This window comes from Cetorhinus maximus, chromosome 6 (assembly GCF_964194155.1).
Source record: "Cetorhinus maximus chromosome 6, sCetMax3.hap1.1, whole genome shotgun sequence".
Classification (NCBI taxonomy): Eukaryota; Metazoa; Chordata; class Chondrichthyes; order Lamniformes; family Cetorhinidae; genus Cetorhinus; species Cetorhinus maximus.
The window spans coordinates 56402965-56475053 of NC_135884.1; the positions used below are offsets into that span (position 1 = coordinate 56402965).

The window sequence follows — 72089 nt, forward strand, 5'->3', positions numbered from 1 at the left end:
TTTCACCTTTCTCCTAACTATGCTTCAGTTCTGCCGAAGGGTCGTGAAGACTCGAAACGTTAACTGATTTCTTCTCCACCGATGCTGCCAGACCTGCTGAGTTTTTCCAGGTATTTCTGTTTTTGTTTTGGAAATATATCACCATTCCTTCACTGTCACTGGGTCAAAATCCTGGAAGTCCCTCCCTAACAGCACTGTGGGTATACCGACACCACATCGACTGCAGCAGTTCAAGGAGGCAGCTCACCATCACCTTCAAGGGCAATTAGGGATGGGCAATAAATGTTGGCCTAGCCAGAGATACCCACATCCCATGAATGAATAAAAAAAATCAGACGTTACTAGCTAAAGGTAATGAGGGAATCTAGAAAGTCCAGATACCTATTGTTGTTCCAGGTTAAGTGGTGACTGTCAATGTGTTGTGATGTGCTGTAGAGTTAGGACCATAGAACCATAGAAAAGTTACAGCACAGAAGGAGGCCATTCGGCCCATCTTGTCCATGCCAGCTCGAGAACAACCAGGTGCCCTTTCTAGTCCCACCTTCCTGCCTCCGGCGCATAGCCCTGCAGCTTATAGCACTTAAGGTGCAGATCCAGGTACTTTTTAAAAGAGTTTAAAGTTTCTGCCTCTACGTCCAACTTGGGCAGCGAATTCCAGACACCCACTACCCTCTGCGTAAAAAAGTTCTTCCTCATGTTCCCCCTACACCTTCTGCCACTTATCTTGAATCTATGTCCCCTGGTTCTAGAATTCTCCACCAAGGGGAACAATTTTATACTGTCCACTCTATCTATTCCCCTCATAATTTTGTACACCTCAATCAAGTCACCTCTCAGCCTTCTTTGTTCTAAGGAAAATAACCCCAACCTATCCAATCTCTCCTCGTAGCTACACTTTTCTAACCCTGGCAACATTCTTGTAAACCTCCTCTGCACTCTCTCCAGAGCTATTACGTCCTTCCCGTAATGTAGTTAGCAGAACTGCACACAATACTCCAGTTGTGGCCTCACCAGTGTTTTATACAATTCCAACATTATATCCTTACTTTTATATTCTATACCTTTGCCAGTGAAGGAGAGCATTCCATATGCCTTCTTTACAACCTTGTCTACTTGAACTGCTGCCTTCAGGGACCTGTGTACTTGTACGCCAAGATCTCTCACTTCATCTACCCCTCTTCGTATATTCCCATTTATTGTGTAATCCCTCTAACTGTTTGACCTCCCTAAATGTATGACCTCACACTTCTCTATGTTAAAATCCATCTGCCACTTTAACGCCCACTCCACCAACCCATATATATCGTTTTGGAGATTATGGCTTTCCTCTACACTATCCACTACTCGGCCAATCTTTGTGTCATCTGCAAATTTCCCAATCGTGCCCCCCACTTTCATGTCCAAATCGTTAATATATAACACAAACAGCAAGGGTCCCAACACCGAGCCCTGTGGAACACCACTTGAGACAACTTTCCATTCGCAAGGGCATCCATCGACCATTACCCTTTGTTTCCTGTCACAAAGCCAACCGTTTATCCAGTTTGCCACATTACCCTGAATCCCATGGGCTTTTACTTTCCTGACCAATCTGCTATGTGGGGCCTTCTCAAATGCCTTGCTAAAATCCATGTACACAACATCCACTGCACTACCTTCATCAACCCTTCTTGTCACTTCCTCAAAGAATTCAATCAAATTTGTGAGGCAAGACCTTCCTTTAACAAATCCATGCTGAACATCCCTGACAAGTCCATGCCTTTCCACATGACAGTTAATCCTATCTCTCAGGATTGATTCTACTAATTTGCTCACCACCGATGTAAGACTAACTGGCCTATAATTGTTTGGCATTTCCTTTGATCCATTTTTAAACAATGGAACTACGTTTGCATTTCTCCAGACCTCCGGTACCTCCCCTGTATCTAGCGAAGATTGGAAAATCATCCTCAAAGCATCTGCTATCTCCTCCCTGACTTCCTTCAGCAGCCTCGGAAACAATCCATCTGGCCTTGGTGACTTATCCACTTTCAAGGATTTCAGCCCTTCGAGTACTTCCTCTCTCTTTATGACTATCCTGTCCAATATCTTTCAGTGTTCCTCCTGGGATACTATATCTACATCTTCCCTTTCTTTTGTAAACACAGAGACAAAATATTCATTCAAAACCCTTCCCACAGCCTCTGCATCTACACACAAGTTTCCATCTTCATCTCTGATAGGTTCCACTTTTTCCTTAGCTAACCTTTTAGCATTAATGTATTGGTAAAACATCTTTGGGTTATCTTTAACTTTACTTGCTAATCTTTTTTCATGCCCTCTCTTTGATTTCCTTATTTACTTCGTCCCTGCATTTCCTATATTCGTCTAGGCTATCTGCAGTGCTTAGTTCTTTGTGCCTATCATAAGCTTTCTTTTTCTGTTTGATCTTCCCCTGTATTCCTCTAGGCAACCAGGGAGGTCTAGATTTGGCAATACCACTCTTATTTTTGTAGGGGACATGTCTGCTTTGTACAATTAGGATCTCGCTTTTTAGTGCTTCCCACTGGTTTTCCACTGTTTTATCCTCCAGCAGCGCTGTCCAGTCCACATCAGCCAAGTCCCTTCACATTTCTGCAAAATTTGCCTTCCCCCAGTTCAAGACTTTTACTCCTGCCTTATTCATTATTAGCATTTGGTTTCTCCAGGATGCATTTCTTGACTGCACTATACAAGTGAAGGTATGTTCACAGAGAGAGCAATATTGTCTTACAGCATCAAAATCAAAAATAGAATGAGTAAATTTGGGGATAAAATGTTGGTATAAAAACAAAGTCCAATATGACTCTTTGGAATTGAAAAGAGATAGAAATGTGATGGGTCTTATACTGTTGGAAAAGCGGGCAGGGTCAGGTAGTACAAAAGGGAAATTCAGGGATGGGTTAGAGGGCAGGAGAGATTAAATGACAAAGATGTCATGAAACAAAAGGCAAAGGGAGTTGTAATCGTAGTAAGAAACAAAGCATTGGCATTGGTCGAGACTAAATGTTAATGGCAGAATAAAGGACAGCACTGTATGAATGCAAAACATGAAGATACAGACTAGCACTTGACAAAAAAAGAAAAAAATGTTAAGTATCCATCACAATGTTATAGATATTCAAATGTTACCCTGTAGGTAGAAAGTCTTAAGGTTTATACACTTTATACACCATGAAAGAATGTGTACTTAAATGGTTGAGGTGAGAAGAAAGATTGCCTAGAACTTATTGAATTAGTTACAAATGAGTGTTAGGAGTCCATATCTCCAGGAGCTATGTGCTTTTTGAAGAATTGATTGGACACTGTCCTGAGATTTTCTTTTAAAAAATGGCTACAAGTTCACTTTGGTCTGTGAAGATGCTGCTTTTTTACCCAAGAAATCACATGACTTCAGCTAAATGAGCAGCAAGACATCTGGTGAGATGAGTTATTTTGTTTACTTTTTATAGTGTACCCTTACGCCAACATCTGCAGAGACCTTATTTGTCTTGTACTTTATTTTGTGTTTGTGGGTGTGTGCCTCTCTGTTGGGATTTTTAAAAGGGAGTAAATTGTTACAATTTGTAATCCGGAAATGTACGGTAACCTGTTTTGCAACTTCTTTAAAAAAAGTTTTGCTTCATTATAAACTAAATATTGAGTTGATTGAAAGAAGCCTGGTTAAGGTCTCTCTTATTCTGGGTCTAGCAGTAGCAAAGGTAGGCAACTGGCCATTTTGATAAGTGAATTAAACATTTACACTATTGCTGCAACCTGTAGGGTAATGGGGCTAGATAATCTGCACACTCCTCCCATCCCAGTCGTAGCAATAGTGATATGAGTGTTAGGAGCTTATTCCTGGCATTAAAATTTATACAATACGGGAAAAACATTATGCTTTCTCATTGGCCAGGTGACAGCAATTTTAGGTTAGTGTTTGGTAGATTTGAAGGCTGGTGAGCAGCTTAAAAATTTAGCACGAACAATCAAAACAAATCTGGGATTGTTGCATTGTAAGTGAGGGATTAAAAAGTTATTTCCTCACCCTCAAAGGGGTGACTGCAAGACACTCTACCATGCTTAGACAGGGTTAGGGTTTGGTTTATTAAAAAGCAAAAATGTTATTTAGGAATGGGTATGGATCTGTACTGTAGCTAGAAATCGTGAAATGGTTAAAGTTGTTCATTCCGAGATGATTTAGGATTTAATGTGCCCAGATACAATTTAGCTGACTGCTGTTTAGGGGCTACTGAGAGCATAGGATGAAAGATTCTTGTCAACAGACTTCTTGCCATTGCAATAGGGCCAAGTGCTTACATGTCTATATGGTAAATACATTGGCAGCTGGTATTTTGTAGGAATTAGTCTGGGGTCTTGATAGCAGTTACAGCAAGGATGAGAAACCTTTAATGAGCTTAAGCTCTTCACAATTTGTTGTCAGATCAATAAAGGTAATATCTTTACCCAGAGGAAAAACATGACAATTACATTAATTTCTCTGTATAGCTACTGCTTAGGACCATTGGGATTAATTTTATTGCCAGGTCATAGGTCCTGAAGTCCAGGGACTTAGGGCAATGAGCAGCCAGCTGTACGCTATCTTACAGTGGCCAGCCAATTAATACTGGGGAGGCTTGGCAGCCATCTACTCAGTGCAGAGATGGGAAGTGAGGCAATGGATGCTGCATCAGCTGATGCCACAGCAGATGCTCACAGTTGTGCATTTTAGGAAATTGAATGGAAACCTGCAGTCACAATGGCTAACGCCAGGTGGCACCACAGTTCGGTGATTACTCACTGCAGGTTATCCTCCAGGCTGCAAAGGAAAGGTAGGATATCCTCTTATCCAGGAATGGGAAGAGACAACCAGTTCACCTGGCCAAGCCAGGCTAGATGGAGATTGCAGAAGAGGTCAGCAGCGATGGAGCCACCCCAAGAACCTGGATCCAGTGCTGCAAGTGCATCAATGACCTTATTCAATCTGCTAATGTGGGTACTCCATACTGCTTTTCCCTTTGGGGCTTTCATGTGGCAACAGGACAGAGTGCATTTGGTGGAGAGGGACTGATGAACCAGTTGGTGGCAATAGGGCTGGGCAGTAGCATACCCTGCTAGAGACATGGCTGTCTCACTAAGAGGCACCCAACTGTCATCCTTGTCAGGCCACCAGACCCGCTCTCCCCCGCCACCCAAAACAAGGTCCCTCGAGAGTGGCTGTATGGAGGAGGCATTTGTGTGTCAGTCATGGACTGCTAGGCTGCCACAAACATAGATGTTATGCTCGTTTCAGGGGAAACTAGCAATGTTTATTTGTTGTGCTTGCAGAAGAGCTCATAGTATGAGGGAAAGGGCCGAGATAGGCAGAGTTGTGTGTAACAGTGCATCCTCATCTCCATGGATGTGGCAGCCACGGAAACAGCAAGGAGCTAGGGCAGCCACTCCAGCACTGATGGTGAAGGAGTGTCAATGCAAAAGAGAGAGGGAGTGAATGAGTGCAAGTGTACATCTGGCACATCAACGCATAGTGCTCATGTGTCCACTACTCGACACATGGAGCTCCACAGTAGGGATAGTTGCAATGACACATTGGGAAGCCCTCAGCCCTTCAATCTATCTGTTCTCTCATTCAGATCAGGGTTAGGCAGAAGACACCTGAGGAAGAAGGCGGATGCTCAGTGTGTGCACCATCACATAATTCCTCCACACTCTCCACCAGTGCAGATACTCTTAACGTTAGTGGGTATGTGTGCATGCTTAAGTCTGTGCACACAATCTGTTACAGACAGGCCTGAACAGCTGATGGAAACCATAACAGTCAAAGCCACTGACAGTCCGAGGATAGTGGGAGGCCAGGTTGATGCTGAACCCCAGGGTGATGATGTGCCTCTGGATTCATCGGCAATGCAGAACCTGCTCGAGTACCTGTGAGAGCTGAAGTGTTGAAGTTGAAGGCAGAGCTGCCAGATGCTATCTGTACCCATTGTATGGGTGAGTCCATTCAGGCCATGAGTGCTGCTCCAGGTCTTCATGTTTCTCAGGTCAGCTGGGAGGTACAAGTTTGGCTTGTTAGGGAGAAACCGCTGCATTCTGCATCTGGGAGCTCATCCCAGTGTGCTCCTGGTATGGATGGTAGCCCCCTCTGTCAGTGACATCAGCACCTTGTGTAGCCATGTCAACAGAGGAGGGCCTGCATCTGTGCAGGAGTCCCTCAGCATGAAGAAACAAGTTAACATCTTGGATCATTCAAAATCTGAAGAAAAAAGGTTTTGAAGCATCAGTATCCAAAACGTAACTTGTCTCTATGGTGCTGCCTGACCTGAGGGTTTGATATTCTTGCTGATTGTCTCAAGTGATAAACTTGAAAAGAATAATTGCATTTATAGCCACTCTACTTTTAAATATTAAATCAAAGAAATACAAATTAACAAAGAAGTTGAGGCCTCAACCCTCCATCATATTTTTAACTGCTCAGATTCTGTATACTAGGGAGCTTTCACTTAAATGCAGCACTTCTATTTTCTGCTCATTATGCCATAAATGAGACTTGTACTCTGCATTTTAGATACTTTGGATGTTATTATGGAACAGTTAATTCTAGGTGGTGTCATAATTACCAGTGCTGTTTTGAAAATAGTTTTAAATTCAACTTGTTTTCCAAGAATAAAATTTAAATTGACTCCTTCTCTACATTTTTTTAAACTTACATCTTTTCCAATTCAATTTAACAAAAAGCAAAATTGTACTACATAATTTTCCCATGTTATAAAACATCAATACTTTAATTTGTTTATTAAACATAAAATTATGGAAGTAGGTTAGCATCATAAAAGAACACTGCAAAATACTGTTAAAGGTAAAGGTCTCCAAAATCTCTTCACTGGGCTCGGTTGTATTGCCATTCATTTTTAATTGCTTTGTAAAGAATATAATTTCTTTGTTTCAAGAGAAAGATTTCAAGAACAAGCCAGCATTACTGAAAAGGTCACTGCTTCTCAGAACACCTGCAATTAACAGAATGCTTCCAACGCAATGATTCTCAATTACTAAACAAGCAGTAAATTCTATTATTTACAGACTATTTCCAAGAAAAATAAATCCTATCCATTGGAACACCACTTACTTAGAAACTAAGTAATTTGCCAGAACGAAAGACGACACAGAACAGCACTGTAGTGCCTTATTAACAAGTTGATCACATCACTACTGCATTTTACCAAATTCTGCTCTATCAATAATATATTACACTTGCTACTTTGAAATGCTTACAGCAGATGACAATTTTTGTAACAGCCTCAGCAGACCAATAACTGTAGATTTATTGAACAAAATTACAAATGAAGCATTCATTAAGTTGCTATAATAATCTTGTTATAGGTCAGTTCCCAGATTTATGCAAAATGATTATCAAAAGGCATAATTGGACTGCTTAATGTTTTGTTATAAAACATTAATATTTTAAATAGAAAATTCTGGAAGTCAGTGAGCTTTTTAAAAGAACATTGGAAGGTAATGCTCAATAGCCGTATTCATTACCACCTATGCAAAATTCAAATACTATGCCTCCTAATTTGATTGCTGACACTATCTTGCTTTCAAAGGCAGCCACTGAATTAATGGGGTTGATTTTATGTAATTGCTCATGACACAAAAAGTCACCCATTGGGAGTACACAGCTCGAATTAGGGTGAGAACTCCTCATAACCCACTAATACAGATGGATGGAGAATCAAAGGGACCATGCACCTAAATTCAAGATATGCATGGGAGTCCCCTGACCAGGACTGCAAATTTGTAAAATTGACTACTCAGCTTCCCTTTCCTACATTTGTATGCACAACAGCAGTGGGTAGGGAAGTAAGGCAATGCGACATCTACTTTCTGCAACCATTCTTGGGAATGCAATTAAATTGCTGTTCCTAGTCAAGATGATGATGCATAGCAAGAGACTGGAAGATGGTCATTCATACAATGTTAAGGTTTGCTTGTCCTAGAGTATTCCTTTAAACACTATCTTAATGAGTCCACAACTTTCAATTGCTGCAAATGAAGCTTGAAATATCGCCCCATTTAAAAAAAAAACATACATGATACACTAAACCTGAAGGAGAAAGAAAGCAATGCTAATGAATAGCCCTACCCTAACTGGTACAGCTAATCTTCTACGGGACGTTTGAGAATTTCACCGTCTTAAATAAAAATATAATTTATCCACATTGCAAGGAACATTTTATAATAATGCCCATCATGTTATTTCAGAGGACTTGTTTCCCCGAAGTCTGTATTTATTAAATCATTGCACTTGATCTGGTTGTTGGCCTACAATAATATTGTAATTTTGCACTTAATGAAAACAATGTGCAAGCATATTTCAAATAGTGCTATGTGTTATTTGACTTTAGATCTGAATGATTAATTTGGAAATCATCAGATCCAACAGAGCCATGTTGCGCCTGCCACTCACAGTTTGCTATTTTATTGAATAAGTGTGATTAGCAGAACGAGAGATTTCATCTTTTGGCACAAGTAACTACAGTGCTATTCACTTTCATTCATATTTACATATACTCACATCTATATATATATATATATATATATTATATAAAATATTATATATATATATATATATATATATATTTATATATATGTATGTATGTAATGTATGTATGTGTATTAAAGACATGGTCGCCAGCATCCTTCCTGCTGATTTTCATCATCCAGTTCTGGAATCCTGGGTTGCAAAGCTGACCGTGTTAATCCCCAAAATTTCTGGGGCAACATATCTTTCTTAGTTGCTGTAAACTTCCAGCCCATATGGCTTCCACAGGTACGGCACTGGGCTATAGTCCACGCAAATCTGCAAAATATTTTGCACCAAAATGAGAAATCTGTAAGTGAACCATTTGCAGATATAAATCAAAACTGGCTTTTTTTTGTGAGGATCCCAGTAACAGTTCATACCTCTTACAAGACAATTTTATTTTCATTCAATTGTTTCTCCATTTTCACATTTATCAAAAAATTAAGTATTTTTAAATGGAGCTGAAACCAAAAGAATTGCACATTACTACTTCTGTTCTAACAAAGTCAGATGTACAAAATTAAATTTTGTAATTTCATTGACAGGATTTTTAAACTTGCTACAGGGCCCTAATTTGTTTCTTCTGGTTCATCCATAAAACACTCCACACTTGCGATTTCCACAATTCCCCCCGCCAAACAAAACCACCCCTGTTCTACATATCATTTTCAGAAAAGTATTTATTTAATATTTTCTACATCAGTGCAGATATCCTCCAGTGATTTATTTGCTCTATGCTTAAAGGTTTTGATCAATTGAATATTTCCTTCTTCAGATGCTGAATCCTCCATTATCTAGGCAAGTCATACTTTTGTGTCACAGTAAATACAAGTAGGTGGTTTAGGATCTTATTCCACTTTAATAACCCAAAAATTTACTTTCTTCAATGCGGTATTTGTTGTGGCTTCCAAACCCTGCAGAAACTCAGACAATATTGCTTGCTCAATATGAATAAACACCGGCATTTAAATAAATGTAATTCTTTTGATTAGAGCTCTGCAGAAAATGAAGTCAAACGTATTTTCAGTGCTACATAATGGAATATGGTCAATACTATCAAATGGTGGAGTGCTACTGTCATGATACTAACATTGGACATTGACAAATAATAAAATAAAATGATTGAAATGAATTAGACAGAGTAGAACAGGGACACTTTGTATTTCACCAACTTCAATAAATGACGTAGTTAACTAAGAGATTACCCAGGGAACCAGCTATGCTGAGTTGATGGTCGACCAATTAAGTTCAGGTTGTTAGCTTTATACACGGTGAGAGTTTCATGTACATAACCATGAGGATTCACATAGGCAGCCATGGGTCCATACAAGGATAAACTTAAAAAAAAAATGGATAAGAACTAGTCAAGCAGTGAATAACTATGCAAACAAATAAAAACATACAATTCCTGAAGTAGTTCAGCTTCTACAATAATTGGAGTTCAGCTTTTCACCATATATATCAATAACTTGGATATAAGAAGAAATTCAGATGATGCTAAATTAGAAGTCACAGTTAAGTGTGTAAATGAGACCAGGAAGTTACAAAATGACAGACAGCCCAAGTGAGTGGTCAAAACTAAGGCAGGAGGAGTTTAATGTGGGAGGTACGAGGTCACCCAATTTGGATGAGAAAAATTGGAATATTAATAGAGACACACAAATCATTAAAAGCTAATGAGCAGGTACATAAAGTAATGAAAAAGTATAACAGAATTTGGCTTTCATCTAAGGATGTTGGAATTAAAAGTGATGTTTCAGTTGTTTACAGTCTTGGTTAGATCCCATCTGGAATATAGTGTTCAGTTTTGAGCGTTGCACCACAGGAAGGATATATTAGCCTTGGAGGGGTTCAAGCACGGATTCACCAGAATATTGGGGCTTGAATAATTAAATTATGAGGACAGGTTGCATTAGCCTAGTTTGAGTTAAAATGTTGGGGGGGTGCAATCTCATCAAGATGCTTAAAAGAGCAGGATTCAATACAGTAGATAGAAAGGGCCATTTCCTTTGGAGGGGTAATCCAGAACAAAGGAATATAATAATGTTATTTAGGAGTGAAATGAGAAAAGAATAAAATGGTAACGGAAGTCTGGAACCTTCTCCTTAAGGGATGTGGAATTAATCAATTGACATTTAAAACTGAGATCAATAATTTTTTGTCAGGCAAGAAAGAGTCTCAAGGGGATAGGGAGCAAAGACACAAAGGGTTGAGTGTAGATCAGCCATGATCTAATTGAATGGCAAAATAGATTCAAGAGACTGAATGGCCTACCCCTGTTCCAGAACAAAATGGTCATACTTATTAGGTTGTTGCAGTAATAACCACATGCTAACTGTTAAAAGAATGTTTTGAATATATAAGCACATCTATGAGCCGGAGAATACAATTTCATAATAGGAGGCACTTGTGCCTTGTAGGGATAACTTCAATATTAATTTACAGTGACTGAACATGTTTTAAAAAAAGTTTTATTTTATAAACTGATGTTTTGGGATTTCAATTCCATGATTTTTCCCACTATTGTATGAAAGCTGGATATTACTCTTAGCTTTAGTAGCACTAGGGTTGGTGCTGGAATGTTGTAGAATTAAGGTGAGGTGGCTAGTGTTTGGCAACATTGGGGAATTGTGTGGTCTAGTAATGCTGTGGAGATGAACTGGAGGATGAAATATGAATAATTCATGGATGGATTGTAGGTATTTGGAAACAGGGGTAGGACTTCATTTTTGACCCTTTGAATGACACCTTTGGAACATGATAGAGGTTTCAGTAATTGCATAATTATTAAAAATTGCACCAAGACCATGAATAAATGGCATTCAATAAAACTGAACCTAAAAACTTCTGTATAATGAAACAGATCCACATTAGGACTTCAACATTATCAACATTCTTCCTTCTGCATAATCGTGATTTCACTTCAGCATTGTGCACAGCTCAAGGATCGCGTGCCTTGTTACAAAATTAAAATCCTACCGTGACTACGTCAAAAGGAAAACTTACCTGAAAATATCATTTTTGGTGGTTATTTCTGTGTGGTAACATCTTTTACAACAAAGTGACGTACACTGTAAATGAGATATTAGTGAAGATTTTAATTCTAAGCAGATTTAACAAAAACATTACAGAAGGCCTGCACTCAAGATATATATCTTTACTGTAGAATACGGCAATTCCTGTTATTTATGCTACGCATTGCAGTGCATAAAAAACATTTTCTCCTGTCTTCTGGAAACTAACTTATTTGAGGCTCTGGAAAGGAGCACCAGCAGCCATCACGCACTTTATCTAATTGGCCATTTTCCATGACAGTTTCTGATTACATTGTTCTGGTGATCCGATTTATTGAACACCAACTGCTGATGCCCACTGGCCATTTGTGCACGTGCGCTCGGCCTGCACCCCATCTGTAAGCACATGACCACTGACATTATAGGCATGTTCCCATCAGCTGGTGCCAATACTGGTTTGTGCCTGTGCCATCCAGTGTGTCACTGGGCTATGCACTCGCTGCTCCTCTCTCCTTCCTCCACTGCCTGTCTAGTGTGCCGCTGGCCTGAGCCCTTGCCGCCTCTTGCTCACTGCTCCTTTCCCGAACTCTCGCCGCCCCTCTCCCTTCCCTCCGCCGCCTCTCACTTGCCGCCCGTTTCCTAGGCACTGGTCAGATACCGAGGAAACAGCCCTGTACATTGTCCCATTATACACTCCCAGGAAAGATATAACAGGGATTAGAATTTTTATTATTCTTTCATGGGATATGGACATCACTGGCAAGGCCAGCATTCATTGTCCATCCTTAATTGGCCTTGAGCTGAGCGGTTTGCTAGACCATTTGAGAGGGCAGTTAAGAGACAACCACATTATTCTGGGTCTGGAATCACATGTAGGCCAGACCAGATAAGGATTGCTGATTTCCTTCCCTAAAGCTCATTAGTGGACCATGTGGGTTTTTAATGGCAATCACCATTACTGAGTTTAGCTTTTAATTCCAGATTTTATTAATTGAATTTAAATTCCACCAGCTGCCGTGGTGGGATTTGAACTCGTGTCCCCAGAGCGTTAACCTGGGCCTCTGACTTTACCCAGTGACATTATCACTACACCACCATCTCTCCTTGATACAGAGTAAAGTGGCACGCTATCCATTCTTATTTTTTTTTAAAAAAGCATTTTTTTTTAATAAAAGAGGATATAGTATTGTTTGCAGCTTTGAGTTCAAGGTGTAATTCTTTTCTGGTTGAGTTTTATCTCTTATTTTTGATGCAGGTAGCTGCTGGGGAAATTGCTCCAAGTGATGTCACTGGCGCTGCAACTGTGTGTGTGTGGGGAATGCACCCTCTGCAGCTGTGGCATCACCAAACTCAGCCTTTGCTGCATGGACACTGGTTTCATCAATGGTATCAGTTGAAGGGCTGCACCATTTTTAAAGCCTTTATACAGATAGAATTGTTTTCCTTAGCTGATGCAATACAGTATAAGTTACTAGCTAGACTGATTAAATGCATAATTATAGTTCATTACAGTAAAATTCAATCTTTTTAGCACTTACTTTGTCCATCAGATCCAATTCACAACGCAGCCGCTGAATGGCACTACCGATTTTTAGAAGCTCTATTCTTAAGCCATCATCAATAGGTAAACAAGCAGCAACTCTGTAAGAAAAATCTAAACACAGTAATTAATCATTTCTGTTGATTAAATAATTATTCACTCCCCTCCATCCCCAAAGTCCTTTTATCTACTCAATAGACACAAATTTAAATCTTCTAGACTGGATACTTATTGGAAGAGCCATGAATATTTTTATGGAAGTAACTACAGCAATAAGTTCATTACAGTTTCTTTTACTGTTTAAACTGAAATTGTTAACCACAATATTAACCCTCCCAACATGGTTAAACACACTGAATTAAGTTATTTTTTTCCCCCAAAAACTGCACTGATCTGTATGAAAGAAAAGCTTGTTGAAGCTGAAGGATAAAGCTAACTTTGGATTTATGTGAAAAAAAAGACAATTAATTCTTACCTACAGGATTTGAGGGAAGTGAATCATCTTTGAGATTTTCATCCCACTCACGAAGCTGTACTTTCATTCTTTCCATTAATATTTCCTATATATGGACAAAAGTAAAAACTGCATGCACCAAAAGATCATTGGTCACACTTTAGAAAATGCTTTACAAAACAGTTCTTTTAATGAACACCATTATAACGTGTCTGAATTATCTCCTCCCAATAGTCCTATTCGTTTTCTCTATTTAGAGCATTTTACAACAATTGCTCTACATTCTTCTTGCTGTAAGGAACTAAATCAGGAGAGACAAGCTTTTTGGCAAAAAAAATTCTCCCTGTTAATTTTCTCTTTTCCCATTTCATCTTGAAAGAGTTGACCCCATGCAAAGACGTTGTTCCCCAACATGCCTCTGCTACCTCATTAAAATTGCCTGTACTTGTGCAAGCTTGGACAATGAATTCTGGCAGACCATTTAATCACAGAGCATCAAATGCAAGTTTTAATCCATGGCAACCAGGCATCCACAAATATGGACTTATGTAGGGGTATAATTGTCAGGATATGGTAGAGTGATTTAGGAAAATTCACTTGGGAGCATACAGAAGCACCGCGTTAAAGAATTTTAAAATAGTACATTAACACATCTCCTTGGTGTATTTAAATGGAAAACCTCCCAATGTTTGGAAAACTGTTTAGCAACCTAAACATAAATTTCAGTTTATCCTGATCAATACATTTCTTCGAAATAATATATTTGAGGTCTAGACCTGAAAGGGGATAAAATATAACCAGAATGTTACAATAAATAATATATTAAATCATAAAAAAATTGAACTTGGTGGCTCGCACAATGGTGATTTAAGCTTTTACGAGAATGGGCCCGATCCTTCTGAGACAGTGAATATCTGATTAAGGGTGCACTTATACCCCAACTTCATTGTGGTTTGCTTGTGTTGCAAAAATTCTCTCTAAACACCAAATTGTTCTCTCTGCCTTCATTTTAGCCCCTAACTTCACATCAGTATCTCTTCAAATACATTTTTTCAGAGGTGTTTTTCACCTCTTCTATCCGCTTTCATTACTGCCCCTCGCTATCTTGCTCTCCTATATTTTATGCTTTTTTTAAGCCTTTTTTTTCTGTTTCGAAGGACAGTGAAATTAACATATTAGGGCTCAGGTGAATGGCTGAGCTAGAAGCATCAGCAGGCAGAGACTCAAGCAGCAGTTAGAAACAGTAGAATCAGGGCTCAAGTGGGTAGCCGGATTAGAGATGGTCGTGGTCTCTGGGACAGTGGGAAGCAATGTTCATGATGCAACCATATATTGGGGATAGAGTCCAAATGTCCTCTTTTGGTCTCAGCTAACTGTGAGGATTAGACTAAGCCTTTAAGATTAATCAGGTGCTTGAAGATGGACTATTTTTCTGCTTCTATCCCAGTAGAGAGTCATAGATAAATGCTTTTAAACATTCTAGCAGCTTGTCTCAGCACCTTTACTAGGCTTCAATACGAACAAATGAAAATGGAAGACAGGAAAAAACATAATTTGGTCCATTCAATCTATCCCATTTAGTTAGCAGACAACAGATTGGACATTACTGCCTTAAGCAGACAGATCCTTCAGCTCTAGGACACCCCTGAGCCCTGCCCAGAATGATAGGACAAGTCTCATCACTTTGTTGGCTGCAGCATGTGAAATTAGTTTAGAACATTTCAACTTAATCTGAAGTAGGAACAACCTCACAGCAATCATACGCAGATAGCTGACTTGTGACCAAAAACACAAAGCCGCCATAAGACGTTAAGGCACATAGAAACTTATAGAATCGAAGAAACTTACAGCACAGGAGTTGGCCTTGGTGGTACAGTGTAGAGAACTTTACACTGTTTATATTCTGATTTAGGGATTCTTCACGCCAAAAATCGGTAACTAAAATGAAACAGCATTCCACTTTGCAATACTGACATCTGTCGTTTTGATTACTAAAAAAGTCCATGAAGGAAACTTAGATTTATACTTACTGCATCATACAAAGAGTATACCCATGGAGGCCACCAAGTCAGATTTGCACAGTGGAACTTTCTCTAAAGAGAGCAAACAATGAAAATTAAAACTTGTGAAAGCTTTTGTAAAATGAGTTCACAAAACAAACTTTTGGTAATTGATAAGATTACTAAGGCAACATAGAGCTTTGGAGCTCTACTGGATCGGCTCACATGTTACTGATCTCAGCCACCCTTCTATGGGGACATGCCAATGGCAGGTCTCACATTTGAAGGGTACCCAAGAGAAAGCAATACCGAAGAGCAATTAGTGGCCCACTCTGGCTAGTTTAAAAGCAATCATGGGAGCAACTTGATACTTCACCACAGTCACTAATTTGTTGGGGAAGCATAAAAATCAATCATAATCAACTGCAATATTTAAAAAATGCATCAATTTCACATTGTGCCTGTTTTTGAAAAATGAAAGAGCAGAGCATAAAAAGACATGAGCAATGGTTTCGATGTCTGCTATCAGATCATCTTAACGGGGCTCAACGTCTTTATAGCCTTATCTGAAATGAACTCTCTTTGCAAATTAGTGTTTGAGCCAAATACAGTAGGTGCTTAATGGGGCAAAATTGCACCATCTTTTAACTTTTGAAATGTAAAATTTATTGATTCTTTAACATTGCAACAATATTCAGAGGTCAAGGAGTTTCTTAAATAGTGCACAGTATTGCTCTTGAAGGCTTCCAATTCAGCAAGGTGGGCACCCCTTCCAAAAAGTTGACAGGAGTATATGAGGTGAGCCCAGGATGACTCTTCAACCGGCAAAGCAGCAAGTCTCCATTAACAGTTCAGATCACAAATTCAGAACATTGTAGATGCAAACCCAACCTCCTCTGATCACTCCCATCCCAACAGATGATAGAAAATATATCGCTTTGATCACTCAGATTCAGAGAAAAGGCTATACTTGTACAACTATATATTTAAAAAAATTCAATTCCTATTTAAATATATTTTTCCTTAAAAGTCTTAGTTTACCATGCTCAGATAAACCTCACTGAATGCAAATTACTGGGCTGTATGTTACACAGATAAAGAATGTGAATAAACCAAGTTTATTTGTACACGCTGCATTTGATCTAACTGAAAGAACATTGTAAAGGCAGTAGAGGTAGGGAAAAACAGCATGCAAACTGAAATAACACCCCTCCCCCCAACTGATCATGATACTGTTTATCTGGATTTTTAAAATTCAAAAACATGTAGAATCAGGGAACAAGCAGCAGAATGGATAGCGAGCTGGCAACAAAAGAGAGCACAGAAAGTAGGGGTTAAAAGTAATTACTCAGACTGTCAAAAGGTCAGAAATGGAGTTCAAAAAAGATCGGTGCTGGAGCCACTCTGGTTCACGCTTTACGTTCATGTCTTGGGATCTGCACGTATAAGTTTCAGGATTACACCAATTTGATGGGTGTCATTAATACAGAGGACTGTGGTAAAATACAGGAAGACATCAATAAACTTAGAGAATGGATATGTAATGGCAAATGAACTTTGTTGTAGACAAGTGTGATGTGGGACATTTTGGTTGGAAGAATAAGGAGGCCATACTCTTTGGAAAGTAACTGTCTACATGGGGTGGCAGGGCAGAGGGACCTGGGTATACAGATACACAAATTGCTACAAGTAGCAACTCGGATTAATAAAAAAAGCAAGGTAAGCATTGAGATACATTACTAGAGGGATGGTGTTAAAGATATTACAAAACTCTCACATTAGATGGGGAATTTAAAATGTTAAAGTGTTAATTCCAAATTAGCGCTATAAAAATGACTACTTGACATAAAAATGGCTGCTAAATTGAATTGTTGTCAATATGTATAGAGTACACAAGAGTCCTTCAGACTTTGTAAATTGGAAAACAGCCAAATTAACCACCTGCTCTTCCAGACTTGGAGAGTTATAAACCGAGGTCACTCGCAGATAAGGACTATGTTTTTCTGAAACACAATACACACTGACAAGTCTGTTTTTAATTCCGCTGAACTTTCTCAAAAAGGCAGTCAGAAAATGTCAGTCAGCCTTTTTTAAAAAAATCTCAGCTGAACTGACTTTAAAATACACATCATTAGCTGAGACAGGTCAGCCAGCCATCTTTGGATACATGGGTCAAGTTCTTCGAGAATTCCCCAACAGGTTGAGACAAAGGCACTTCAAATCTAACATAATCATTTTGGATTGTGAGTATAATCTTTTAAAATCAATATTTGACTATCCAATAACATTTCTGACTACGGTGGATTCAAAAATTTCATGTATTTTAAAACATTGGCATGTTATGATTAGCTTTAGTTACCACCTATACTCCTTTGTATAAGCTGTAATCTATAATTGGTATCAATAAAAGACATGTATTAATGAAGCATACAAGGGGTTGTATTCTCAAATCTATTTTATCTTGAGAACCCACATATATAATCATACTACTCTAGAAATCTGAGTTAGACTCCTATGGGCTGATATTGGGGAATTCCACAATAATTCATTCTGCACTAACATATCTCCATTTATGTGCTGTCCTAAGATAACTTTGCTAAATTAGAGACTCCTGGGGGAAGAGAACTTTTTATTTGAGGATCCAGGCTAAGACAATGTCCCTTTAATATTTGGAAATTTCTTTCAGTTGAAGTTCTAAGCTAGCAATAAGTTCTAGGGAAAAGGTTTACCTTGCCAGAGACTAAAGATTCTAGAACCGTCAACAATAGAAGTGAAAAGCAGAGGTTATATTAAATTTATATAGGACCTTGCACCATACTTCTGAGCATTATGAACAGTTCTGGTTGCCATATCAAAAATAATTTTGAGGCACTGGGAAAGATACAAAAAAGATTTACAAGAATGATGCCAGAATTGAGGTAGAGCTATTATTAAAGATTGAACAGTCAAGTACCTTTTTCTCTAGAAAAGACTGATGGAGATCTGTAAGACTTAGAATGTTTCCATTTGTAGGAGGGGTCAGAACTAGGGACCATAAGATAGTCAATAGTGAATCTAATTTGGAATGCAGGAGTAGTTTCTTGAGCCAGAGCGTGGTTAGAATGTGGAACTCACTAATAGGAGCAGTTGAGATGTATTGCATTAATCCATTTAAGGGGAATCCAGATGAACACACCAGAGAGAAAAGGAGGATATGCTGATGGGGGTAGAAAAGGAGTGGGAGGAACTTAGTGCGGAGCACAAACATCGAGAGCTCTGACAAAAGGTCATCAACTTGAAATGTTGGACTGAATTTTACCAGCCCCTGGGTGGTGGAAACGGAGACAGGGTGGCCAGTAAAATAGTGGGGAACCACATCAGGATGTCTCCCTGTCCTGCCCCCAGGGAAGTTTCAACAGCAGGCAGTGAAGTGGCTCAGCTGTTCATCTGACAGAGGCCAGCAGCTAATTTTCATAATTAAGGCCCCAGTTATGTGCCATATTATGGGGCCATCAGAATTTTGGCTATGGTGGGGGGGGGGCCACCAATACCTAAAGATGCAGTGGTGGGATGAAAGTCGACCCCAGCAACCCCCGAGGGGTTTCAGCTCCATCCTGCAGGGCGAACTACCCTCAACCCCCTAAATATTAATTTTTTTACACACCTGTCCTTCTAGGTCTCATGCCTGCCTGCGCAGCACACAATTCACCTGGTGGTGCGTCTGGGGCTTCAGAGCTGCCAGCCCTCTGGTTTGGACAGCAACATCAAGTTCCCGCCTGCTACCCTTAATTGGATGGTGAGCCTGTAGGTGGCCAATTAGGAGGCCACTGATGGTAAAATGGCTGAGCCGGTCCCACTCTGGTAAGTACAGGCTCAGGGCCTATTTTTTGGCTCACCACCAAAGTCCTGAAGACTGTGGTAAAATTCAACCCCTTAAACTCTGTTTCTTTCACCACAGATGCTGCCTGGCTTGCTGAGTATTTTCAGCATTTTCTGTTTTTATTACAGACATAGACCTGTTGGGCCAAATGGCCTGCTTATTGATGCAAATACTATGCAATACGCAAAGAGTATCAATCACAAGTTGCATGTTCTGCTGAGTTAACATTCCAGAAACAGAAACTTTTCATTTTCAATATTGAGTCAATAACTGTATGAAGTCTGTCATTAATAAAAATTAAATCATTCGAAACAGTTCAAGATCTGCTTCTCATTTGCTAGTGAAGATGGTTGTTTTTACAGTGATACCTTTAGACAGAATATAGAACCAACCTTCTGGTATTTTTTCCACCATCTCTGATTTTGTTTTAACCGGCAAGCAGGGGGCTTATTTGAGACAAACATGTGAAGTCTGTTAAGTGAATTAAGCTGCACTCCTGATATGCTTGAAGGGAGGACCCATTCTGGTAGGATCTGAACCTTTGCCACCCGAACTCTAGGAACAAATTAAAGTAGCACTTGTTAGCATACAATAAATTGCCTCTGTTGTGATGATAACCATAAATTGCAGAATGGGCAAGGGAGGGAAATGAAAAGGAAGCGTTCTGTCATTTTACACCTGATACCACACAGACGGGATTTAAAAAAACAGGCAAGAAAAATACAAGTAGTATCATACTTGAAGGCCTGGGAGTGGGTTCAGAACCTGCAGCAAAATTTTAATCTCCACAAAAATATACATTTACAGGAAAATGAAATGAAGCTACTCTATGTTGCACACTAATAGCATCTTATACACCTGAAAGAGGCAAGTAGCGACACCACCAGCTTTATACAATTTGCACTGTGTACCAGAGTTCTCGAAAGCAAGTTGATAGGCCACTCCTGCTGCTTCCTTTTAAAAAGCAGCTTAAGGACTACCAAAACATTAAGAACCTATTACATATTCTGAATGCTCCTTCTTAATCTGTCTGTAGACTTTGATGTGGCTGTCCACATGACCCTCCTCCAAAGCCTCTTATCCATTATCTATGTGGGTGGGACAAGACTCACCATATTTCATTTTTATCTATCCAGTCATAGGCAATCACTTGCAATGGTTTGTTATTCCTGCTCCAACACCGTTATCTCTGGGATTCCCACAAAAATATAACCTTACACCTGTCCCATTTCTTAACTGCTTGCTACCTCTTGCTGGCATCTTTAGAAAACATGTCAGGTTCAAAAGGTACACTGACGACATCTAGCTCCACCTCACAACCATCTCTCCTGACTACCTCAATGGCTCCAAATTGTCACACTGCTTGCCCAACAGCTAGTACTGGAGGATCAGATATTTTCTCTAAATATTGGGAAGACCTAATCCATTGCCTTCAGTCCCTGTCACAAACCCCATTCCATTGGCACAGATTCTATCCTTTTCCCTGGCAAATGTCGGAAGCTAAACCAGACTGCTCATAATTCTGGTGTCATATGAGACTCCAAGATGTACTGCTGATCACACATCTGCAGCATCACCAAGACGGCCAATTTCCATTTGCACATCTTGTGACTCCGCCTCTCCTCCAGCTCCCCATTTCCTGCTGAAATCCTCAGCCATGCCTTTGTTACCTGTAGCCTTAACTATTCGAAAGCACTCTTGGCTAGCCTTCCATCTTCCACCCTCAATAAGCTAAAGCTCATCCTAAACTCTACTGCCCATATCCTAACTTGCACCATGTTCCAATCATCCATCATCCCTGCACTTGTTAAGCTACAATAGCTCCTGATTAAGCAACACCTTGATTCTTATCCTTTTCAAATTCTTCTGCGTCCTCATCCTTTCCCATCTTTTTAACCTCTTCCAGCCCTACAACCCTCCAAGATATCTTGCATTCTTCTAATTTTGGCTTTTTGAGCATCTCAGATTTCAATTGCTCCACCATTAGTGGCCACGTCTTCAAATGTTAAAGCCTAGGCTCTGGAATTTGCTCCCTAATCCTCACTAGCTTTCTTTCTTCCTTCAAGGTGCTCCTTAAAACCCACCTCCTTGACCAAGCTTCCAGTCATTTGCCCTAATACCTCAAGTTGTTGCTTAGAGTCAAATTTGGATGATGTCCGTGAAGTGCCTTGGGACATTTCAGTCTTTAAAGGTGTTGTATAAGTTGTTGTTGCATGTTAACCATAAATCTGCCAATATTTGGAAATGGAAAAACTGTCAGGGATATTATCAACTCATGAGAAAAGTATCCACCAAAACAACTTGCAAATGAGCTTTTGGGCAGAGAGAAAAAATAAGGCTGGTGACAGCCAATTCAAAAATACTCATTACTATAAAATCAAGATAACCAATAATTTGTTGTTTTTGGCTGGTTATACTTCACATGCTAGGGTAATTTCTGCTTTCTATTGTCCACAGATAACAGAATGGATCTGCTTGTCTGCAAACAAAAGCTTAACTGTAAGCAACTCTCACTGAATGTTGAGCAGGATATTGGTATACACCATATATTTAATGTGGGCCACAATGTACTGTCTTTTTCTAAATCATGAACTAGTTAGTGGGGTATTGGCTACACTCAGGCAATTCATTCAAATAACCAATTTTCAAGTGAACCAGCTAGTGAACCAATTGGCCAATTACCTGTGAGAAGAACTACAATCAAGGCCGATCCCACCTTCTCTCAAGATCCAGTAATGCACACTGCTAGCAATAACTGCTGGGCATTGGTCGGTAGTGGGGCACATGGTGAATTTCCTATTTCCTAACTGAGTGCTGTGACAATAATGCCAGCACTCTCGACTCTCCACCACTTGTGATTAGCTAAATCAGCACATCAAGCATGAACATTATTGTCCTAACCAGGTGTGTCATCAGGGAAGCTTTTAAACTAAGCTATTTTAATATTAGACATAAATGCACATGGTAAATCTTTGCAGTGGTAAAGTTTGTATGAGCATCTTTTATTTTTAATTTGGATTTCTGCACTGAAAGGTAGTCGATAATTAATGGATATTCCAAACATTTAGAGAAACACTAACAACGAAAACTGGAAATTTAACAATATCAGTGTTTGCTCTTAGCATTTACAGTATTATTCAGGCACTAACTGTACCACTTTTGAACAGAAATCACTCAGAGGCAAAGATCAAGAGTGGCAAGGCAGCCTGAAAAATTACCATCTTACCCATCAGTTTGAGTTCTTGTTTCAAGAACTTTAAACCTCTGACGCCCAATAGCTTTCACTTTTACAGTTTCAATGCCATATTCTTGCTCCTCCCTAAATTCATAAATCTCTGCTGTTGTTCCAAACTCTGGAGCTTGGTCAGAAGGATCACTAAGAAAGAAAACATATGAGCATTAAGACAGTAGAATGGATACTTTATTTCAGCAAAAAAAACTCAGGAGAAAATTCAATTTAGGTCTACAATGGGCAGTGGGATAAATGTATCATTGCTCTGTTTCAAGAGTTTTGCGTATAATGCATTTCAATGGAGCAGTTGTTGTTAAACTATATTCATGGAAAGTAATGCAGCAGAAACTGCTACCAGAGTGGTCTTCAACCTCTGAGATCTGGGTTCAAAGCCTGCCTGAACTGATGGAACGAACGTTGCCTTTGGGTCCAAAGTGAAATGAATTGACACTGGGTGCCTGAAATTGAAGGCTCAATTCCCTAGTTTGGTCTAGTTGAGTGGAAAAAAAATTAGTAAATAAAAGGAAACTAAAGGACCACTTGTTGCAGTATATCCTTGCTTTTCTCAGTAGATAAAGAACTTTGGCTGGATATTAAGATCGAAGAATTACTGAGGCTGGGGGGGTGGAGGGTCAGAGTTTCAGATGGGAAATCTGAAAGCCTGAGTTTCCCTGCATGTTGTGGAGTTTTAATTTCACACTTCATAGCATGCACTTTTTGTCCAAAACAGATTCCCCACGAATAGGTTAATCTGCTTGAAAGGACTGGCTTCCTTTTGGGTGGGAGAACTCTGGGGCAGGTCGCAGGATCAGGTAGGTCCAACCCACAACCTCCTCCTGGGCTACAAGCAGTGCTGTAAAGGCACTTAATTTCTCCCCGAAGCTGGCCTCACCTCCCTTCAGCTGTGGGAAACTCAGCTGGCCACAGTTAAATCTGCAATACAGGTTAAAGCAAGAGGCTGCTAGCCTCATTAAAACATTTAATGCCAATCCACCTCCTGGGTACTAAGATGCACAAGGACATACATCCAAAAGTCATCGATCCCTTCCCTTCACCCCACCCGGGCCATCAGTACCTTGCTTGTCCTGCTTTCTACCCTTAATTAGCACATTCCTTGGATAATATCACCACCTTCAACACCTCTTTGTCCTTTTGTCTATGACATCTTTTGGCTATCTCCACCTATCACTGGCCCTTTATTCAGCTCTACCTGTCCCACTCTCCCCCCCTTAAACCAGCTTATATTTCACCTCTTTTCTATTTTTACTTAGTTCTGTTGAAGAGTCATACGGACTTGAAACTTTAACTGTGTTCCTCTCTGCAGATGCTGCCAGACCTGCTGAGTTTTTCCAGGTATTTTTATTTTTGTTTTGGATTTCCAGCATCCACAGTTTTTTGCTTTCATCTTTTAGTTTAGTTTGGTTCCTACTCCGTGTCCTGCCTCCATTAAGTCCAGAAATGGGCAGCTTTGGAGGTGGGTTTGAGATTTCTTAAATTTTACCCTCATGCTCAACTGCAGCCCACCAGTTTATGGGCATTAAAAATGTAGCCCTTTGTGTGTGTCACATTTGCTCATAATATCCATTCACTAATCATAACATCGCTCCTGGTGCTACCAGGCACAAAAGTAATGTCATCATTATGTGGATAAACTACAAAATGTTTTTGCTGGTTAAAATTTCATGTGGCACAAATTTCATGGGTACATTAAGATGAAGGTAAATTTCATGCTATATGTGCAAGTTTTTAGGCAGAATACATTCACATAAATAAACGTTAAATTACAGAAAATGGCAGGAAATAAGAAATATGTTAATTTCACAGTTATACTGCATTGTTTTCTAGAAAGTTTGACCTGAAACAAAACTTGTAGCATATGTGCAACCTAACACCTGGATTTACAGCTGTCAGTTTATCACTTGGAAAAGTTAAGCAGGACAGTGATGGACAAAAGTCATATTCTGTTTTCATTTTGTGGGATTCTGGATTTTTTACTTGTAAATTGCTAATCACATTCCGTAACTTTGTTTTCTACGATAACAGAAAACTAGTGGCTTTCCCTATAATGTGCTATTCCCTATTTTCAGGTCGATTGATTTTGCACATTAGCTTGGCCCAGTTGGTCACACTTATCTGTGAAGTAAAAAATGCCAGTTCCAAACCTATTTCAGTATTTGGGAGCATTAATCAGGCTGTCATTTCAATGCAGTACTGATGGAGTCTTGCTATTCTTCGGATGTGACAGTAAACCAAAACTCTAGCTGCCTGTTCTTGTGATTGCAAATTCGATTGACATCATTTGAAGGGGAGAAAGGAATTCTCTCAGTGCCCTGGCCAATGCTCCTCTTTTAATCAACACCACCAAAATAAAACCTCACAGTTCATTTCATTGTTTATCTTGTTGCTGTTTTAAGAACTTGCTGCGTTTATCTACGTAACAATCATTGCATTTCAAAGTAATTAATTATACCCAAAGCACTTTGGAACATTTCTGATTGGTGAGGCACAATGTAACTGCAAGTTTCGAGAATCATGCATACTTTCATTCTTTTCTTAAATGGTATTTGTTCTAGTTTTATAATTTTCTGCCTTCAGATCTTAAAAAAAGAAAAAACAGCCAGCTATAAAAGCTAGATGAATGCAGAAGGAAATTATTCTGAGCTAAGAGGCTGCTCTGAACACACAACTTCAAAAGTAGATTATATCTTGCTTAAATACAATGATTCAGCTGGGAAACATTAAGCACAGTAACCAAAATAATTTGCTCATAAGCAACGTAAGTTTTTATAATGATTTTGAAGAACCATCACATAGCCTGCTTTTTCAGTAATTTGTGAAAGGATTTTAGGTGTCAAACGGACTGTGGTGGTTTGCCAGTTTATTTCATAGATATTTTTTCCTTCAAGTTACGTAAAGCATCTGTTCTGTAATTTGTGGAGTCCCATTAAGTAATTAAAAAGTGATCAGCTATTAAAGCTTATTGAATGTACAAGAAATTAACCTGTAGGCAAGGACACCAAATGTCCTGTCTTTTTGAATCAGGTTTCGCATCATGGATACTTCCTGAGGACGAAAGAGCTGCAGTGGTAAGGTCTGCCCAGGAATCAGAATAACCGCGATATGAGGGAGAACCGGGAAGGTTGGACAACTATCTTCATCATGCACGGTCCGGCCGTGAAACTCCTCCATTTCAGTCCCCAAGTACTAAGGAGCAAAAGAATGTTGATTATACATTTAAAATTAAACTTACATTCTAAACTTTATTTTTCTAATGTACTGATCACAAGATTTAACATTAAAGATGCACCTATTCATGAACATGTTAACAAACATTCCTGCATTGAGGAAATTTACATTTTTTGCAGTTTGCAGATAAAAATCAGATCATTTTTTTGTCTGTTGCATTTCCTGGTAATGTTTGGACAAAATCAGCATATTTTTTCACTTACATTAAACCTTTTAAACAGGAGTTGGTCAAAGGCAATAAGACTTGCTCCCTGCCTAGTTTATGGTTCACCAGGGAGATGGTGGTGCAGTGGTAATGTCACTGGGCCAGCAACCAGAGACCCAGGCTAATGCCTAGGGGACACTGTTTCAAATCCCACCATGGCTGGTGGAATTTAGGTTCAATTATTTCAACTTTTTAGAGTCAGAGTTATACAGCACAGAAACAGGCCCTTTGGCCCATCATGTCTGTGCTGGCTATCAAGCACCTAACTATTTTAATCCCATTTTCCAGCACTTGGCCCGTAGCACCGCATGCCATGGCGTTTCAAGTGCTCATCTAAATACTTCTTAAATGTTGCGAGGGTTCCTGCCTTAACTAGCCACTCAGGCAGTGTATTCCAGATTCCATCCACCCACTGGGTGAAAAGATTTTCCTCAAATCCCCTCTAAACCTCCTGCCCCATACCTTATATCTATGCCCCGTGGTTACAGACACCTCCGCTAAGGGGAAAAATTTCTTCCTATCTACGCCCCTCATAATTTTGTAAACATGGACAAAACAGCTGAACTCCAGAGGCGAGTTGACAGTAACTGTCCTTGACATCAAGGCAGCATTTAACTGAGTTTGGCATCAAAGAGCCCTGGCAAAATTGAAGTCAATGGGAATTAGGAGGAAAACTCTCCAATGGTTGGAGTCATACCTAGCACAAAGGAAGGTGATTGTGGTTGTTGGAGGCCAATCATCTCACTCCTAGGCGATCGCTGCAGGAGTGTGATGGAATACTTTCCACTTACCTGGGTGAGTGCAGCTCCAACAACACTCAAGAAGCTTGATGCCACCCAGGGTGAAGCAACCCATGATTCGCACCCTACTCTGTCCACCACCAATGCACAGTGTGTACTATCTACACTGTACTGCAGCAACTCACCAAGGCTCCTTCGACAGCACCTTCCAAACCCACAACCTCTACCACTTAGAAGGACAGGGGCAGCAGACGCCTGGGAACCACTATCTGCAAGTTCCCCTCCAAGCCCTGTACTATCTTGGCTTGGAACTATATTGCCGTTTCTTCCCTGTCACAATCCTTCAACTCCCTTTCCAGCAGCACTGTAAACCTACGCCACATGGATTACAACGGTTCAAAAAGGCAGTTCACCACCACCTTCTGAAGGGCAAATAGAGATGGGCAACAAATACCAGCCTTCCCAATAATACCCATTCCATGAAAGAATAAGAAAACGTTTATGGAGGCAAAGTGCAATACTCCAGCACAACTTGAACTGGGACCATAAATTATACAGAGGCTAGGGATTTGATATGGAGCCTCTATGTTTTGGTTGTGTACTAATGTGCCTTTGCCAACTGAGTCAGGCTGCAATTCTTCACTTAATCGCACAAATCAATATTTATTCTCCCAGTCTGTGCACACAGGCTGAGTGATCAATTTCACCTATACACCATATTAAGTGCTATGCATTTGCAACTTTAAAAACTCTTAAGGTTTATGTTTCCAATGCAAAGAGCATTTTTTTTATTCATTCATGAGATGTGGGCTTCGCTGACTGGGCCAGCATTTCTTGCCCATCCCTAATTGCCATTGAGAAGGTGGTGGTGAGCTGCCTTTTTGAACTGCTGCAGTCCACGTGGTGTAAGTACACCTACAGTGGTATTAGGGAGGGGGTTCCAGGATGTTGACCCAGCGACAGTGAAGGGACGGCGATAAACTTCCAAGTCAGGGTGGTGACTGACTTGGAGGGGAACCTCCAGTTGGTGGTGTTCCCATCTATCTGCTGCCCTTGTCCTTATAGATGGCAGTGGTCTTGGGTTTGGAAGGTGCTGTCTAAGGACCCTCGGTGAATTCCTGCAGTGCATCTTGTAGATAGTACACACTGCTACCACTGTGTGCCGGTGGTGGAGGGAGTGAATGCTTGTGGATGTGGTGCCAATCAAGTGGGCTTTGTCCTGGAAGGTGTCAAGCTTCTTGAATGTTGTGGGAGCTGCACTCACCCAGGCAAGTGGGGACTGTTCCATCACATTCCTGACTTGTGCCTTGTAGATGGCAGACAGGCTTTGGGGAGTCAGGAGGTAAGTTACTCGTCACACGATTCCTAGCCTCTGACCTGCTCTTGTAGCCACAGTATTTATATGGCTAGTCCAGTTCAGTTTCTGGTCAATGGTAACCCCCAGAATATTGATAGCGGGGGGATTCAGTGATGGTAATGCCATTGAACATTAAGGACCGATGGTTGGATTCTCTCTTGTTGGAGATAGTCATTGCCTGACACTAGTTTGGTGCGAATGTTACTTGCCACTTGTCAGCCCAAGCCTGGATATTGTCCCGGTCTTGCTGCAATTGGACATGGACTACATCAGTATTGGAGTCGTCGCGAATGGTGAACATTGTGCAATCGTCAGCCAACAGCCAACACCCCCACTTCTGACCTTATGTTGGAAGGGAGGTCATTGATGAAGCAGCTGAAGATAGTTGGGCCTAGGACGCTACCCTGAGGAGCTCCTGCAGTGATGTCCTGGGAGCTGAGATGACTGGCCTCCAACAACCACAACCTTTGTGCTAGGTATGACTCCAATCAGTGGAGAGTTTTCCTCAATTCCCATTGACTCCAGTTTTGCTAGGGCTTCTTGGTGCCACACACAGTCAAATGCTGCTTTGACGTCAAGGGCAATGACTCTCGCCTCACCTTGGGAGTTCAGCTCTTTTGGCCATGTTTGAACCAAGGCTGTAATGAGGTCAGGAGCTGAGTGGCCCTGGCGGAACCCAATCAGGGCATCAGTGAGCAGGTTATTGCTAAGCAAGTGCCGCTTGATAGCACTGTTGATGACCCCTTCCATTACTTTACTGATGATCGAGAGTAGACTGATGGGGTGGTAATTGGCCGGGTTGGATTTATTGTGCTTTTTATGTACAGGTCATACCTGGGCAATTTTCCACATACCTCAGGTAGATACCAGTGATGTAGCTGTACTGGAACAACTTGGCTAGGGGCGCGGTAAGTTCTGGAGCACAAGTCTTCAGTACTATTGCTGGCATATTGTCAATCCCATAGCCTTTGCAGTATCCAGTGTCTTCAGCTGTTTCTTGATATCACATGGAATGAATCGAATTGGCTGAAGACTGGCATATGAGATGCTGGGGACCTCCGGAGGCCGCCGAGATGGGATTACCCACTCGGCACTTCTGGCTGAAGATTGCTGCAAATGCTTCAGCCTTATCTTTTGCATTGATGTGCTGGGCTCCTCCCTCATTGAGGATGGGGATGTTTGTGGAGCTGCCTCCTCCAGTGAGTTGTTTAATTGTCCACCACCATTCACGACTGGGTGTGGCAGGGCTGCAGATCTGATCCGGTGGTTGTGGGATCACTTAGCCCTGTCGATTGCTTGCTGCTTATGCTGTTTGGCACACAATAGCTTCACCATGTTGACACCTCATTTTTAGGTATGTCTGGTGCTGCTCCTGGCGATCTTCATTGAACCAGGGTTGATTCCCCTGGCTTGATGGTAATGGTAGAGTGGGCGATATGCCGGGCCATGAGGTTACAGATTGTGTTTGAGTACAATTCTGCTGCTAAAGATATCCCACAGTGCCTTGAGTTGCTAGATCTGTTCTAAATCTATCCCATTTAGCACGGTGGTAATGTCACACAACACAATGGAGGGTATCCTCAATGTGAAGGCAGGATTGTGTCTCCACAATGATTGTGCAGCAGTCACTTCTACCAATACCGTCATGGACAGATGCATCCATGGCAGGCAGGTTGGTGAGGTCAAGTATGTTGGTTCCCTCACCACCTGCCGCAGACTCAGTCATTTAGGACTCGGCCAGCTCAGTCAGTGGTGGTGCTACTGAGCCACTCTTGGTGATGGACATTGAAGTCCCCCACCCAGAGTACATTCTGCTCCCTTGCCACCCTCAGTGCTTCCTCCAAGTGATGCTCAACATGGAGGAGCACTGATTGAGATGAGGGAGGGTGGTACGTGGTAATCAGCAAGTTTCCTTGCCCATGTTTGACCTGATGCTTGAGACTTCATGGGGTCCGGAGTCGATGTTGAGGACTCCCAGGGCAACTCCCTCCCAACTGTATACCACTGTGCCGTCACCTCTCTGGGACATAGTCATCCTCAGAGTCATATGTAAGGCTTGACTAGTTTGAGAGACAGCTCTCCCAATTTTGGCACTGGCCCCCAGATGTTAGTAAGGAGGACTAGTAAGCAGGGTCAACAGGGCTGTGATTGCTGTTGCTGTTTCCGGTGCCTAGGTCACCAGTGGTCCGTCCAGTTTTATTCCTTTCTTGTGATTATGTAGCGGTTTGTTACAACTGAGTGGCTTGCTAGGGCATTTAAGATTCAACCACATTCGAGTCACCTAACCCTAACCTCACCTAATTGGACATTAGTAAACAACAATCGACAATGGTTTCATGGTCATCATTAGACTCTTAATTCCAAATTTTTATTGAATTCAAATTCCACCATCTGTCGTGGTGGGATTCAAAGCCGGGTCCCCAGAGCATTAAGGGTCTCTGGTTTCACCATTACCTCCCCTTATGTTAGAATACATGGGTGGAATATGATATAGAAATCTAGACAGGATTTGGCTCTGGTGGGATCACTGCAAGTAGTACTGGTCCCCTTACTTCAACAAAGATATTCAGGCGGCACAAATAATGACTAAACAATCGACCTCTGACTTACAGGAGCTGTGCATGAGGAAGGATCAACTATCCCGGGTCTGTTCTTTTTCAAAAAGAAATGAAAAACGATATACAGAATTTAAGCACAAGGTTCATGTTAAGGACAAGAAGAAATAGGAGCGTAGGATCACCTTTTTTACTGAAAGAAAACTATGAGGAAAAATTACAAACATGAATGATAGAACAAGAAACCTGAATGGGTGTCAAGGGACCATATAGGTTCTCATCATGAATGGAATCCAAGATCATTAGAAATGTACAAAAGGAATATTGTGGATAGTTGGGCTAAATGGACCGAATGCCTTCTCCTGAATTTGAACTAGGAAACGAGGGGCTATTTTCCATATCAATTCACAAAATATGAATTTTAGTATAGGAAATAACTCTGCTAGAAAGTTAAAATACTTGCCCAGTGGTTTTTCATAGAAGGACATTAAAATATGACAAGGCTCAAGCATACTGAATCAACATTCCTTACTACAGAGTAAATTACTAATAAGAACAAAGTTCTAGAAATCTCTATTAATCTGAAGTCACAACTTCCCTTTGCTCTGGTTTCAACTCATTTTGCCAACAGAAACTGTAGAGCTTGAACATTTAACTCCTAACAGCTCATCTACTGTGACATAAACAAAATGCTACTATAAGGCACTTAATTGCAATCTGGCAGCCCACAGATAACCAACCATAAGACACAGGTTTAAGTTAATTGCCAAAAGAATTGGTGACAAAAGGTGATGGGAGAAAACAAATTCAGTGAGTTATGATCATCTACAGTGCACCACCTGAAAAGAATGCTAGAAGAAAATTCAATAACATTTAAAAGGGAAATGGATAAATATTTCAAGGGAAAAATCTGCAGGGCTATGGGAAGAGCGCAATGGAATGGGATTAATTGGATAGCTCATTCAAAGAGCTCGAACTAGTATAACGGGCTGAATGGTCACCTTCTATGCTGTATTATTCTATGTTAATTGTTGTGTAAACATTTTGAGCAATTAAGAGCTGACGTTTCCAAACAACTGTTAATGTGCTTGCAATAGTTTTTCATTCTCAAAGCACTTTGCTTCCTATTTTTTTGATCCAATTTGTAGCAAACCATGCAGAGAAAGAGTGGAAACAATTGTATTTTAACAGAATTTACACCACAAAGAAAAGCATCAATTTGGTTTATTTTTTCTCATTTGAAAACTGACAAGGTTCATAATAGATCACTGTCAGCAATGAATTATGGTAATATCTCAAGCCATGAAGCTACATAGCAGTTTGGGGTCATGTTGAGGATATGTTACGGCATTCTTTCTTTGCCCACTTTACTTAGTAACACAAGGGATTTACATGGGCTTTCACGTCCAGAATGATTTTTTTAGGCCATTTTGTTCTCCATACTTAAAATATTACAATGCAGGATGTAAGCTTGAAAGCAGCTGGTTTTAGAGACAAATCCTGTCACTCCAACAGTTATAACATTTTGCATTTTTGTACATACAGAGTGTGCGGTTGGTAAACTAGGATCAAAATTGATGGTATTAGGTTTCTCAGCTTCTTCACTGTCATGGTCTTCCACCTCCATTTCAGCAAAGTCATCTTCATCATCTAATAATAAAGAAAAAAACTTCACAATACTGAAAAATAATTACAAGATAACCTTTATAAAACACCGGTCCAGCCTCAACTCGAGTAGTATATCCAATTCTGTGCACCGCACTTTAAAAAGAATGTGAAGACTTTAGCAAGGGTGCAGAAAAGAGTTAAGAAAATGGTTCCAGGAATGAGGAAATTCAGGAGTGGGCACTGGGGGTAGGAATGTGAAAAAGAGGATGGGAGGACCGGGCAAGTGTGGGAGGCAAAGAGAACAGGGACGGTAGGGTGATAGGTGGGTGGTAAGAGGGGTCAGGAGGGGTGGTCAGGTTGGGGGTGTCTCTCGCACCAGGGGCTAGTCCAGTTGGGTCAGGGCCTTGCCAGGTCAGATTGGGGGAAGCAGTTGGCTGGCAGCAAGGGGGAGGTGCGCGGAAGGAGTCAGGTGGTGAGAGGGTGGGGGCTAGTCAGGCTAGGTTGGGGCAGTTGTGGTTTTGGAGGGGTTTGCAGGAGCAGGCACAGGGGGGTGAAGAAGAGGACAGGTGGTCAGTTTCAGTTTCAGTTCTGTAGTTACTCAGGAGTTAGACTAGGTTTTAATCAGTCTAACATTTCCAGGGTAACCATCCATGTAAGTCAGTTAGAACTATCCGAAGTCTCAGACTCTAACTCAGAGTTGGAGACATTTTCAGGAGGTCCCTGGGAGCAGGGGAATTACCCATCAAAGTTCACATTTCTCAAGTAATTCTCGGAGTCTGTGCGTTGGGACTACTGAGGGGTCCAATGCACATCTTCTGGGGTACATCCAGTCTCCGACTATCCGGAAGCCAATTTCACAGCTTGCCACTGTGGTATTTGAACTTGTGAACTCTGGGCTCCTAGCCCTGTACAATAACTACTAGGCTACTGTAAGCCATAAATCTCCAATCTCTGTTGAGTTCATCTTTCCAACAATTCAGCCGCCATTTGACAAGTCACTTTGTGCACCTTTTAAAAGTGAGTTGAGGAGCTTTATAAGACCAACTAACTTTGTAATAAGTAATCCATGGTGACCTGGTGAAAATATAAACAAACTAATTTATAGGTGAAAGAAATGAGGAAAGGAAAAAAGAATGGACATTTTTGGTGAACAATTACAGTTTATAAGGCCAAGTATTAATAGCAATGATCAAATATGAGATCAACATCACTGGTACACCACAGAAATATCATCCATGGAAATATCATCCACAGAAAGCAATCAGTCACTGAATAATTTAAAGGTAAATGGTAAAATAGATCTTCTGTACTTCACTCCATTGAGCTCTGGTGGAAACTTCAGGAAGGAATTTTACGAAGCTCTCCTTAAAGTGACTACAGTAATGAGGCAATTCGCACATGGCTTGTAAAAATGATGTGAATTTCAATATGAATGGCCTATTCTCATTCCAGATTTCCTCACCTAGATTGAGCAGCCCTTTTTAATTGTTACCCTCCTAGGCATCATGACAAGTGAACCCTTTCTCCTTTTTCCCAGTTACTCTGCTGCAGTAATACAATGAAAACTGTCAGCATTGTAGAAAGTGGGGAAGTTAGCAGCAATTTAAATTTTAGAATGTCTTACATGAAGATTGCAGTAATCATGAAAACTTTACTAAAATTAGAAGCATTTCATTGGTCCAAATGTATCCTTGCCCTATTAAGTACTGAGCTCAAATCTATACTGGAATATAGAAAACATACTTTCATTTACGTTTCATTGCAATTGTCTCTCATTGACAACTGCACAAAAGAATGCTTCACTATTTTTGAATGGAATTCACAAAAGTAGATGCCATACAATGCTTTGATCTGCTCAAAGTTTTCTCTTTAGTAAAAACATGCATTAATTGGACAAATAGGTTCCTGAGTCAGAAGGATGTGGGTTCAAGCTCCTCAATTTGACCACACAACCTGGCTGACACCTCAATGCAGAAATCTAAGAGTGCTGCATTGTCAGAAGTGCCATCTTTGAACATTAAATCAAGATCCCTTCTAGTTGTTTAGATGGACATAAAAGATTCTGTGACAGTGTTTCTGTGACAGAGGGAAGCTCTCCTGGCCAACATCCACTTCCTAAACATAACAATTAACTGGCCATTTATCTTGCTTGTTGGATCTTGCTGCATGCAAATTGGCAGCTGTGTTTCCCTATATGACCCAAATGAAACTCAGGAGCAGAAACAAGTTGCTTAAACTTGAGCAAGCACAAATGCAAACCAAAAAAATCTTAATCTATATATTCTGCTTGCAAGGATCATATAATCAAAATGTGTAAAGCCTTCATAAAATAAATTCTTGAAAGAGATAAATCTGTACAGTACAAACATTTCACATTCAATTAAAAACAATCCGTCATTTTATTTGCAACTAAAACTTGCCACAGCTATATGATACGACTGCACCTAAGCAAATGTTCCTGTTTATTAGCTCACTCATTCTATATTTTCTAACTCTCTCCTGATGCACTGTATTCTTTGCTTCTGTAACATGGCAGTTACACAAAAAGCTATCAAAATTTACTTCTGAATGAAAATTTCCCCTTAAGTCTTGATGAAATTAAGTGGAAATACTGAAATTTCACAATAATTTTCAAGAGTTATGGTGCAATTTCACAGCCTATGGGACTTCAAATGGCTTCTCTTCCTGTCTGAAATTACCTTTTACATTCACACACGGGCTGTTCAGGAGTAGTGACTAGATAGAGGAAAAACTGGTTGGTTTTCTATTTTCTTACCTGGGAACATCAAAGAGATTTGCAGTGGTTCCCCTAACCACCCATCCCTGAAGGAGATTAACTAATTTAAGTGTAAACCAGCTGAGTTTCTTGTATCTAAAACATTCAAATTGTACCAAAAACATTCAAATTGTACCAGAGTCTCTGCATCACATATAACCTTGTTAATTTTGAAGAAAATATATCCACAGAAGACCGAGGTGAAGAAAGCAGGTATTATACAGAAAGGTTTGCAGTGTGCAAGCTATCCTCTTCACTATCAACTACACAGCCAATTTTTGTGTCATCTGCAAATTTCCCAATCATGCCTCCCATATTTAAGTCTAAATCATTAATATATACAACAAACAGCAAGGGCCCCAATCCTGAGCCCTGTGGAATGTCATTGGAAACTATTCTCCACTTGCAAAAACATCCATCGACCATTGCCCTTTGTTTCCTGTCACTGAGCCAATTTTGGATCCAACCTGCCACCTTTCCCTGTGTCCCATGAGATCTCACTTTTCTGACCAGTCTGCCATGTGGGACCTTGTCAAGTACCTTACTGAAATCCATGTAGACAACATCCACTACACTACCTCATCAATCCTCCTGGTTACTTTCTCAAAAATTCTATTAAATTAGATGAGACATAACCTTCCCATAACAAAACCATGCTGACTATCCCTGATCAATCCTTGCCTTTCTAAGTGACAGTTTATCCTGTCTCTCAGAATTGTTTCCAATAATTTGCCCACCACCGAAGTCAGATTGACCAGCCTATAATTTTCTGGCCTATCCCTTGCACCCTTTTAGAATAATGGTACAACATTCGCAGACCTCCAATCCTCTGGGGCCTCACCTGTATCTAGTGAGGATTGGAAAATGATCCTTAGAGCATCCAGTATTTTCTCCCTGGCTTCCTTCAACAGCCTGGGATATAATCCATCTGGCTCTGGTGATTTTATCCACCTTCAAAGATGCCAGCCTCTCCAGTACTTCCTCTCTCACTATGTTTATTGTATCTAATATTTCACACTTCTCTTTAACTAGAATGTCTGCATCATCCCTCTCCTTAGTGAAGCCAGAGACAAAGAGCTCATTGAGAACCCTGCCCACATCTTCTGCATCAACCCACCATGTACATCTCTGATAGGCCCTACCTTTTCCTTAGTTATTCTCTTGCTCAATGTACTGGTAAAAAAAATCTTAGGGCTTTCTTTGATTTTACCTGCCAATATTTTTTCACATCCTCTCTTGCCTAATTTCAATTTTTACTTCACCCCCGTACTTTCTACACTCCTCTAGGCTCTCTACAGCATTAAGTCTTTTGTGACTATAATAAGCTTTCTTTTTCTGCATTATCTTGGTCTGTATGCTTCTGGATAACTGGGGGCTCTAGATTTGGCAGTACCACCCTTTTCCTTTGTGGGGGCATGTCTACACTGTGCCTGTAGAATTTCACCTTTGAATGCATCCCACTGATTTGACACAGTATTTCCTTCTAATAGCTGTATCCAGTCCACTCTTGCCAGCTCAACTCTCAGCTTTGTAAAATTTGTCTTCCCACAATTTAGAACTTTTACGCCTGTTCTATCTTTGTCCTTTTCCATAATGATGCTAAATCCAACTATATTATGGTCACTATCCCCAAAATGGTTCCCCAGATAGATCCAGGTGCTCTTGTGCATGAGTCACAAAAAGTTAGTATACAGATCCAGCATGTCATCAACATGACTAATGGAATGCTCTAATTTATCATTATTATTAATTTATCATAATTTATATGCTTCAGTTATACAGGGCATTGGTGAGACCGCATCTTCAATACTGTGCAGTTTTGGTATTTAAGGGTGTAAATGCGTTGGAGGCGGTTCAGGGGAGATGGACACCTGGAATGAGCGGGTTGTCTTATGAGGATAGGTTGGACAGGCTCGTCTTGTTTCCACTGGAGTTTAGAAGAGTGAGGGTGACTTGATTAAGTATATAAGATCTTGAATGGTTTTGACAAGGTGGGCGTGGAAAGGATATTTCCTGTTGTGGGTGAGTCCAGAGCTAGGCATCACTGTTTTAAAATTAGGGAGTAGCCCTTATAGGACAGAGGTGAGGAGAATTTTTTTCTTTCAGAGGGTTGTGCGACTTTGGAACTGTCTGCCTCAGAAGGCAGTGGAAGTGGGGAACACTGAATATTTTTGAGGCAGAGGTAGATAAATTTTTGTTTGGCAAAGGAATCAAAAGTTATCGAGGTAGATGGGAAATGTAGAATTTGAAACAAAAACAGGTCAGCCATAATCTTATTGAATGGTGGAGCCGGCTCGAGGGGCCGAATGGCCTACTTCTGCTCCTAGTTCCTTAGTTCACTTAGCTACTTCATCCATTTGCCCAGCTTCATTTCCTAAGATTAAATCTAGAATTGCACCCCCTCTCGGGCTTGTTACATGCTGGCTAAAAAAGTTACCTTGAATGCAGTTCAAGAATTTTCCACCCTCTGTGCCGTTCACACTGTTCATATCCCAATTGATATTAGGGAAGCTGAAGTCCCCAACGATTACTGCCCTGTTGTTTTTGCACTCAGAAATGAGTCTACATATTTGCTCTTCTAACTCCCTTCCGCTATTTGGGCGTCTATAGTACACTCTTAGCAGTGCAGCTGCCCCCTTTTTTTTTTGTTTCTGAGCTCAACCCATATGGCCTCATTTGATGCTTCATTTAGTACATCATCCCTCCTCACAGCTATAGTCGATTCTTTAACCAATAATGCTACACCCCCACCTTTTTTATCCCCCTCCCTATCTTGCCTGAAAGCTCTATATATCTAGGGATGTTGAGCTGCCGTTTTTGCCCCTCCTTAAGCTAAGTTTCTATTATAGCGATGATATCATGCTGCCACGTTTTAGTGCCCTCAGCTCAACAGCTTTATTCACTATGCTCTATGCATTTGCAAATATGCCTTTTAACACTGCCAAATTCCTGTACTGTACATTTTTGAACCTGTGCTGCTTCTGTCTTTCAGAGTCACTCACTAATTCTCCATCTCCTGTTTCCTGCTCTGAATTTGTCCTCAGGTTCTCACCCCCACTGCCAATCTAGTATAACCTTCCCCCCCCCACCAGCAAATCTACCTGCAAGGATATTCATCCCAATCCTCTTCAGGTGTAGACCGTCCAGCTAGTACAGGTCCTACCTTCCCCAGAACTGGTCCCAATACCCCAGAAATCTGATGCCTCCCTCTTACACCAGATTTCCAGCTACATGTTTATTCACTCAATTCTCCTTGCATGTTGAGCTGGGAGTAATCCCAAGATTACTTGCTTTAGAGGTCCTGTTTTTCAATCTCCCTCCTAACTCCCTAAAGTCTGCTTTCAGGACCTCATCCACTTTCCTACCTAAGTCATTGCTACCAACCTGGACCACGACCTCTGGCCGATCACCATCCCCCAGAAAAATGCCCTGCAGCCGCTCCGTCACATTCTTGACCCTGGTACCAGGGAGGCAACATACCATTCTCACTTAATCTAGTGGCTACTGTGGATAAAACAGTTTCTTGCAGAACATTAGTAATATTCGAATTGATACATCCTCACTATACTTCATGTACATGGTAATGATTTGTCAGCTGCAATGTCACCATTGCATCCTAATCTTCCACACAAGTTAATTTCAGCTGATACATCAATTTTAAGTAATGAAGACAAAGGTACAGTAATGGAAACACCTAGTAAAGGACAGCTAATCCTCTTAGGCCAGATTGTAACACCACACTCTGGAAGCCTTTTGAACTAATTTCTCGCTCCAGTTCCTCTTCACATTACATGTTAACTGTTGTCCCATCTTATTTTCTCTCATCACTACTTTTTAAGCTGCTTCACTAGACCAAACTACCCATATGTAAACCAGAGGGCAGATCAGAAAAAGCATCATACTGGGGCTACATCCAGGCAGACACAGGGTTTTGCAGTGAAAAAAACAAAACACAATTGTATTTAGGATTGCACCTTTAATGACTACAGAGCATTCCAAAGTGCTTTTATAGCCAATGAAGTCCTGTCACTTCAATTCATCTGAAAGGTTCCATAAACCTTCAGCAACATCATCTATGCTGAGCAGCATGGGTAAAAACTGAAGATTCACTTTCATAGCAAATGGTGACTAATACTTAATGCTTGAAATGATCACAAAATTTGTGTTGCCTTTATAAATTCATCTTTTATGTTATACCCAATGAACGCTGGAATATAAAGATCTTGATGCAATCTCTTCTTAATACTGTGATTGCAATAGTTACAGTGGTATACAGTCAGGAGGGAGTTGCACTGGGAGTCCTCAACATCAACTCCAGACCCCATGAAGTCTCATGACATCAGGTCAAACATGGGCAAGGAAACCTCCTGCTGATTACCACGTACCGCTCTCCCTCAGCTGATGAATCAGTGCTCCTCCATGTTGAACACCACTTGGAGGAAGCACTGAGGGTGGCAAGGGTGCAGAATGTACTCTGGGTGAGGAACTTCAACGTCCATCACCACGAGTGGCTCGGTAACAGCACTACTGACCAAGCTGGCTGAATCCTAAAGGACATTGCTGCTAAACTGGGTCTGTGGCAGGAGGTGAGGGAACCAATAAGAGGGAAAAACATACTTGACCTCATCGCCACCAACCAGCCTGCCGTAGATACATCTGCCCATGACAGTATCGGGAAGAGTGATCACTGCACAGTCCTTGTGGAGATGAACTCCCGTCTTCAGATTGAGGATACCCTTCATTGTGCTGGGTGGCATTATATTAGGGGAGGTGGTGGCATAGTTGTATTGTCACTGGACTAGCATTTGAGACACCCAGGGTAATGCTCTGAGGACTTGGGTTTGAATCTCACCATGGCAGATGGTGAAATTTGAATTCAGTAAAAAAAAAACACCGTGCCGAGAGATAGATTACGAACAGATCTAGCAACTCAAGACTGATTGGTTCAATGAAGAGTGTAGGAGGGCATGCCAGGAGCAACATGGCATATCTATGAGGTATCAACATGGGTGAAGCTACAACACAGGACTACTTGCATGCCAAACAGCATAAGCAGCAAGTGATAGACAGGGCTAAGTGATCCCACAATCAAGGGATCAGATCTAAGCTCCGCAGTCCTGCCACATCTAGTCAAGTATGGTGGTAGACAATTAAACAACTCACTGGAGGTGGTGGTAAATGCTTCCACAAATATCCCCATCCTCAATGACGGAGGAGCCCAGCACAGCAGTGCAAAAGATAAGGCTGAAGCATTTGCAGCAATCTTCAACTAGAAGTGCTGAGTGGATGATCCACCTCAGCCTCCTCTGGAGGTCACCAGCATCAGAGATGCCAGTCTTCAGCAATTCAATTCACTCCACGTATATCAAGAAACGGCTGATGGCACTGGATACTGCAAAGGCGATGGGCCCAGACAATATTCTAGCAAAAGTACTGAAGACTTGTGCTCCAGAACTTGCTGCACCCTTAACCAAGCTGTTCTAGTACAGGTACAACACCGGCATCTACTCGGCAATTTCAAAAATTGACCAGGTTTGTCCTGTACTCAAACAGCAGGAAAAATCCGATGCAGCCAATCACCACCCCATCAGTCTACTCTCCATCATCAAAGTAATGGAAGGGGTCACCAACAGCGCTATCAAGCGGCAACTGTTTAGCCATAACCAGCTCATGACACTCAGTTTGGGTTATGCCAGGGCCACTCAGCTCCTGACTTCATTACAGCCTTGGTTCAAACATGAGCAAAAGAGCTGAACACCTGAGTTGAGGAGAGTGGGTGCCCATGATATCGAGGCAGCATTTGACTGAGTGTGACATTAAGGAGCCCTGGCAAAACCGGAGTCAACGGGAAGCCGGGGGGGGGGGGGGGAGGGGCAAAACTGGAGTCAACGGGAAGCGGGTTAGAGTCATGCCTAGCACAAAGGAAGATGGTTGTGGTTGTTGGAGGTCCATCATCTCAGTTCCAGTCATTACTGCAGGTGTTCCTCAGGGTAGTGTCTTAGGCCCACCATCTTCAGCTGCTATATCAATGACCTTCTTTCTATCATAAGGTCAGAAGTGGGGATGTTCGCTGATGATCCCACAATGCTCAGTACTATTCGCAACTCCTCAGATACTGACGCAATCCATGTCCAAACTCAGGGAAACCTGGACAAAATCCAGGTTTGGGTTGACGAGTGGCAAGTAACATTAGCACCACACAAGTGCCAGGTAATGCCATCTCCAACAAGAGAGAATCTAACCATCGCTCCCTGACATTCAAAGAAAGCACCATTGCTGAATCTCCCACCATCAACATCCTAGGGGGTTACCATTGTCCAGAAACTGAACTGGACCAGCCATATAAATACTGTGGCTACAAGAGCAGGTTAGAGGCTAGGAATCCTGTGGCAAAAACTCACCTCCTGACCCCCCAAAGCCTATCCACTATCTACAAGGCACAAATCAGGAGTATGATGGAATACTCTCCACTTGCCTGGATGAGCTCCCACAACACTCAAGAAACTTGACACCGTTCAGGACTAAGCAGCCCGCTTGATTGGCACCCCATCCATAAATATTCTGACACAGAGGCAGCAGTGTACAATCAGCAAGATGCACTGCAGGAATTCACCAAGGCTCCTTAGGCAGCACCTTCCACACCCACAAATGCTACCAACTAGAAGGACAAGGACAGCAGACACATGGGAAGACCACCACCTTGTACAGCAGTAGGCTTTTTCACCCCTTGAGTCTGCTCAGTCATTCAAATACCCACCCTTGCCCCATATTCCTTGATAGCTTTAGCTAAAAAAAACCTATAAATCTCAGCTTTAAAGTTAACAATTAATCTGGTATCAATTGCTATTTGCAGAAGAATTCCTAACTACTGCCATCCTTTACAAGTGTTTCCTACTTGCGGAAATAGTTTCTCCCAACCTACGCTTTCTGTTTCCCCTATCTTGAAATCTTCAATAAAATCACCCTTAACCTTCTAAATTCCAGAGAACACACCCCAGTTTTGTAAACTCTCAATTTAATAGTTGGAGTCTAGGTATCATTCTGGTAAACCTACGTTGCACTCACAACAAGTGCCAATATATGTTTCCTAAGTTGTGTTGCCCAGGGCTGCTCACAATACTCCAGATGTGGTCTGACCAGGGCTTTGCATTGTTGAAACATGACTTCTACCCTCTTCTATCCTTCTAAATATAAAGGCCAGAATTCCTTTAGCCTTTCTGATTATTTTCTGTACCTTTTTATGACTTAACAATCCATTTACCTAGAACCCCAAGTCTCTTTGAACCTCCACCATTTCTAGCCAGAGCGAGTATGTTACCATCTCAGCAATGGCTGACCTTAACTAGCTTTGCAGCGACACCAGTTATCAATCAGTTCTTCGCACAATATCCTCCTCTCAGAATATTCAGAAATATTACACAAGGTACTTTTCAAACCCCCATGAATTTGAAGACAAAATTATTCACCATCACTAAATATAAAATCTCCAAAAATTCAAAATCAACTGTGGATTTGACCAAAACAAAAACAGAATTACCTGGAAAAACTCAGCAGGTCTGGCAGCATCGGTGGAGAAGAAATCAGTTAACGTTTCGAGCCTTCACGGCCCTTCGGCAGAACTGAAGCATAGTTAGGAGAGGGGTGAAATATAAGCTGGTTTAAGGTGGGGGGACCGATGCTGCCAGACCTGCTGAGTTTTTCCAGGTAATTCTGTTTTTGTTTTGGATTTCCAGCATCCGCAGAAGCTTTTAGCTTTTTGTTTTTATCTCTGTGGATTTGACCAACTCTACTTGGCTCAATTAACCAACCTGTATCAGTATAGAGGCCTGTTGGTATTGAAATATTTCAAAGATTATACTAAATAATGGCCACAGGATTTAAAGGAACTGGCAGTATGTTGCAAGTCATAATCAGCAAAGGAATGCTCTTCCCCTCCCCCAGATACCTCCCATCTCCCCTTGCTCCAGCCCTTCTCCTCAACATTCCTTTCAACCCTCTCCTTTTTCCATTTCTCCTTCCTCTCTCCACGTCCACCTCTCAATTCCCATTCCCTCCTCTGCTAGTCACCCTCCCTTCCAACCCTTCTCCTCCCACAGCTCCCCCTCCCTTCTCGCCCTCTCCGGTACCTCTCCCTCCCACTTGCCCCTCCACTCCTCTATTCCTCCTCACACCGTTCCCCCCCCTCACCATGCTCACCCACCCTTGTCTCCCCATCCCTCTTCCTCTCCCCCTCATCTCCCACCCCCGACTCCTCCTGTCCCACCACCTCCCTTGCCGTCCCCTCTGCATCCTCTTCCTCTCTACCTCCCTCCCACCCTTTCCTCTCTCTGCCACCCGCTCCTTCCTCTCCCCCACCTCCCTCTCTCCTCTCCCTCTCTCTCCCCCACCCTCCCTCTCCCCTCTACCCCACCACCTTCCCCTGTCTCTCCCCTACTCCCCATCTCCCACCCCCCATTATCCACCACCCCCTCCTCCCCTCTCTCTCCCCACCCCTCCTTCCTCTCTCCCTCCCCTTGCTCACTTCCCCAACCACCCTCCCCTTCCCCTCTCTCTCACCCCTCCTTCCCCTCTCTCCCCAGCCCCATCTCCCTCTCTCTCTCCCCAGCCCCATCTCCCTCTCTCTCTCCCCAGCCCCATCTCCCCTCTCTCTCTCTCCCCAGCCCCATCTCCCTCTCTCTCTCTCTCTCTCTCTCTCCCCAGCCCCATCTCCCTCTCTCTCTCTCTCCCCAGCCCCATCTCCCTCTCTCTCTCTCTCCCCAGCCCCATCTCCCTCTCCCTCTCTCCCCAGCCCCATCTCCCTCTCTCTCTCTCTCTCCCCAGCCCCATCTCTCTCTCTCTCTCTCTCTCTCTCCCCAGCCCCATCTCCCTCTCCCTCTCTCTCTCCCCAGCCCCATCTCCCTCTCTCTCTCTCTCCCCAGCCCCATCTCCCTCTCTCTCTCTCTCCCAGCCCCATCTCCCTCTCCTCCCCCCAGCCCCATCTCCCTCTCTCTCTCTCTCTCTCCCCCCAGCCCCATCTCCCTCTCTCTCTCTCCCCCCAGCCCCATCTCCCTCTCTCTCTCTCCCCCCAGCCCCATCTCCCTCTCTCTCTCCCCCCAGCCCCATCTCCCTCTCTCCCCAGCCCCATCTCCCTCTCTCTCTCCCCCCAGCCCCATTCCTCTCCCTCTCCCTCTCTCTCCCCCCAGCCCCATCTCCCTCTCTCTCTCCCCCCAGCCCCATCTCCCTCTCTCTCTCCCCCCAGCCCCATCTCCCTCTCTCTCTCCCCCCAGCCCCAACTCCCTCTCTCTCTCCCCCCAGCCCCATCTCCCTCTCTCTCTCCCCAGCCCCATCTCCCTCTCTGTCTCCCCAGCCCCATCTCCCTCTCTCTCTCCCCCATCTCCCTCTCTCTGTCCCTCAGCCCCATCTCCCCCTCTCTGTCCTCCAGCCCCGTCTCCCTCTCTCTGTCCCCCAGCCCCATCTCCCTCTCTCTCACCCAGCCCCGGTCTCCCCCTCTCTCACCCAGCCCCATCTCCCTCCTCCCTCTCTTCCTCCCCTTCCCTCAACCCCACCGCCTCCTCCCTCTCTCTCCCCCAACCCTCTCACCCACCCTCCCTTCCCCCACACCCCATCTTCCCTCTCGGCGCTCTCATCCCCCCCACCCTCCCTCTCCCCTCTCTTCTCTTCCCCCCCCAATCACCCTCTCCCAACTCTCTCTGCACCCCCCACCCTCCCTCCCCCCTTCCCCTCCCCTCACCCTCTCTCTTTCTCCCCCCCACCCTCCCCTCCCTCTTTCTCCCCCCCCACTTTCCCCTCTCTCTTTCTCCCCCCTCACCCTCCCCTCTCTCTTTCTCCCCCACCACCCTCCCCTCTCTTCCCCCCCAGCCTCCCCTCTCCTCCCCCCCACCCTCCTTCTCCCCTCTCTTCCCCCCCACCCTCCCTCTCCCCTCTCTTCCCCCCACCTCTCCCCTCCCTTCTCTCTCCCCCCCCATCACCCTCTCCCAACTCTCTCTGCACCCCCCCACCCTCCCTCTCCCCTTCCCCTCCCCTCACCCTCTCTCTTTCTCCCCCCCCCCACCCACCCCTCTCTCTTTCTCCCCCCCCCACCCTCCCCTCTCTCTTTCTCCCCCCCCCACCCTCCCCTCTCTCTTTCTCCCCCCCCACCCTCCGCTCTCTCTTTCTCCCCCCCCCCACCCTCCCCTCTCTCTTTCTGCCCCCCCACCCTCCCCTCTCTCTTTCTCCCCCCCCACCCTCCCCTCTCTCTTTCTCCCCCCCCACCCTCCCCTCTCTCTTTCTCCCCCCCCACCCTCCCCTCTCTCTTTCTCCCCCCCCACCCTCCCCTCTCTCTTTCTCCCCCCCCCACCATCCCCTCTCTCTTTCTCCACCCCCACCATCCCCTCTCTCTTTCTACCCCCCACCCTCCCCCTCTTCCCCCCACCCCCCTCACTCCCTCTCTTCCCCCCCACCCCCCTCACTCCCTCTCTTCCCCCCCACCCCCCTCACTCCCTCTCTCCCCCCTCTCTCTCTCTTCCCCCCCCACTCCTTCTCTCCCCCCCACCACCGTTCCTCTCCCCCTTCCCACCACCCCCCCCCCACCTCCCCCCCCACCCACCCCCACCCTCCCTCTCCTCTCCCCACCCCAACCTCCCTCTCCCCTCTCCCTTCCCCCCCACCCTACCTCTCCCCTCTCCCTTCCCCCCCACCCTACCTCTCCCCTCTCCCTTCCCCCCACCCTACCTCTCCCCTCTCCCTTCCCCCCACCCTACCTCTCCCCTCTCCCCCACCCTACCTCTCTCCTCTCTCTTTCCCCCCACCCCCTCCTCCTCTCTCTTTCCCCCCACCCCCTCCTCCTCTCTCTTTCCCCCCACCCCCTCCTCCTCTCTCTTTCCCCCCAACCCCCTCCTCTTTCCCCCCAACCCCCTCCTCTCTTTCCCCCCACCCCTTCCTCCTCCTCTTTCCCCCCAACCCCCTCCTCTCTTTCCCCCCAACCCCCTCCTCTTTCCCCCCAACCCCCTCCTCCACCTCTCTTTCCCCCCAACCCCCTCCTCCACCTCTCTCTTTCCCCCCAACCCCCCCTCCACCTCTCTCTTTCCCCCCAACCCCCCCTCCACCTCTCTCTTTCCCCCCAACCCCCCCTCCTCTCTCTCTTTCCCCCCAACCCCCCCTCTCCTCTCTCTTTCCCCCCAACCCCCCCTCTCAACACCTCACCCTTCCTCCCCTCTCTCAACCCCTCCCCCTTCTCAACCCCTCCTCCCCCTCTCTCTCCCCCAACCCCTCCCCCGCCCCTCTCTCTCCCCACCCCATCTCTCTCCCCCAAACCATCCTCCTCCCCCACCCCTCCTCCCCTCTCCCCCACCCCCTCCTCCCCTCTCCCCCACCCCCTCCTCCTCCTCCCCCACCCCCTCCTCCTCCCCCACCCCCTCCTCCTCCCCTCTCCCCCACCCCCTCCACCTTCCCTCTCCCTCCCCTCCCTCTCCCCTCTCTCTCTTTCCTTCCCTCCTCTCTCTCTCTCTCGGATTTGCCCCAGTGTCTAAAACACTTTCTCTTTTGCTTTTTGTCGGCAGGGCCTGCAGCCTTAGTCGGCCCCAGACCTTCTCTTATCTGTCCGGTCCCCAGTGCTTCCCACTTCCACACTCGTCCTCCTCAGCGGGGTGGGGGGAGGCCGGTCATTACCTGGCACCGGCAAGAGCCGATTGTCTCTCTCATCACCTCCTCCGTCTTCTTCCTCCGCCATCTTTGTTGTTTATCGCAGTGCATGGTGGGGAGTACACGCACTCGGAGCGGGGCGCGCATGCGCAACGAGGGCTGATACCCTGCGACCCCCAGAGGCCCTTCCGGGACTTACAAGCTCCACTCTCCAACTGCAATGATACATCAGTGAGGTCCAAAGGCAATTCTTAGGGGAACCTATGGTTCTGTTTGAATCTGTGGCACACTTTTAACATGGTGCATGCTCTTTGAAAGAACTCTGGGTCCTCACAGGCTTGCAATTCTTTTCCTTTTTTAAGCCTTACAGTTCCCTTTTGAAAATTAATATTCAATCTGCTCCCTTTCAGGCAAAGCATAGGATTGGCAACCTTCCAGGATTGTTCCGTAGGGATTGAAGGTTAATCTCTCTTGTACACTGCAATGAAGAATCTAGCAGAAAAATCATGTGGGCATGAAAAAGAAAATTGTGTTGCTTTAATTTTCTTTGAGCTCTTTTATAAGAATAAGAATGATAAGAAAAAAAGCAAAACACTGTGAATACCGGAAATCCGAAACAAAAACAAAAACTGCTGGAAAAACTCAGGAGGTCCGGCAGCACCCGCAGTCATACGGACTCGAAGCGTTGACTCTGTCTTCCCCTCCGCGGATGCTGTCGGACCTGCTGAGTTTTTCAGCAGTTTTTGTTTTTGTTAAGAATTATAAGAATATTGGTGATGGAAACATAACCTGGTTGTCTGCTTGCGAATTTGAAGATGGGAGGTCATGCGCTTAAATCTCCAGCAATATGTCCAACCAAAGTTGGCAACACTAATTTCAGATCAGAACAACTCGCTACACAGAAAAAAACCTCTTCATCTCTCTTCTGGTTCATTTGCTAATTACCTTAAAAGTAATGCAAGTAAATACACAGATGTTTTGCTTTTACACAAAAAAAAACACCCTAAAAAGGAATTAGTACAGTAAAACTATCTATTAATATCATTGGAAAATGTATTTTATCCACTGAAATGGGTTTGTGCTCCTGACATTTTTTTGTCAAAATCTCACTCACTTAAACAGTTTAACCTTGTTAATACAATTATTAAATCATGAAAATAACCTTCTGGGGATTTCTAGTCATGAAAGTGCAACCACAAAATGTGTCAAGTGACCATGCAGTGGCTGGAAACAGGTCATTCAGCCTCTCAATGAAATCATGTAGAAAGATGCATCACCTAAAGGTGATTCAATCATGCAGTGGAAAACTGAAACATTACATTTTAGATGTCCATCTTTGTTCTCATCAAGTTGGCTGATAAATATTCTTGAACTGATAAACACCAGAATTGTGATTACTAGTCCAGTGGACTAGTAATCCAGAGGCCCAGAATAATTCTCTGGATACATGGGTTCAAATCCCACCAGCTGGTGGAATTTAAATTCAATAATGAATAAATCAGGAATATAAAGACTAGTCTCAGTAATGCTGACCACAACAACTATCATCAATTGTTGTAAAAACCCATCTATTTAATGGAAGGAAATCTGCCACTCTTAACTGGTTTGGCCTGCATGTGACTCCAAACCCACAGCAATGTAGTTGACTCTTCACTGCCCTTCTTAAATGTGCTAATGAGCTGGCCTTGCTAGTGATGCCCACAAACCATGAAAGAATAAAAAAAATATCATGGTTAAACAAACAGCTATGGAGGAAAGACCGAGGTCCATCTAGTTCACCTTTTTCTATTCTGGTTGTCTCATGATCCAATGTTAATGGAGTCATTGACAATAATGGGAATTAGCCTCTATCAATTAGTTGACGACAACAACCATAACAAAAATAATTTGCATTTATACATTTTCGTAGGAAGAATGAGAAGAGGCAATATAAACTATATGGTACAATGTTAATTGGGATGGAAAAACAGGTAATATAAACTATATGATACAATTTTAATGGGGTGCAAGGACAGAGGGATGGGGGTGTATATATACATAAATCTTCGAAAGTGGCAGGATGTTGAGAAAGCTGTTTAAAAAAAAAGCATATGGGATCCTCGGTTTTATGAATTGAGGCACCAAAGACAAAAGCACAAAAGTTATGATTAAACCTTCATTAAAAACTGGCCAAGCATCAGCTGGAGTATTATCTTCAATTATGGGCACTGCACTTTACAAAGGACGTCAAGTACTTTGAGAGGTTGTAGAAGGGATTTACTAGGATGGTTCCAGGGATGACAGACTTCAGTTATATGCAGATACTGGAGAAGCTGGGGTTGTTCACTTCAGAGCTGAGATGAAAGACCTAAGAAGAGATTTGATAGAGATATTCAATATCATACATGGTTTTGAAAGAGTAAATAAGGAGAAACTGCTCCCAATGGCAGAACATTCAGTAACCAGAAGAGACATAATTAAGATGATTGGCCAAAGAACTGGATGCGATATGAGGAAATATTTTCTGAGACAGTGAATTGTTGTAATCTAGAAAGCACAGCCTGAAAGAGTGATAGAAGCACATTCAGTGGTAACATTCAAAAGGGAATTTCATAATTATTTGAAGGGAAAGAAATTTCTTAGGCTATGGGAAAGACAGCGGAGTCACACTAATTGCATATCTTTACCATAGAGTCAGCACACGCAGGCTTGACCAAATAGCATTGTATCATTCTATAATTCTAAGATAAAATTCCTTTATCATAGTTAAACAGATCCAGACATAACGTGAAAAAACCTCATGGTCTGTAAAACTCAAATTATTCAGTCGATGAATTTGCTGACTCCTTAAAAAATTCATCAGCGAGTTTAAACTCACAAATTCGATTCTCATCCCCATAATTCATGCTGGAAGATACGCATTATTTCATGAAGATTGATCACAATTGTTGGGAACAAGCAGCACTAAAATTCATGATACCCGGTAGACTTATAATTCTTGTTTTTCTTTTAGAGAATACTTCAATTACATTTAGTTCCTATTTTTTTCAGCCACTGTTGTCACTTTTCAAGGTCTACCTCCCTATGCGTACACGCAGGAGTACAATCTGTTTCTATGCTTCATCTTGTTTGTTCCTGAGCCAGAGGCTAAGAGATTGACACAAAAGACATTGAATTCTCTTCCCTCTAGTTTTCACTTTACTCACAGGGAAAAGACCTTGTACTCAGATAAAAGCAAAATACTGTGGATGCTGGAAATCTGAAACAAAAACAGAAAATGCTAGAAAAGCTCAGCAGGTCTAACAGCATCTGTGGAGAGAAAAAACAGAGTTAATGTTTCGAGTCCTTATGACTTTTCTTCAGAGCTACAGAGAAGTAAAAATGTGATGAAATTTATACTGTTAAAGGGGGATGGAGCAGATGAAGCTGGATAGAAGGCCAGTGATAGGTGGAGGCAAAGGTGGGGTTGCCAGAGATGTCATGGACAAAAGGACAAAGGGGTGTTAATGATAGTGATACTGGCTAATGGAGGTGCTGATGGTGGCATTAGGGTCAGGAAGCAGAATGTGATAATGGCAGGATAAGGGTAAGCACTCTGGAAAGAACATGAACAAATGTCAGATAGTCCTTGTGGGGTGGGGTGGGGGGAGGGGACGGTGGTGGGGAAAAAATTGAAAATAGGATAAAAATTGGGGATAAAACAATGAATAAAAATGAAAATAAAAAACAAGTGGAGAACAAATAAAAATTTAAAAATTAAAATATAAAAATTAAGAAATGAGAATGAATATTTAAAAAAGGGAATAAAAAGGGGATGAGGATGGAGGAGAGAGTTCATGATCTGAGTTTGTTGAACTCAATGTTAAGTCCGGAAGGCTGCAAAGTGCCTAGTCGGAAGATGAGGTGCTGTTCCTCCAGTTTGCGTTGGGCTTCACTTGAACATTGCAGCAGGCCAAGGACGGACATGTGGGCATGAGAGCAGGATGGGGTGTTGAAATGGCTGGTGACAGGAATGGTCTGGGTCATGCTTGCGGACAGACCGAAGGTGTTCCACAAAACGGTCACCTAGTCTGCGTTTGGTCTCTCCAATGTAGAGGAGACCGCATTGGGAGCAGCGAATGCAGTAGACAAAATTGAAGGATGTGCAAATGAAGCATGCTTAGGCCCTTGGACGGTGAGGAGGGGGGAAGTAAAGGGACAGGAGTTACACCTTCTGCTAACGCATGGGGAGGTGCCATGGGAGGGAGATGAGGTGTTGGCAGTGATGGAGGAGTGCACCAGGGTGTCCCGGAGGGAGCGGCCCCTATGGAATGCTGACGGGGGCAGGGGGTGAAGGGAAGATGTGTTTGGTGGTGGCATCAAGCTGCAGTTGGTGGAAATGACAGACGATGATCCTTTGAATGTGAAGGTTGGTGGGGTGAAAAGTGAGGGCAAGGGGGACCCTACCACGGTTCTGGGAGGGAGAGGAAAGTGTGAGAGCAGAGGTACAGGAGATGGGTTGGACATGTTTGAGGGCCCTGTCAACCACAGTGGGTGGGAAACCTTGGTTAAGGAAGAAGGAAGACTTGTCAGAAGCGCCATTTTGGAAAGTGGCATCATCAGAACAGATGCAATGGAGGCAAAGCAGACTGTGAGGAGCTGTAGTTGAGGTAGCTGTGGGAGTTGGTGGGCTTGTAGTGAATTTTGGTGTACCACCAGAAATTGAGACAGAGAGGTCATGGAGGGGAAGGGAAGTGTCAGAGATGGGCCATGTGAAGGTGATGGAGGGGTGGAAATTGGAAGCAAAATTGATAATTTTTTCCAGGTCCAGACGAGAGCATGAAGCAGCACTGAAACAGACATCGATGTACTGGAGAAAGAGTTGTGAGAGGGGGCCTGAGTAGGACTGGAACAAGGAAGGTTCCACATACCCCATAAAGAGACAGGCATAACTGGGGCCCATGAGGGTACCCATAGCCACACCTTTTATTTGGAGGTATCACTATCATTAACACCCCTTTGTCCTTTTGTTTATGACATCTCTGACAATCCCTCCTTTGCCTCCACCTATCACTGGCCTTCTATCCAGCTTCACCTGCTCCACCACCCCTTAAACAGTATAAATGTCACTATATTTTTACTTCTCTGTAGCTCTGAAGAAGAGTCATACGGACTTGAAATGTTAACTGTTTTTTCTCTCCACAGATGCTGTTAGACCTGCTGAGTTTTTCCAGCATTTTCTGTTTTTGTTTCAGCTCCCTTGCACTTGCCGTTTATCTTAATGGCCCTGGTAAGATTGTAAATTCATTGAATGAAGTTGTGGTCACTATGTTGAGTTTAATCCTTCGGAACTGAGAATCAATGTTCTGAATATTGCCATTCTTTAAATTATTTCATGTCTTTCTTTTTTGCATTTTAATTTTTTAAAAAAGGAGCCAAATGGGGGAAAAAAGAATCAGTCCCAATAAAGTTCTTAATTGAAGATAATGGTCAGAATTTCGATGTTGGTGAGTGGGGGCGGGCCCGGCACGCTGACGCGTAAAATGACACGCGGTGATGTTGGACGTGCATCCCGCGTCACTGTGTGTCATTTAGACCTTTCGCTTGGCGGGCACGCAGCCGCCTCCGGCGCACGCCAGCCGAACTGACAAACCATTAAAAACCCAATTAAAGTACTTATCAACACTGCCCATCCAACCTTTCCACGGGCGGGATGAGGTTTCCTGAAGGTTTTATTAAATAAATAAATATTTTTTGCACAATTTATTAACATGTCCCAGCTCATGTGCCACTGTCACACGAGGGGACATGTCTAAATAATTTTTATCTTTATTATTTATGACCTTTTATTATGTACTTAATCTCCCTGAGGCAGCCCCATGCCTCAGGGAGACTTTTGCGCTCTTTCGCGTGTATGCCCTCTCCCGACCAGCCCGCTTGACATACAGAAAATTCTCTCCATGTATTTTAAATTGTTAAACACCAGATTTATTAGAAAAGTGGAAGACATGGTATAACACATAATTTAGTCAACAGTAGAATAAAATAGTCAAGTCAGACCCAATATTCAGATCCAATTTTTAAAAGTTAGTTAAGTTACATGCTGTGTGTATTTGATGTGCAGTGAGATTTTGTTTTTGCCAGTAAAATTTGTTTTATAAAGCACCTATCAAATTTTCTCAACACCACAAAGCCCGTCACAACTAATGACTTATAAATATTGTTGCTATAGTTATACATGCAAATGTAGCAGCTAATTTGTTCAAAGCAACCAACAGGAAATGAGATGAATCTCCAGTTATCCTTTGAGGAATAAATGTTAGCCACTACTCTAATTCTCTAATGTTTTTGGTTGAAGGGCCCCTTCTCAAATGCACCAGTAATCACAGAGCTTGCTACTAAATTATAATGTATATAAATAAAAGTGAAATATCCGTCTGTCTATCTGTCTGTTTGTTTGTTGGCAAACTCCAACAAGGTACTTGGGCCAATCTCAAGCAAACTTAATGGGATTATACCTTGGACCAAGGGGCATGTCATGGGGGAGCTGACATCTAACCACCCCCACCAGGGGCTTATGTGGTGTATCATTTAATGTTTCAACAAATACTGAAAATGTAGATAATAACACTGAAAATGTAGAAAGTTATATTACAGTTGTTGCCCGTGACACTGATGATAAAATATTCAAAGTATCAGCAAGCATTGAGGAAATAGTTTTTTTTAAATTATTCATTGGATGTGGGCATCACTGCTAGGCCAGCATTTATTGCCCATCCCTAAATTGCCCTTTTTACAGAGGGCATTTAAGAGTCAACTACATTGCTGTGGGTCTGGAGTGTTATGTAAGGATAGCAGATTTCCTTCCTTAAAGGACATTATTGAACCAGATGGGTTTTTACAACAATCAGCAATGGTTCCAAGACCATCATTAGACTTTTAATTACAGATTTTTATTGGATTCAAATTTCACCATCTGCCATGGCAGGATTCAAACCCAGGTCCCCATAGCATTATCCTGGGTATCTGGATTACTAGTCCAGTGACAATATCATTATGCCATCAGCTCCCTAAGCAGATGTAGATTTTGGTCCTGAGGATTTTGAGAGTGACTCTGAGGATGTAGAGAATGATTAGTCAAAATCATGTAGTAAAAATTGTAAATCTAATTAAATTACAGGCAAGCTAAATAAAGTAAATGAAAGAAAATTCATTGTGAAAATAAATATTTTAACCAACCTAAGCTGTACACCGAAGACAAAAATGCGATGAATTTAGTCCATAAATCCCTGACTTTCTTTAATCTTTCATTTTTTTCTCATATCTTATTTGTTCCATATAAGTTATGTTCTCAGATGCTACACATTATTACTTGGTAAGAGAAAGTGGCAGGCAGCCACTTACAAAAAGGTAAAAATTTGATGGAAAGTGACAGGCAGCAATTAGAGAAAGGGAAGATGAAGAGACAAGAGCAAGAGGCAAGAAGTTGATAGAGAATGACAGGATAAAAGAAGAACCAGTGCTGTAAGGGATCAAGGGGAGAATTTTCTCCCTGTCGGGCGGGCCGGTCGGAAGTGGGCACGGGGCTGATCGCCACCTGCGATTGGCTGTGTGCCGCCATTTTATGTGGGTGGGCCAATTAAGGCTCGCCCAGTGTGATGCGTGCTACCTGTGCGGATAGGGGGAAGGGGGAGAGTCAGGGCCTGCGCTCTTACGCGCATTCACGCGAAAGAGCGCAGAAGTCTCCCTGAGCCACGAAGCTGCCTCAGGAAGATTAATCTCAGAATGAGAATTTTAAATAAAGAAGGTAAAAAATAATTTACACGTCCCCTCATGTGACAGCGTCACATGACTTGGGACATGTTTATGAAATATATAAAAAATATTTATTAATTTAATGAACCGTTCATGAAACCTCATCCTGCCAGTGGATGAGGTTTCATGAAAAATGTGAAGGCCGCTTGGGCTCGTTGACTGCCCGCCAACCTTAAAGTTGGACGGGCAGCCCTGTCAAATGGGTTAATTGTTTTATTAAGGGCCTTAACAGGCCTTTGACAGTTCGGCGGGTGCACAGCTGACTCTGGTGCGCGCCCACTGAATGAAAAATCGGAGTGACGCCCGGTGACGTCAGGATACACGCCCAACATCACCGCATGTCATTTTACGCGTCGGCGTGCATGCACGCTCCTGCATGCCCAACAAAAGATTCTGTCCCAAGGCTCTTTGAGGAAGCTTTTATCTATGATTCTCATCATAATTACGAGTCAGATCCAGAATATGATATTGGCAATAGATCAGGGGTTTATGAATATTGTGGTACAAAAATGTAGAAAAGAGTCATCATCAATGTCAAGTATGTCAATCACAAATGGTCAAGTATCATTGTCACCGTTAAGTGAGCCACCTGACCCACTGAAATTCTTTCTTAAGGAAACAACAACAAAATCAAAGCACTTCTTGAAAAACTTCAGAGAATATAACAGCTGAGTCGGATCATCTAGAAATCTTTTCATTTTGGCTCAGGAAGGAAGGACTTCTAATATGGCCTAATATGAAATACTTAATATTTCAATAAACGCAGAAAATGCAGACAGTAACACTGAAACTGTAGCAAATGATACTACAGTTGTTGACTGTGACACTGATGACGAAATATTCAGAGTATTAACAAGCATTGAGGAAATAGGTGCAGATGAGGATTTTGATCTTGAGGATTTTGAGAATAACACTGAGGATGCAGTTGTTTTATTTTGTTTCATATAAGGGTTTTTTTTGTTCTACTGAGGAGTTTTATATTTACACTGTCAGTGCTTGAGAATCATTGGGCTGGATTTGTGACTTACTGGCAGCACCTCTGTCAGTGCATTTTTAACCCAGTCACAGCATTAATTTATGATTTCTGGGTTTCCAGACCAATTAGTGCCATGGGTGTGCTGACGAACTGCATGACGTGACTGCCACTCTGATAGTAAAAGGGAGACTGTAAACATGCAAGCCAAAGCAGTTACAGATGGGAAGGAGAGGGAAACAAGTCTTGCCATGGAAAGTGGAAGATGAAAAACTGCAGTCCATTTCAGGAATTATTCCCTGGATGTGCTGCTGGGGGTTGTGAGGACCTGGGGGGATATATTCTGCTGTGAGAGAGAAGCAGCTAGAAGGCATGGTTGGAGGTGACACAAGAGGTCAGCTGCAGAAGCATGGTGCCACACTTATGGATACAATGCACAAACTGAACACTGTGACCATGAAGCATGATCTCTGCATAAATTGAAACCCCTCAGTGAGTTCATCCCTTCACTGATTGAAAATGAGAGATTGACAATCCTCCCCCTGCCCTCCTCCAGTTGGAACCTGCTCCACCTCAGATACCTGTCTACTTTATTGACTGATCACAGAGCAGCTCAGGTTCACATGGCTCCTGATTTGAGCCTGTGTGATCATTAATAGTTGGGATATTCATTCTGGAATAAGTTTTGTGAATTGACGATTCTTCCAGGGACATTGGGCAGAATCTTATGCTTTTGAAAAATTTCAGGTGCCAGGGCCATTTCCGGATGTCAGCTTTGTACAAGTCAGAGGTGCGCTGAAAGTTGAAATCTTCTGGGAAGCAGCCAATTAAAAGGACACCACGGTGTTCACCACCCAATTAAAGACAGCAGGTGGGTTTCTGAGGAGAGCCTACAGACCCAGACAGAGGGCCTGCAATGATGGATGGCTGGCAGCCCAATGAGAAGAGATAAGTGCTATTGAGGCAGGTAGGGAGGCAAGATTTGAACGGTTCTGAAAATTTAAAAGTAAAGAATGCCCAGAGCTGTCTGGGCCATCAGTGTGGAGGGAAAACACCTTCCCAGGAATATTTGATTCCATGTCTTTGGCTTCCTCATCACAGTCCTCATCGCAGACAGTGACACTGAAACTGTAGGGAGTGACACTACAGTCGTTGACTGTGACAGGGGAATAAGAGGAGGCTCCATTGGCCCCCTGCCTACTGCTGGGAGGCTGTCTCCAGGTAACTGCTGGGCTCTGGCCTCAGAAAGGGGGTCCATTCAACATCCTGTACCAACAGGTTCTGGAAATGGTACCTAAATGGGGTCTTAATTGCAGTAATTGAGTGCCCAACTCAATGGAGCAGGTTGATGTCATATAAGGGTCTGGTACATAAAGGGTTACTTGGGACTGAGTGCAGTGCCACCCACACAGTCATGTAGGAGAAAACATGCCCCGCACCTAGGGGTCAGTGTAGTGTTGGACAGAGCCTTGCGTAGAAGCTAGCATGGAGGCAGCTCCTAGCTGGAACCTTTACTGTACATATATATATAGTTTCTATTAATTAATAAATACTTACTGTTGAACTATCTAAGGCTGTGAATACCTTAATAAGACGTACAGACTATGTCCAATACCTTACAACATGGTGACAGTGAATGGAACAACTTAAAACCACGCAGAGACTGCAGAAAAAAATTAAAATCCTGGAAAGCAGAAGGGAAAATCAAAGAAGCATTCTGACATGAAAAAAAGTCTCATGAATTGAAGACGCAGAAGGAAATTTCCAGAGAAAAGCTCTAAAGAAAGGCTTGGAAGCTGAAGGCAGAAACTAAACTCCTCACTGTAGCAGAAGACTCCACTGAATCCTGTGGAAGTCCAGCTTCAATACCCAGAGTGCGCAGAGTCAGCAGACCTAAAAATTAAAAATTCTTGGACAACACAAATCCTGAAAAAAGTTAAATAATGCAGTGGTCAGAAATTGTCGTTCAAACTGCTGTGCGAGAAACCCGATTCCTGAGCCCGCGGCTGAGACCCCTCCGAACAAAGAAAACAAAATTAATTTAAAATTAATTACAACTGAGTAGCCAGCTTAAAAAACCCAGAAAAAGCCAGGATTTGATGCTTCCACAACATGGGCACATAGCGCTATAGTGGGGAAGACTATAGCCAGTTGATCCAGGCAGCCATTGTTGAAAAAATTTAAACACGGAGATCGTGAATGCCATTAATATGGGAGCCCGCCAAATTCGGCAAGTGCAGGAAAACCTTTTGTGCAGAAGCATATGGCCATGTCAGCTTGGGTGTTCGGAAACCCATTAAAACTGAGTATGCAATTTAAAAATTTTAACCATACATCAGAAATTCACTCTTCCAGACCAGTTTGGACTCATGCAAAGGCCAAACTTGACACAAAGTTGGGTCTCCTGGAGAAGAAAATTTTCAAAATACCAGAGTACATCATGTCTAAGTAGGAAATCAGAAGTCCAGGTTAATATGTTTTTACTCTTGTTTGTTGAATTTGCTGACAAAGCAATCCTAATGCATGGCATTGATGAAGCATCAGCCAGCTTTGATGAAATATTAAAAGCCTTTGACACATAGTTTAACCTTCAACCTGTGGAGCACACAGAGCTTAAAAAAGAGGGATAGAAAGCCCCCAGTAAAGCGACAAAAGGGAAAAAAGACACTACCCAAGCAAAGCACACGAGGGCACCAGAGAGGCAGGGGAAACTTCCAGAAGTCTTAAAGATAAATCTTTTTGAAAATGCTGGCACATTTCCCAAACTGCAACAGCAGGTGGAAGTACTGAGCGAGCTGACTATGGTTGAGGAGAAAGTTGTGGGCCGTTCCATGCTATGAGTCGATAATGAAGCCATGTGTAGCACCATTACGGAACTGGAACAAGTTAAGAATTCACCGGAGGCAGACCTGGCTAACACTGGAACCGAAGTGAACAACAACCACAAGGCTCTGTGGCAGGTGGAGAAAGACAAGGAAGGAGTAAGATTGGAAAATGTATTGTATAAAAAGTGGAAGATGTGAAATGAAGATTCAAGCTGGCTATGTACTTTTGGAAACACATGATAAACTAAGGCCTTCAATAAACCAAACTGTTCAAGATTTGAACAAACACATTTCCGAGGTGTCACATGGAGGCTTTGAAAGAGAGAGAGAGATTACTTATGAACATATGAAATAGGAGCAGAAGTAGACCATTTGGCCCATCAAGCTTGCTCCACCATTCAATAAGATCATGGCTGATCTGTTTGTGTTTTGAATTTCACATTCCCATCTACACCTAACAACCTTTGATTCCCTTGCCTAACAAGAATTTATCTACCTCTGCCTTAAAAATATTCAATGACCCCGCTTCCAATGCCTTCTGAGGCAGAGAATTCCAAAGTCGCACAGCTCTCTAAGAGAAAAAATTTCTCCTCATTTTTGTCCTAAAAGGGCGACCCCTAATTTTAAAACAGTTCTGGACTCACCCACAAGAGGAAACATCTTTTCCACGTCCACCTTGTCAAGACCATTCAGGGCCTTATATACTTTAATCAAGTCGCCCCTCACTGTTTCCACAGTGGAAACAAGCCCAGTCCGTCCAACTTTTCCTCATAAGACAACCCGCTCATTCCAGGTATCAATCTAGTAAACCTCCTCTGAACTGCCTCCAACGCATTTATATCCATCCTTAATAAGGAGACCAAATTGCACACAGTATTGGAGATGTGGTCTCACCAATGCCCTGTATAACTGAAGCATAACATCCTTACTTTTATGTTCAAACTCTCTTGCAATAAAGGATAGCATTCCATTAGCCTTCTTGATTACGTGCTGTACCTGTACACTAACCTTTTGTGACTCATGCGCTAGAACACCTAGACCTCTCTGGCCCTTGGAATTCTGCAGTCACTCTCCATTTAAGTAACACCACTTTTTTATTCTTCCTGCCAAAATGAACAATTTCACATTTTCCCACATTATACTCCATTTGTCAGATTTTTGCCCACTCACTCAACCTATCTGTTTGCAAACTCCTTATGTTTTCTTCACAACATATTTTCCTACCTATATTTGTGCCATCTGCAAATTTAGCTACCATGTCTTCGCTCCTCTCATCTAAGTCATTGATGTAAATTGTAAAAAGTTGAGGCACCAGCACAGACCCCTGCGGACTCGTCACATTCTGCCAATCAGACAAAGGCCCATTTATGCATGCTCTCTATTTTCTCCCAGCTAGCCAATCTTCTATCCATGCTAATATGTTACCCACTACACTATGAGCTTTTATTTTCTACAATAACCTTTGATGTGGCACCTTATCAAATGCCTTGTGGAAATCCAAGTACAGTAGACCTACAGGCTCCCCTTTATCCACAATACACATTACTCCTTCAAAGAACTCTAATGAATTGGTTTAATATGATTTCCCTTTCACAAAACCACGCTGACTCTTCCCAATTATCCTGACTTTTTTAAAGTGCTTAGCTACAAACTCTTTAATGACCAATTCTAACACCTTCCCCACGACAGACGTTAAGCTAACTGGCCTATGGTTTTCTGTTTTCTGCCTCACTCCCTTCTTGAATAGAGGGATTATATTTCCTATTTTCCAGTCTGATGGAACCTTTCCAGAAGCTAGTAAATTTTGGAAAGTTAACACTAATGCATCTACTGCCTCATTAGCCACCTCTCTTAAGACCCCAGGATGAAATCCATCTGGAACCAGAGACTTGTCAGCCTGTTATGGCAGGCAGATGGTAAATGCTGAGCTGCTCAAATCCCAAAGGGAAACATGAAACAACTGTCACAATTGTTTTACAATTTATATAAATTTCAAGATGCGAGCCCTGAATTCAGTAGTAATAAGACCACCGAGTTTTATAGGTTTCTTACAAAACTAAATTAAACCTTTATTAATAAAATAAATGATTTTAAGTGTATACATAGATCTACAAATTACTACTATGATAACTTCTAAATCCCCTAATTAATCTAAACCCCAGTTACAATTTCATTAAGGCAACAGTAAGACACATAGGGCAGGATTTTGTAAATAACGCGCGGTGACGTCGGGGGGAACTCCAAACATCACCGTGCCCCATTTAAATTTTCAGGAAGGCGGGGGCGCACCAAAATCAGCTGTGCACCCGCCGACCTGTCAATGGCCAACTGAGGCCATTGACAGGGTCAATTAAGTAATTAAAGGACCTGCCCGTCCAACCTTAAGGTTGGCGGGCAGGCCAGGAGCCCTGGCAGGAATTAGAAAAACATGAACCTCATTCACGAGTGGGATGAGGTTTCATGTAGGTTTTAAAAAATTTTAATAAAGTTTTTGTAAAAATTATGGACATGTCCCAACTCATGTGACATTGTGGCGGGCGGGAGTGGGCACAAGTCGGCATGGAGCTGACTGCCGCCCACGATCAGCTCGGCGCTGCCATTTTACTTGGGTGGGCCAATTAAGGCCTGCCTAGCGTGAATCGGGGCTCCCAAGATCAGCGGGAGGTGGTGGGCGGCAGTGGGAGGCCAATGACCGCCGGGTCCAATGGTGACCCGGCGGCCCATTCAAAAACGGCGCAGGCAGCGATGTCGCACAGGAGGATGTCAGATAGCATTCTTAGAGAGCAGGCCAGGTGGGAGGGCAGGTCGGTGGGGCAGTCAGCCCCGAGGTTTTCGGGTGAGTGCCTTGCTGCTCTCTGCGAGGAGGTGGTAGCACGCTGCAAGATCCTTGTGCCAAGTGAGGAGGCCCCCCCACATAACAAAACATGCCTGGGAGGAGGTGGCAGAAAGGGTCAGCTCCACGATGTGGTGAGACACGCCTGGTGCAGTGCCGCAAGTGGTTTAATGACCTGTTGCGATCGGGAAGGGTGAGTACTGTATTGGCATTGGTCACTTATCACAGCGGTTAGGTTGCCCCCACACCCCCACCCTTCCAACTCAGAATTTTGTTTTTGCATTCATTCATTCAAGGGATGTGCCCTTCGCTGGGTGGGCCAGCATTTATTGCCCATCCCTAGTTGCCCCTGAGAGGGTGGTATTGAGCTGCCTTCTGTATCCGCTGCATGTGGTGCTGGAACACCCACAGTTTGGGGGCGAGGTCCAGGATTTTGACTTAGCCACAGTGGTGGAGCACTGAAACATTTCAAAGTCAGGATACTGAGTGACTTGGAGGGGAACTTCCAGATGGTGGTGTACCCATCTATCTGCCCTTGTCCTTCTAGGTGGCAGTGCTCGTGGGTTTGGAAGGTCTTAAAGTGTGAGTGGCAAATGTGTAGGAGGCAGCCTCTGGGCAAGGGGGTGAGCCCTGGCTGCTTGGAGTGTGTGTATGGCAGCTCCAGGGTCACAAATCGGATGAGCCCTGCAGTGTTTCCCTCAGGTGGGGTTGGCCAGGCTGCAATTCAGGAGAAGGCAGCACACAATAACGCTGAGAGGCTGCAGACTGCGGAGGGCAGTCCCGCCTTCTCATCATGACCAGGTACAAGCAGGAGGCACTCGAGCTGGAGAGGCGCCATGCACCTAGATCAACTGGCCGTGGTGAGGTTGGGGTGCCACTGGGAGGTAAGAGTGCAGTGCACTGAGGTCACAATGTCTGTCAGTGCAAACACTCCACTGTTGACTGTATACTGATTTCAGCATCCAACATGGGTTTCCCATTGATTATGGAAGGAGGAGCGCATCTTGATCCGGGTGCCAGACATGCACATTAACAGTGTAATGACTCCTACTAATCAAATGTCCTTGTTCTTGCTTTCAGCCTCTCCGGTGCACGTCCAGTCTCAGGAGGCAGAGGGCCCGCCGCTGACCCCTGAGGGCCCAGAAGGTATAAACACACCAGCATCACACCATCTCAGCCAGGCAGGCACCAGCGCAGATACCAGCATCTCGGTGGGCATAAGATTGGTAGCTAGTATCTTGGTGCACAGTGGCGAGGGCACTTCACACTCGCTTGAGGTGCAGGCGGAGGCAGAGAGTGCCCAGGGCACCGGCAGTCGGAGGACTGCTGGCGACCAGGAATGTGCTCAGTCGGTGGCTGATGATGGAGTTGTCTCTGAGGCAGCAGATGCTGGAAGTCCAGCAGAGTCTGCGGGAGGATCTGGTGGAGATATGGTGAGGGAATATGTGCCATGGTCTCCGTGATGGCTTGTGTTTTCAGTTACCAGTGCCAGCAGATTCATCCGCTGGATACAAAAAAAAGCGGACTATAACAAGGGACCTATCTACTCTTCCACAGTTACATCTCAGTTTTCCTTAATCCTATATTTCAAGATAGCTCTTCAGTGAGAAAAATTTAAAAATGAGATCAGAAATTTCTGTTAGATCTCTGTTCAAAGCTGTGTTACAATATTTGCTTTACACACAGTTTAGATTACACACTTGGGGTCATTGTGTTCTTTTAATTTCAGGAGGTCATTAGTTTAGTACACAATTGGACTGTCAGTCCTCAGATATAGGGAGCAAAGCGTCGCCTGTCAACAATTTTACCCAGAGGTTTAGCACAAGAACAAAATGAGATTTCCTAATTTTCACTCACTCTGATTTTCTTCACAGAATATTGACAGGAGGAACTTAACCTCACGATGAGGCCATTTGTTTAATGAAACAGAAAATTTAAAAAAATTAAGCAGAAAATAAGCATCCAAATAGGTTGCAAATTGGAGGCATCATTGCACAAGGTGAACAGAATTAGGTGTGAATACTGAGAAGAAGAAAAGCAAGAGGAAGCAGTGAGAGTATCCAACACGGGGCAAGACAAGATTCTGGAGAAGATCATATGGCTATCTGTTTGCATTTTGCTTTTGCAGAATGAAATGGTCTGTGTGAATGCACAGTCATCCATTCTTACTGGATGGGGACCTTATTTGTAAAGTGTTGTAATGCATGTGCCTTTAGTTAGTTTGTAACATGGTGTGATAATTTTCCTGCCTGCCTGATTGCATTACTTTTGTATTTTGAACTCTAGTTGTTCTGCTGCACTTGGATGCTTAGCAATCAATAGTCACATGAATGGCAATGGATCAGCATTCTCATTGTGCCACCCGTTCAGTACCCGGCCTATGCCTGGGAAGCCAATGATCCTCCTAGCAAACAAATTTCAGCAAGTCTGCACTTAAAGAATCTGTACCACAGAATCAAAAACCACCAGCAATATGAAATCCTGTGGCTCCCATACGATTGGACCTGCACTTTGCAATCTGCAACTCGATGTTGAGACACTATCTGCATCCAAGGGACACCTAGTCAGCACCCTCAGCCAGCAACACGTTATCGATGTGATCTAAATTCAAGAAACACATCTCTCATCAGATGAAGCCGGGAGGTACAAGATAAACGGTTTCGACCTGATATGCCATATTGCTCACCTGAAGCATGGCCGTGCCACATTTGTCCAAGCAGCTATTGCTGATGCAGTCCATCTGTTCTCCACTGAATAGAACAAAGAACAAAGAAAAGTACAGCACAGGAACAGGCCCTTCGGCCCTCCAAGCCTGCACCGATCATATTGCCTGTCAACTAAAACATTTTGCACTTCCGGGGTCCGTATCCCTCTATTCCCATCCTATTCATGTATTTGTCAAGCTGCCTCTTAAACACCACTATCGTACCTGCTTCCACCACCTCCTCTGGCAGCGAATTCCAGACACTCACTACCCTCTGCGTAAAAAACTTGCTCCGCGCATCTCCTTTATAGTTTTCTCCTCTCACCTTAAATCTATGCCCCTAGTAATTGACTCTTCCATCCTGGGAAAAAGCTTCTGACTATCTACTCTGTCCATGCCACTCATAATTTTGTAAACTTCTATCAAGTCGTCCCTCAATCTCCATCGCTCTAGTGAGAACAATCCGAGTTTCCCCAACCTCTCCTCATAGCTAATAACCTCCAGACCAGGCAGCAGCCTGGTAAACCTCCTCTGCACCCTCTCCAACGCCTCCATATCCTTCTGGTAATGTGGTGAACAGAATTTCACACAATATTCCAAGTGTGGCCTAACCAAGGTACAGCTGCAGCATGACTTCCCAGCTTTTATACTCAATACCCCTGCCAATGAATTATGCCTTCCTGACTACCTTATCCACCTGCATTGCCACTTTCAGTGACCTATGGACCTGTACACCCAGATCCCTCTGCCCGTCGATGCACTTAAGGGTTCTGCCATTTACTGTATAATTCCTGCCTGTATTAGACCTTCCAAAATGCATTACCTCGCATTTGTCCGGATTAAACTCCATCTGCCATTTCTCCGCCCAAGTCTCCAACCGATCTATATCCCGTTGTATCCTTTGACAATCCTCTTCACTATCTGCAACTCCTCCAACCTTAGTGTTGTCTGCAAACTTACTAATTAGCCCAGTTACATTTTCCTCCAAATCATTTATGTATACAACAAACAGCAAAGGTCCCAGCACTGATCCCTGTGGAACTCCACTAGTCACAGCTCTCCATTCAGAAAAGCACCCTTCCACTGCTACCCTCTGTCTTCTATGACCAAGCCAATTCTGTATCCATCTTGCCAGCTCACCTCTGATCCCGTGCGACTTTACCTTCTGTGCCAGTCTGCCATGAGGGACCTTGTCAAAGGCCTTACTGAAATCCATGTATATAACATCCACTGCCCTTCCATTGTCGATCATCTTTGTCACTTCCTCGAAAAACTCGATCAAGTTAGTGAGACACGACCTCCCCTTCACAAAACCATGCTGCCTTTCACTAATATGCCCATTTGCTTCCAAATGGTAGTAAATCCTGTCACGAAGAATCTTCTCCAATAATTTCCCTACCATTGACGTAAGGCTCACCGGCCTGTAACTTCCTGGATTATCCCTGCTACCCTTCTTAAACAATGGAACAACATTGGCAATTCTCCAGTCCTCTGTAATATAATGCATGTGCCTTTAGTTAGTTTGTAACATGGTGTGATCATTTTCCTGCCTTATTAATTAACAAATTAATTAATAAATTAACCTCCAAAATCATCAAGGTTGGTGCCTTCCGGGGGCAAATCTCTACAAGCCCCCTAGCGCTAGCTGGGACCAACAAGTTCCCCAATCCTACCACACCCATGTGTCTATACTGGAGACTTTAATAGCCACCACAATGACTCGGGCTACAAGGAGGTTAATGTAAAGGTTAAAGAGATGAAAAACTTGCAACCTGGACTTCACAGCATGACCTTACTCTCACCCGTGATTCCAAACAGCCTGGAACTTTCCACTTTGCTAGATGGAAACATGACTACTCTTCTGGTTTGCACTGGCTCAGCTTAGTACACAGTAATTTACTTCCTGCATCAAGCCAAATCCTGCCCAACTTTCCACACGGCCAGCACAGACCATCCCTGATCCATATTGGACTTCAACTACCGATCGTCACAGGTTCAAAGAAGAAGCAGTGTAACCTGTGAAAAGCCGACTGGGTGGAATACAGCAAGATATTGGAACAAAGTGTTATAACAGTACCATCCTGAAATAACCCCATAGAGCTGGCATACAGTCACTTCTGCAGAGCCACCAGAACCAGTCCAAGGGGATATCGTCCTGTGTACATAACTTGCCTGGAAGATGGTCTGCTTCCTTACTCCAACAATATGAGTCCTCTGGCAATCCAAATGTGGTAGACCATCTGACTGAGTTCCTGGATTGTGCTCACCAGGCCAGATGGAAATGGACAACAAAAAACCAGGACTTCATCCACTCAAGTCGAAAGTGTTGGAGAGACCTATGCCACTTTGGAGCAGCCCAGTGACCATTAATGCCAAGCACCCATCCGTAAATGCTAATCAGGTAGTGAGCCATCTCCTTCACATGGGAAAGGCACCACTGGAAAGAAGAGTGAAGAAGCAATTCGGAGTGAGCGGAGATCCTTCAGTCAGCGGGACTATTCCAGATCTGAACCCTTTACCACCCTGAGGTTGGACAAAGTACGACAAACCATCAAACTGGGCACTGCTGCTGGTTATGACAACATCCTTCCTGAGTTCCTAAAACACCTTGGCCCACGGGCCCGCTCCTGGTCGGCCCAGTTTTTTTTACAAGGTTCATATGCGAGGGGAGACTGCTAAAATCCAACTGCAGGTCTAAGGTCATTGGCCTCCCAAAACAAGGCAAAGGCTCAAAATTACAATCAGACTAATGGTCAATATCCCTGCTATCAGTATGCTTCAAGATAGTAGATCGCCCAAATCCTACAGCAGATCAAAGCAGAAGTGGAGAACATCATGAGTGCGGAATGAGTAAACTTTAGAAAATGGCTTTCAAAGGAATCTCACAAAGGGGTAATTTTCGTTGCTCGCTGTAGCGTATAACACTGTTTGGAGCATTGGCCTATACATCAGAATATCAAAAGTTCTCCCTCCCTGGGTTACTCACGTCATTAAATTGGTACTGGGACAGATGGTAAAGGGTGCATAGACCTGGAGGAAACAGATAAATGGGCTACCATAGGGGTCTGTCTTAGCCCCAACCCTATTCAATCTGTACACCAATGACCTACCCCCAACCCAGTCCTGGAGGTTTATCTATAAAGATGACATCTGGGGCCTAAAGTTCCTCGGAGGGCAATCAGCATTGGATTGCCACTCCATGCCCAATTATCTACCTCAACTTTTTTTTCGATGTTATCTCACCCAATCTTCTGACTCAGCAGCGCATTCCTGGGGCCCAGCATCGAAGTCCACAAGAGTCAATGTGAAGGAGGACACTTCTCCATTTTTATGGCATTAGCTGCTGTAAACCAGGTAAGTTTGAAGGTCCATTGAAATGTAAAGGTCCTTGAAAAGGAGAAGGCGTGCGTCTAAGCTAAATGGATAGGATTGGGTCATGGGGAGATCGGAGGTCGGGGGTGTCGGAGCTCGGGTGGTGGGAGGTCGGGGGTCAGAGATTGGATGGTTGGAGGTCACGGAGGTCAGGCCTCAGGAGCTCACAGGGGCAGGCCTCGGTGGTGGGGTTGCGGGGGGGGGGATGTCTCTGGGCAGTGGGGAGAGTGGGCCTCAGGGAGGGGTGTCAGGGCCCAGGTCAAGTTGGGTTCTTTCAAGCCTGGGGGCCTGGTTGGGGGGGTTGGTGTTGGGCCTCAGAGGGTGTGTCGGGCCTCCAGTGGGGAGGGGTGGGGGTGCTCAGGCCTCAGTGGGTAGTTGTGTCGGGCCTCGAGTTGGGTTGGGTCAGGTCAGGCTTGGTGGGGGCAGGGTGGGGAGAGGGTGTTGGATGTCAGGCTGAGGGGGTGGTCAGGCCTTGGGTCTTCGAGCTGGGTCTGCAAGGAAGAAGGAGGGAAGGGCGTCCAGGGTGCAATCGGCTGCACACATGTGGCCATCAAGGCACCAGCAGGTGAGCCCTGGTGCCTTCGTCAACAGGAAGGGCTTCCACTCCTTGAACGTGCAGATAGTGTGATCATAAGCTCTAGATTCTGCAAGTCTGTGCAAGGTACCCAGGCAGCTCCCATGACACTTACATGCTCAGACACTCCCAGGTGCCGGGGCTCTTCAGTGCTCCGGCTCGGCTGGATGGTTGGCTGGTGGGTGACAAGGGCTATCCCCTCAGAAGGAGGCTCATGACGCCTCTCTATCATCTAAGAATAGAAGCCGAGCAACGGTGCAATAGGAGCCACACCTCCACAAGGACTGCGGTGGAGAGAATCATCGGTCTTCTCAAGATGTGCTTCCGATGCCCTCAGGGGACGCACTCCAATACCCCCCAGATTGTGTGTCGGTGATAGTGGCTGCACGCTGCACTCTCCACAATCCAGCGCTGGAAAGGGGGGACGGAGTGGACGAAAGCGATGTAGAAGCAGTTGCTCCGGATGCACACGCTGAGTCCAACAGTGAGTCCGAGGATTAGCACGCACAGGAGAACACTGAGGGGGTAGATGCTGACCTGGGCATACTCAAGGGAGGCAGGGACCACCCAGGAGGCTATAATCCAAAGGACCTTCAGCTAGCACGCCACAGATGGACCCTCAACACACTGCAGGGCTGCAGGCTCCATACGCGATACCTGAGCACTAAATCTGCCTGGATACTAACATTAACTAAGGCCCTTGTGAAAAAAGATCAATGTCAAACAACCCGCTCATAACATCATGGGTTCCTGTTCACTTGCAGGAGTAAGGAATCATCCTGAGGCATGGCAACATGTCAAAATTTATTGAGATTACAAAATTAACTACAGAAACCAAAAAACAAGATGTTGCACATCACACCAGGTCTTAAGTGAACTAATATGGGGCAACATAAAAGCACCAGTGAGAAACTCGTGGTGTGCCTAAGGTGCCTTTTGAGTGCTACATCTAGGCGCTCCCCCCTCGCTGGCACTGGCATCTGAGACAGCCTGCACACTGTGCTGTCCTTTTGGCCTTGATGACCTTTGCTGCCAATCTTTGGCCCGTGGAGCATTTGATGGCCCTGCTTGGGAGGGAGCGGCCAGTTCCATGGCTGGCTTCTCCCCATGCTCCGCAGCCTCATTGGATGCCACAGAGAGTTGGAGGAGCTGCTGCCCTCATCTGGAGCGCCCTGAGAAGAGCCCACAGAGATGACAGGCTGCTGCTGTGCCGACGTGAGGTCGTTTCAGACCTCCCTGCTCACCATGGATGGATGGGCACCGAGCTGGGATACTTGGTGCCCAAACCATCTCCCACATGGGCAATGACCAGCTGAGGTCAATGCCACTGTGAGGACTTGCAGGTGAAAGCGCAACCCCAGGAGGCCCTGATTGTTCTCCTGGAGGAGCCTCTTCACGAGAGTCACTGCTCTCTCCATGGAGAAAGCATGGCCCTTGGCCATGAGGCTCATTGCATCGCTGATGCTCTGCATGGACTCCTCCATGCCATACATAGCCTCATGTATCTCTGCCAGCTCCTCCCGCATGCCCTGCTGCACTTCCATCATTTGCTGCTTCACGGACGACTCCAGAGGAACATCATCAGCCACCGACTGAGCATGTGCTTGGTCCCCTGCAGTCCTCCGACTGCTGGCGCCCTGGGCACTCTCTGTCTCTGCCCGCACCGCAAGCGAGTTTGAAGTGCTCTCACCGCTGTGCCCCGGGACACTAGCTGAAGATCTAATTCCCACTGAGGTGCTAATATCTGCGCTGGTGCCTGCCTGGCAGAGGTGGTGTGATGCTGGTGAGTTGATTTCCTCTGTGCCCTCAGGGGTGAGAGGTGGCCCCTCTGCCCCCTCCTCCCGGCCATGCTCAGGTGATGCTGAAAGGAAAAACAGGGCATTTGATCAGTTACAGTGCAGACAATGTCAATTTGCATACCAGTCCCCCGGATCATTATGCGCTCATCCTCCCATAATCAATGGTCAACCCATGTTGCTAACTTCAATCACTGAGCATTCAGCAGTGCCGTGGCTTTTGGGACACACATGGTTACCTGAGTGCTCAGCGAACATACCTCCCCGTGGCACCCCAGCCTCACTGCCACCGGTGGACCTGGGGGCATGGCGCCTCTCCAGATCCATGGCCTGCTGCTCAAAAGGTGTCAGGATGGCAGACTGGGCCTGGCATCCACCAGTCCGCATCCTTTCTGCAGAATTGTGCGCAGTCTTCTCCTGAAAAGGAGAGAGGAGCATTGATTAGTCCAGCCTGTACCTGAATTCCCATCGCATCCCTGCCAACCCAGCCAGAGTGCGACATTGCAGGACTCCAGTCCTTCGTCACCCCAAAGCTGCTGCACACTCACCCAAACAAGCTGGGGCTGACCCCCTCCCGCCACCCCCCCCACTCCGCCCCCCACATTGCCCAAATGCTGCCTCCTTTACATGTGGCACCACAAGATGTAATCTTGCTAAGCAAGGTGGCACAAGCACATGGAACGCAAAGGCCAGCAGATGGATTGGTGCCCCACCACCTGAAGCTCCCCTCCCAGCATGTTAGCACCCTGACTTTGACATGCTTCCCAGTTCCAGCACTATACCTAGGTGCAGATCCTTGACTTTCACCCCCATCCTATACTCGGAGTGTCAGTGTCACACATGCTGTGGGTGCAGCACCCACCTTAGCTCAACCATCTCAGGGTGAACTAGGCACAGGCAATCTCTGCTGGTCCATCCAGCGAGGGATACATGCCATGAAGGATTCAATGCCGTTACTGTACTCAGAGTTGCTGGGGGGGGTGGTGGGTGGTTGGGGGGAAAGGGTGATGGCTGCATTAAGTGACCTCAGCCAACATGGTACTCACCCTTCCCGAGTGCAGGAGATCATTGAATCTTTTACAGCACTGGACCCATGTGCGTCGCACCACATCATTCGAGCTCTCACTCTCGGCCACCCCCTCCCACGCACGTTTGGTCAGGTGGAGAGGCCTCTGCTTCCCATCCCTCGATAGCAGGACCTCCTGCCATGCTGCCACCTCGTCCTGGAGGGCAGCTAGGCACTCATCTGAGAAATGAGGGGCACACTGACCCGCTGCCCTACCCTCCGGCCTGGCCTGCCTCGCATCCCCAACGCCCCCCTGGCCTGGCCTGCCCCGCTGGCCTACCCTCCGGACTTGCATGCTGCACAGTACCTCTCCGCTGAGCTCGTCTCCCGGCCATTGTGAGCAGCTTTGCAAAGGCTGCCAGGCCTTCATTTAAACAGGCCACTGGGTCGCCATTGGACCCGGTGGTCTGTGTATGCCCGCTGCTGCCCGCCCACTCCCGCTGTCCTCAGGAGTCGAGAAATACATTGGGCAGGCCTTAACTGGCCCACCCGCATAAAATGGCGGAGCGGACCTGATCGCGGGCAGTGATCGGGTCCGCGCCCGCCCATGCCTGCTTCCGCTCGGCCCACCCGACATGGGGAAAATTCTCCCCATTCAGTTAACTTGATGTATGACTTTAGGCTCAATAGTTACTTGTTGATTTTCTGTCTCAAAGCAACAGATCCCAAAGTCTTATGCGAGACTACTGACACAAGTACTGCCTAGCATTGAAGAAATAACTTTGGATAGTTACTGTTCATCCAGTTCTCAATAAAAGTCCTCTGCCTCTGAATTTCCTGTAGATAGAGGTGAGATTGAGTATCTCAATGAGTGAGCGACAACAGATGAAGGATTCATCATTCAAAAAAATGTTGGAAATATGCAGCAATTCTTTCAGAAAAAAGACAGGCCAAACCCTCCTGTCAGAAATAGTTTTCTACCAGAAGCAATGGTCTTATTGTTTCTCTTCTTAGGGGTGCCTACCTTTTACTTCATCCCTGAGTTAACTATTGCATTCCAAATTATCATTTGATGTAGAAAGTTTAAGGGTGAAATATGCTAATTGTTATATTGTGACACCCTTTGACCTTGAAGCAGTATGGCAAGGATAATTTGTAATTTCTTTAGAACTTCTGTGGAATCTGTAATTGTTTCTAAGAATGTTTGAAAAGGACTTTTAAGAGTTTGCATCAATTGTAAAGGGATCAGTTGCAATGTTCTTGATTAATAGGAAATTCTGCTCCATGTAACCTGGTGACCCTTGACCCATGTTGCTTTAAAGGAAGAACAGAGAAAATTGCTGAATCCTAAGGTAGGAAGCAATATGACAGGGGACTTCTTCTTGGAGTCTAATTCATAGCCACCAGTACCCAGAAGACAGATGGTTTCCCAGCAATCAGCAATGTTGTT

General features: G+C 43.9%; 1 protein-coding gene across 3 annotated transcripts; it reads right to left on the reverse strand.

Annotated features, from left to right (window-relative positions):
* Nucleotides 1-6750: 6750 nt before the first annotated feature.
* Nucleotides 6751-46900, reverse strand: crbn (cereblon). 3 transcript variants are annotated; one of them, XM_078543746.1, is made up of 12 exons: nt 46811-46900; nt 32324-32430; nt 25679-25881; nt 22672-22821; nt 19838-20000; nt 15617-15679; nt 13608-13692; nt 13131-13246; nt 11585-11649; nt 9784-9915; nt 8677-8854; nt 6751-8644 (listed from the first exon to the last, which is right to left on the reverse strand). In XM_078543746.1, the coding sequence occupies exons 1-12, from the start codon at nt 46869-46871 to the stop codon at nt 8546-8548; spliced, it is 1422 nt and encodes a 473-aa protein (XP_078399872.1). In that variant the 5' UTR covers nt 46872-46900; the 3' UTR covers nt 6751-8545. The 3 variants fall into 3 exon arrangements, with proteins under 3 accessions (XP_078399872.1, XP_078399876.1, XP_078399875.1); XM_078543750.1 differs by lacking the exon at nt 9784-9915; XM_078543749.1 differs by lacking the exon at nt 6751-8644 and having other exon boundaries at nt 8671-8854.
* Nucleotides 46901-72089: the final 25189 nt, after the last annotated feature.

Coding starts and splice junctions, on each gene's coding strand:
- crbn (XM_078543746.1), bottom strand. CDS start 46,871: ATGGCGGAGGAAGAAGACGGAGGAGGTGATGAGAGAGACAATCGGCTC. Junction 15,680..19,837: donor GGTGGAAAAAATACCAGAAG/GTTGGTTCTATA, acceptor TGCTCTCTTTAG/AGAAAGTTCCACTGTGCAAA. Junction 13,247..13,607: donor ACTTCCCTCAAATCCTGTAG/GTAAGAATTAAT, acceptor TACTGTGTTTAG/ATTTTTCTTACAGAGTTGCT.